Source organism: Hevea brasiliensis, chromosome 2, assembly GCF_030052815.1.
Source record: "Hevea brasiliensis isolate MT/VB/25A 57/8 chromosome 2, ASM3005281v1, whole genome shotgun sequence".
Classification (NCBI taxonomy): domain Eukaryota; kingdom Viridiplantae; phylum Streptophyta; class Magnoliopsida; order Malpighiales; family Euphorbiaceae; genus Hevea; species Hevea brasiliensis.
In genome coordinates, this window is record NC_079494.1 from 104,477,694 (window position 1) to 104,538,641 (window position 60,948).

General features: G+C 29.4%; 5 protein-coding genes and 1 non-coding gene across 11 annotated transcripts in view; 2 read left to right on the plus strand and 4 right to left on the minus strand.

Moving 5' to 3' along the window:
- LOC110633752 (magnesium transporter MRS2-5) overlaps positions 1 to 3,438 on the plus strand; it is a 5,439-nt gene extending 2,001 nt beyond the window's left edge. For all 3 annotated transcript variants that reach the window (XM_021782486.2, XM_058137128.1, XM_058137131.1), the window contains 4 exons: positions 1,955 to 2,083; positions 2,176 to 2,520; positions 2,921 to 2,968; positions 3,077 to 3,438. In XM_021782486.2, the coding sequence (XP_021638178.1) occupies positions 1,955 to 2,083; positions 2,176 to 2,520; positions 2,921 to 2,968; positions 3,077 to 3,307 (753 nt within the window). In that variant the 3' untranslated portion in view covers positions 3,308 to 3,438. The remainder of the gene's footprint in view (positions 1 to 1,954; positions 2,084 to 2,175; positions 2,521 to 2,920; positions 2,969 to 3,076) is intronic.
- A 625-nt stretch (positions 3,439 to 4,063) lies between these two features.
- Positions 4,064 to 10,296, minus strand: LOC110633750 (probable inactive purple acid phosphatase 1). 2 transcript variants are annotated; one of them, XM_021782484.2, is made up of 12 exons: positions 9,986 to 10,296; positions 9,776 to 9,861; positions 9,600 to 9,666; positions 9,370 to 9,492; positions 8,231 to 8,323; positions 7,877 to 8,006; positions 7,322 to 7,403; positions 6,431 to 6,563; positions 5,963 to 6,168; positions 5,760 to 5,885; positions 4,906 to 5,215; positions 4,064 to 4,582 (listed from the first exon to the last, which is right to left on the minus strand). In XM_021782484.2, the coding sequence occupies exons 1-12, from the start codon at positions 10,151 to 10,153 to the stop codon at positions 4,277 to 4,279; spliced, it is 1,830 nt and encodes a 609-aa protein (XP_021638176.2). In that variant the 5' UTR covers positions 10,154 to 10,296; the 3' UTR covers positions 4,064 to 4,276. The 2 variants fall into 2 exon arrangements, with proteins under 2 accessions (XP_021638176.2, XP_021638175.2); XM_021782483.2 differs by having other exon boundaries at positions 9,776 to 9,867; positions 9,986 to 10,295.
- A 10,631-nt stretch (positions 10,297 to 20,927) lies between these two features.
- LOC110633749 (probable inactive purple acid phosphatase 1) lies at positions 20,928 to 30,261 on the minus strand. 2 transcript variants are annotated; one of them, XM_021782480.2, is made up of 13 exons: positions 29,939 to 30,261; positions 29,391 to 29,573; positions 29,065 to 29,156; positions 28,851 to 28,923; positions 28,623 to 28,745; positions 27,823 to 27,915; positions 26,885 to 27,014; positions 26,463 to 26,544; positions 23,774 to 23,906; positions 23,081 to 23,286; positions 22,866 to 22,991; positions 22,063 to 22,372; positions 20,928 to 21,448 (listed from the first exon to the last, which is right to left on the minus strand). In XM_021782480.2, exons 1-13 carry the CDS (start codon positions 29,939 to 29,941, stop codon positions 21,143 to 21,145), a joined length of 1,860 nt encoding a protein of 619 aa, XP_021638172.2. In that variant the 5' UTR covers positions 29,942 to 30,261; the 3' UTR covers positions 20,928 to 21,142. The 2 variants fall into 2 exon arrangements, with proteins under 2 accessions (XP_021638172.2, XP_057993120.1); XM_058137137.1 differs by lacking the exon at positions 29,939 to 30,261 and having other exon boundaries at positions 29,391 to 29,735.
- A 1,001-nt stretch (positions 30,262 to 31,262) lies between these two features.
- On the plus strand, positions 31,263 to 31,336 carry TRNAN-GUU (transfer RNA asparagine (anticodon GUU)). Its single transcript has one exon. It is a non-coding gene; the product is annotated as a tRNA-Asn (tRNA).
- A 2,758-nt stretch (positions 31,337 to 34,094) lies between these two features.
- LOC110633748 (uncharacterized) lies at positions 34,095 to 38,202 on the minus strand. 2 transcript variants are annotated; one of them, XM_058137142.1, is made up of 9 exons: positions 37,868 to 38,202; positions 36,610 to 36,730; positions 36,457 to 36,524; positions 36,313 to 36,372; positions 36,061 to 36,219; positions 35,463 to 35,609; positions 34,832 to 35,046; positions 34,614 to 34,722; positions 34,095 to 34,529 (listed from the first exon to the last, which is right to left on the minus strand). In XM_058137142.1, the coding sequence occupies exons 1-9, from the start codon at positions 37,985 to 37,987 to the stop codon at positions 34,413 to 34,415; spliced, it is 1,116 nt and encodes a 371-aa protein (XP_057993125.1). In that variant the 5' UTR covers positions 37,988 to 38,202; the 3' UTR covers positions 34,095 to 34,412. The 2 variants fall into 2 exon arrangements, 1 of the variants encoding a protein (XP_057993125.1); XR_009144368.1 differs by having other exon boundaries at positions 34,383 to 34,529; positions 34,614 to 34,747.
- A 1,644-nt stretch (positions 38,203 to 39,846) lies between these two features.
- On the minus strand, positions 39,847 to 42,034 carry LOC110633754 (PLASMODESMATA CALLOSE-BINDING PROTEIN 3). Its single transcript, XM_021782489.2, has 4 exons — positions 41,752 to 42,034; positions 41,203 to 41,448; positions 41,072 to 41,108; positions 39,847 to 40,469 (listed from the first exon to the last, which is right to left on the minus strand). The coding sequence occupies exons 1-4, from the start codon at positions 41,801 to 41,803 to the stop codon at positions 40,175 to 40,177; spliced, it is 630 nt and encodes a 209-aa protein (XP_021638181.2). The 5' UTR covers positions 41,804 to 42,034; the 3' UTR covers positions 39,847 to 40,174.
- Between the last annotated feature and the right edge of the window lie 18,914 nt (positions 42,035 to 60,948).

The following is a 60,948-nucleotide window of genomic DNA, read 5'->3' on the forward strand; positions in this document are numbered from 1 at the left end:
ATCTCTCAACAGAGAATCTTCTTAAGTTGGGGACTTGCAATTACATGGGTTACCTATCTGAATTTATCAGGTGTAAAACTCTTTTTAGATTTTTCACTTTGTTGTAACATGTAGCTGTTGTCAACAAGTTTGGAACTAGTAGTTCAGGATTGTGGTGAAATTGAGTTTAGTTGTTTGCTTTGTTAGAAACTTTACTGCAATAACATAATCTTTTACAACAAAAATAAAATAAAATATTTAGTTTGGAATAGTTGAATAGGTAAAGTAGTGAACTGTCTTTGCACCCTTGAAGCTTAATGATGACAATCTTTCCTTGATGCCTTCACCAATCGCACGCATGGACTCACTGCTGTACCATTTTGACTACCACAGTACCATCCTTCAAGGCTTCACCGCAAGTTCTCTCTCTAAAGTCCACAAGCTTTAATTTTGCGATGATTAATCTTTCAATTAATCATTTTTATGTGTAATTTCTACTACTATTTAGGATTATTGTTGAATAGAGAGGGTTATGAGTTTTTAACTTTGCAATTTTTTCTTGAAATTTGTATTTTTTGTTGTTTGAATTTCAACTTTGCAATTTCTGGATGGGGGTTGCTGGGATTTTTAAGTAAGTGAATTGCAATTTGGGGAACTGGGATTATAACTGTCCATTCTCCTCTCATTGTTTTGGCTACTGGGTAATTTGGGCAATGGGTGAATGGAGACTGAGGAATTGGGGTTTGGGGAGTGAGGAAGAAACAAAAGAGTTTAGGGGAATGACAGATCAAAAATGGCATAGTTTGGCTTTCTCTACTAACTGACAAACCAAACTGAACCAAGTGGAAGTTATTCAGTTTGATTTGGTTCTTATTTTCTATGATTTTGGTTATTTGATTTCTACTGTTTGGTTCAAACTTTTTCTATGATTTCGGTTATTTGGTTTTGCACACCCCTACCTAGATGACCACAAACAACCCTGCTTGTTTGGGTCATATCTCCCAATCTGTTTGGAATTCTTGATAGTGGTTTGAAGTGTCTTATGATAGACATTTCAAGCTTTCCAATGATAGGTCATGGGCCAAAATCCGGTGATAAAGAAGAGAGAACCAAGCTTCCAAAGTTGAGATAGAAAAGGCCCTTGGTTGCCATGTTAAATATGATATTTGCCTCTTTTTTTGCCCATATCTGGAGTTCCAGATATAATTTTGATTTGAGGTTTACTGCATTAGAAATGAGACATACTAACTTTCAGTGATATGTGGATCACCTAAATTCAATCTCGGATTAGGGAGATATGTGCATTTGAAGTTCAGTCTAGTGTAGGATCCAGAGAAGAGGCATGCGTCCCTATTTGGGTCTAGTGCGTAGGATCCAATGAAAAATGTAAACTTGCTGCTAGGAACCCAAAAAGGATTGGACACACCTTGTTAATGGGTGTGTGCCCTTACTCATGGGTGCACGCCTCTTCATGGTTCTAATATGATTTTGAGTGCTTTGTTCTGTTATTTTGATCTCATCTCTACTTCATAGGTGAAAGACTCTTTGGTTTTGATAAATCTTCAATGATATGAATATAATTTGTTTTAATGTTTACAATAGTTTAAATGCTTAGAATGTGTCTGTTATGTTTATGAACATGTCTTGAAACCATGTGATCATTATATATATGTATAATGACTTTAGCTATTTTGCATTTAGCGTGTAATAACAGGGTATCTAGTCCAGTGCAATGATAATAATTTTTGAGTGCACATGACTAGGTGGAGTGTTGAGAGTAACCCATTTAGTACAAAAGTTTCATAGATAAGGATCATATTCTCGTTATATATTCCTGCACTTTGCTTGGACTTGACTTTGAGTAGATAATCATATTCATTATAGAATATGAACAATCGATTACTAACCAACATTTGCACACACAAAAGAAACTTATGGCTAAATCGCTTATGTTACTTTGTTTTGGATTTGGCAGGTAAAAGAACTGGAGATGGAGATTTATCCAGTGTTGGATGAACTAGCATCATCTATTAATACTCTTAATCTGGAATGTGTCCGCAGACTAAAAGGCCACCTTCTCACATTGACTCAACGAGTCCAGAAGGTACATATACATTTCTTTTCTCATTTCCTCTTTGTGTTAGTCTGATCCTACTTTGCCTCCTCTATATATTAGCTTCTATTTTGAAATTATAGGTGCATGATGAGATAGAACATCTCATGGATGATGATGGTGACATGGCTGAGATGTATCTGACGGAGAAAAAAGAGAGGGCAGAAGCTTGTGCACTTGGCGACTTGTATTTTCAAAATAATATCTCGGGTGAGACCAGAGTGGTTTCAAAATCTGCACCTGTTTCACCTGTGAGGTCAATTAGTGGGGTCCAGCAATTGCAGAGGACGTTTAGCAGTATTGTCACTTCAAGCAAACATGGAAGCTTAACTAGTTCTTCCACTAATGAAGAAAATGTTGACAAACTTGAAATGTTGCTTGAAGCATACTTTGTTGTTATTGACAACACTCTCAGCAAGTTGTTCTCGGTGAGATGTTTTGCTGCATAATATGTGAATGAATCTATCTAAATTTGTTATTGATAACACTCTCAGCAAGGATTGCCGCAATCGGGTATTATTTTCAAGTTATATTAATGCTTGCGACATGTCTAAAATTATCATACTCAAGCAATCAGCTGAGTGGAAAAATGTTGCAAGTTTTTCAAACTCACAAATTTTTGTTAGGATATCCTCTTGGTCTAGGCAAAGTAAAGTGTACAATGATCCTAGGTTGCATAGAATTATGCTAATCATATAATCTTCATGTAAAGAGGTGGGGTGAGAGTGGGGTGCGTGTTCTGGAATGGGTTTTATCTTATGTGTGAAATAGAAGGACTCTTAATGCATGCACATTGGTGATACATTAATTTTCCAATTGACAATGCAGCTGAAAGAATATATCGATGATACTGAAGATTTGATCAACATTAAATTGGTAAAGTGGTTAATGGCTTGTACATTTTATGATGCTTCCTTTTTGTCTTTTTTTTCCTCCTCCTTTTAATCGGGCAAAACAAATTTGCCTTTTATTTTGTATGAACAGGGAAATGTGCAAAACCATCTGATTCAATTTGAGTTGCTTCTAACTGCAGCAACCTTTGTGGCTACATTATTTGCTGTTGTGGCAGGAGTATTTGGGATGAACTTCACGGCCTCAATTTTTGATTACCCTTCTGCATTTAATTGGGTTCTTATTATAACTGGGATTGCATGTGGGTTGCTGTATTTCTCGTTCCTGTTATATTTTAGGCACAAGAAGGTGTTTCCATTGTAGACTGCATTCTTGGTTTTGTGGGGTGTTTTGAAAATTTGAACTGTACTTAATTCTTTTATTATACTTTGATCGAGTTAAACAGATTGGATTAGTCCACCAATATTTTGTATAAAGTTAATTTTTTGTTTAAAGATGACACAACAAAGTCGACCAATGATAATAAATTTCAATCTTGTGTACAGTAGCATGTATATTGTTCCACATTAATTTGAAATGAGATGTTTGAGTTATATATAAAATTTTCTCTTTTTGAGTTAGTTTTTTAAATAATTTATTAATAAAAATAAGAATTAAATCCAACCAATGAAATGTAATTATTTTAAAATGTAATTGGAGACTATTGTGCGTATTATAATTAGTATACAATCAAAATTTCATTTGAGTAATTGAAAAAATTAAAATTATTTTGGAAAATTGTGATAATGTTTTTATTTTTTTTAACTAAGCCATTCTATCTTCTTTTTTCTCCTTTGCTTGATAAAACACACATATATATATTAAAAATATTTTTTTTTTAGGCTGAACAAATGTTAAGTGGTCTAAAAATTTCCCCATTATATGAATAGGGAAATGTTTAGGATCATCTTATTCAATTTGAGTTGCTTCTGAACTCAGCAATCTTTATGACTATATTATTTGTTGTTATGAACAGGAGCTTTTGGCATTAACTTCATGGCTTAAATTTTAATGTGCTATAGCTACGGTATTTCATGTTTCTCAACAGTTTCTTTTCTATGTTTTTATTAAACAAACACATTTGACATCAAACCATGAAGGGGTAAACTAATGTTATTACAGTACACTCAATTACATTAAAATTTTAGCAATGAAAAAAAAAAAAAAAAGAATATTAACAAACATAGAAGAAGTCAAGTTCACAGTTCTCATCAAATACAGTAAAATACCATTACATGAACTATATAACGGATAATACTTACAAGTGAAGATTTTTGTCCCCTTATATACAAATCAAGATGCTAGTGTCATACTTGGGCAACTGTCCACAGTGCAGGCCAAGATATCCCTATAATCTCGGGATATCCGGAAAGAGTCGTACACCTTTCCATCTCTGCTCTTCTTGTACTCAAACAACAGGTTCGAATGATCAAATGCTGTAAGCTTTACAAATCCATGATCATAGTCTTTATACAAACTCCATGATGTTTGGAGTGTAGTATATGGTGAAAGGCTCGCTCCTGCACCACCAACAACTACATGTATTGTCCCATTCAGGGTGCCTTTATAGTAGTGCTTCTCTTTACTGGTGCATATATTCTGTCGAAAAGAAAATTCGATATTCAACATATTAGTCGCTTATCAGGAGAAGCTAAGATAAATTTTCAGTAGTAGGAGAAGAGCCTTATGTGATATTCTTAAAGACTAGAGGCTAGTTCAGTTGTCATTGCACTTTTTTGGATATCCAATCAATGTAGTTTCAAATGATCTAGAATTGCTTTCTAACAATGAGGGCTTATCAAAAGATGAATATGCAAGAAATCATCAATGTTTATCTAAATAGTTTTAATTAGAATTTAAAATTAATTAAAAGTTAAAGAAGATGAATATGATTATTTAGCTGCATAAAGCGTCAAAAATACCTGATATATGGGGCAGGTTCTTTCATAGTTGTGTACATGACCATACATGGCAATATCAACCTTGTACTTCTGCCAGAGTTTTTGAAGGCTCTCTCTTCCCATTGGTTCCTCAAATGATCCTTCTATAGCATAAGTTATACAAGAAGAATAACCCAATACCCGATGTGTGAGAAAGATCAGCCAGGGTTGCTTTTGCCTATCCACTGAAGCCAGGCAATTCTCAATAAATTTGTACTGTTCTGTTCCTTCTCTCCAATCATGTTCTGTATCAGCCACACAGAACCGGAACATGCCATAGTCAGTAGAGTACCTGGTAAATGGGAATCATAATGTTCATCATCAGTTCCCCAGCACAGCAAGGAACAAAAAGACACATACATAAAATACCTCTTGCCCAGCTACCTATGAAATGAGAATATTCCTGAGAAAGATCCTTTTAGTTGATGCATCTATGAGCTATAGAAGATTAGGAAACCAATAATAAAAATACACATGAAATAGGCCAAATTCTCAAAAATGACTTTGAGTGCTGAAGAAGAAATACGCATATTCTTTTTGCAATTGAAACAAATAATTTTTGGTTGTACAGGGAGTTATTCAAGGGATTCATGATATTGACAAATAAATCACACATCATACAACCATAATCTGACTTGAATATGGTATAGATTTTTTTAATCTATAAATAGATGTAGTTCATCTTGATTACAAAAAGAAAATGGATAATGGTATCAATGTGCAGAAGTAAATGGTCTAAACTCTGAACAAATTCAAAATCATATGATGAGCTAAAATAACAAAAAAAGAAAGTCACAATTAATGGGATAATAGTAAAAATGTGGATATTTTCTTACCAGAACTTGGCCCGGTTCTCTGCAGGTACATAGAACATAGTCTCAGCCAAAACACCACATTCTCCCCCAGAATCCATGTTCCCATAGAAGGATCCTGTCCCTGGCCAGTCACGCTCATGGTTACCACTGCAAGGGCAAATTATTAAGCATCACATACATTGATTCCATAATTTAGTACATGCGAAGCAGATTAAAAAACGAACCTGGCAATCATGTAAGGGACAGTTGATGCAATTGGCTCAATTTGTGCAGTAAATTGGTCCCACTGTGATAAGTATCCATTTGCGTAACATATATCTCCAATGTGGAATACTATATCAATGTTATTCAATTCTCGAATGAGCTGCTTGGTGGTGTTAAGAGAGCCAGGCTGAAAATCATTATATTCACTAGACCCATCAACTTCACCCTGCAAGAATAGGTGAAATGCTTCATAAATTGTATCCAAATTGATAAATAGACTGCTCATAAGTTCTGATATTACTGAGAAAAGAAATTTTCTAAAAACCTAAATGTATAGACAATATAAAAGATTATAAATAAAGATTAATCAATAAAGCAATCTATTAGAGACACTTAATATTTAAAGTCAAAATGCATATTTTAGATGTCACTGAATTCCATGGTCACAATGGCTAGAAATTGGGGAACAAGTTCAAAACAGTTCAAACCTTTCCCATATCACCAAAAATGACTACACGTTGCACAGAATTTTGTCCAGGATATGGAGATGCTCTAAACTGGTATTGTTGACTCCATATACAAGTACCATTGAACAATTTATGTCCCAGCTTGTAGGAATACCTACATAATCAGCAAGAAGCATATAAATTGCTCAGTCCATGTAATAATAAATATTCCAAGTTCAAATCTTTCAAAACGATGCTAATCTGATGCTTCCCAATTTCTTTTGTAGTCAAACTCATTTAATGGAAGGGGTGTAACACTTAGGAACTGTTGGAAATATGGTTGAGGTCACCTACGTGGATCAACCCGGATTTATTAGATTTCAAATCAGTACCAAGAACGATCGCATGAAAAGTCATGTACATTGTCAAAAGATGTAACTACATAAAAAGATGCAACTCTTTTTAATAGTTATACATATAAAAGTGATGCAACTATTAGTCAAAAGGTGTCATGACTTTATAAATAGCCAAGCTTTTGTCTTCATTAGAGATAGAAGAAGTAGAAGAAAAGGAAGAAAATCACATATAGAAGTGTGAAGTGTGTGCATTGAGTAGTGGTGAATTGGCTTAGCATCTTTAAAAGACTTTCGCTTGATTCATTTGTAGAGCATTAATTACTCTGCGAATAAGGTACACATTTAGACTGTGAACTAATCTATATAGTTCATGTTATTCATATAATTATATAGTAGACTAGTAATACAAATATGATGAATCTCTTGGGGCTATATGAACATGGGTTAGGACCCATATAGTTGAATAATTTTCTTCAGGAACCTTGGAGTTGGGGACTATTTCTTTCCATTGCAACTCAATATTCTGAGTTTAATACCAGGGATCAAAGTTCAAATAATAGACAACCATATAACATACACTTTGTTGGGCCACAAATCCTTCAAAAAGCTAGTATGTATATATCCAGGATCACGCCATCCCACTGTCCTTGCTGGTGCACCTGTGGTTATGAATGGTAATTTAGGATCTTGATTATTACTAAAATAAAATTAACCTATATAACATTGAGAAGTCACAAGTCAGTACATAAGACAAAGTATTAATGCCATCATTGAATCCTACCTAGAGAACATATCACCTAGCACTTTTTCCATACGCTATTACTGAAACCCAATTTAGAGCACAATCAATAAAACACACTCAACTATTTCAAACTTTACCACCTCATCAAGTTTGAAGTTCTAACCACTCTTTCAAATGAATTTCAAGTGTTTTCCATTTTTTTCCCCTTCCTTGCCTTTTCCCTGAAGGGATAAGCACAGGCAATATCAGCACTTAGAATATACTGAGGTGATTCTTCCCTATTTATCCTCTACTGTGCAAGCCGCATTTGTAACCATCACCTAGGTGACAAGATTAACCTTTACAATGCTGTGCACTTTCATTTAATTCCAAAGGTTCAATATCACTCACCACACATGCTGCGTTGATCAAAAGTCAATGTTCCGGCTGGGGAATGAATAGGATCACCTCCTTCAGGAGCCCATTCAATAAAAGGTTCTGCTTCATTGATCCCATATCCACTTGTCCATGTTATAGCCATCTGAACATCAGGATGAAAATCATGTTACCGCCATGAAGGAGTGCTAGTTCTAGAACCAAAAAAAAAAAAAAAGACCAAGACCAGGAAGTGTAACAAGGAAACAAGTTTATGTAAACAGGAATAGAGGATGCTTCATGTTCAATACATGCAGGAAAAGAATTATATTCTCAATTAGTAACATGAATAAGCTTTGAGAGTTAGAAGAATTGAGAGATTGGATTTACTTCATTCCATGTTCTTCCTTGTGCTAAGCGCGGATAAACAGGTGCATTTGGATTTGAGAAGGCAACTGTATTTGACACTGCCACCAACTTTGGCTATTATACCAAGAAAAGGAAAGAGTCAAAGGTACAAATTGCTGAAAAGGTCTAATTGAAGTTGACATACAAAGACAACCATAATTCCTACAAAGAACTTTTCAAATGTAAACAACAAGAAATTGCAAAATGGAAAAGAAAATGACAGAAGAAATTTACATAGGTGCAACAGATTTTTCTATGGAAATAATTCTTGGTAGTCAGTACGACAAGGGTTTATCAACCACATAGCACTGGAAAATAAGAACAGCACTAGAATATCATATTCAAAACAAGAAATAAGAACATGCAATTAATATTAGATCAAAATAAAAATAGGTTATTATATGTTGCAACTTGACCTAATCTCTCTCTCTCTCTCTCTCTCTCTCTCTCTCTCTAAACAAATGTTTGTGTGCGTTTCCGAGAGTTAAACTCACAAGCAGAAACAAAGACTTTACTTCATATTGTTTTTAAAAACCAATTTCTTTCTGAGTACTAGAATGTCTAAACAAAATTAATATCAAATTCACCAAAAATAAATCTGTTGCACAAAAGATATGACACTTTGGTGACATCTCAATATGTGGCTTCTGATCTAAAAAAGGAAGAATACAATAGATGGTTTTGATCTTAGGGCTCTGCAGAACTTACGAAGGAAAAGATATTAAGAGACACCAGCCTGGCAGCCTCATGTAACAAGAAACTGATGATGAAGATGAACCAGTATTGGTTAGTTTCAAAATTAAGGTGTTGAAAGGATATGGGAGGCAGAAAGATATGGAATAATGCACAAAGAGAAAACATTATTGCCAAAAATTTCAACTAAGAAAGTGGTTTTATAAACTACCTATAGCAAATGGTAGTTCACACAAACAAAACTAATTGGCTAGATTAAAACTTCAATGATTTTGACTAAAAATATGGCGATAAATAGTGCCCATAGAAACACCATTTATATTGACAGTTCATGACTATCCAGGATAACTTATAATGAAGAAATACTTACAGGCAAAAGAGTTCACATAATTATCCAGATTATGGGTCAAAGAAACTTAAGAGCATACATTTAAAAATCCACCAGCAAATAGCGCAAAAGAGAAGTCTGATCTCTGGTTGATCAGTTGCAGCTTCAGTGACCCATTTCCCGAATCTTTATACTTAGGACTAGAGTAATTGGCATACTGATACTGCACAAAAGTAAGAAACTTCAGTCATAGAACTGTAAACCCATTTCACAGAAAGGAAAAGGAAGCTAAGAAACAAAAATTTTCCAAAATTAGGATTTGGAATGAACCTTAATAGGTGCAGAACACAACAGCGGAGGATAAACTCTTGGATTTTCTGAGGGACAGGTAGAAGCACTGAACATATATATATACACACACACACACCATTATATCACACAAAAGTACAGTATATGTAACAGGAAAGAAATCTTAGAAGAAAATTTGGTAAGACATCTAATAGTACCTGAAATTGGCAGGAGAAAATACTCCAATCCAATCATCAACTGAAGGGATTGGATTACTGTATTCCAGCGTCACCCATCCTGAATTCTGTTCCTGAAACAATATAGCCTTAGCCCTTAAACACACGTCATAGCCCTTAAACACACGTCATATTCTTGTTAATTAATTTCATGTGTTTAATCTCTACCCTCTTGAATGGTAAACAGATTACCGTCAGTCCAAGAACTGAAGGAGAGGCTTTAATAGAAGCAAGATCAGTAAGAGCAAAAGTTGACTTATGTATAGCAATTCTGGAGAGAGGATTATCTCCATGTGAAGTTGCCTCTTGAAAAGCTAGCAGTAGTAGAATTGCAGAGAAGATCAACCTTAATCCCACCATTTCAAGCCTAGAAAAATAAACAGAAGGGTAAGTTCAGAACAAGGAGGGCATTTCGCAGACAACAAATGGAAATTATAAAGAGTTTGCAGGAAATATGGAATCTCCGAAAGGAAGATTCTATTTCCATCGTCTTACAATTTTTGTGGGAAATCATTTTTTTCATGAGATATTATACTGTGCAAATGTTAACATTTGGTATAGGATGATAAATTAATTATGAATTAATAATTAAGCAAAAAATAATAATTATTATTTTAAAAAAATTATTTTTAATACATAAATAATATTAAATTTTATAAAATTAACTATAATTTAATTATTATTTCATAATTAATTTATTATTATACGTAGATCATATAATTTTTTATTTTGTATTGACAAGCGGAAGGCAAATTTTGTGGAAATCATTGGACAAGTATATTTGGTTAAATTCCATAAAATTTTGTGAAAGGGTAATAAATATGGTCTTTGTATTTCAATAAAATTAATAATTTATTCATATTTATAAAAAAAAATTATATTATTTAATTTTTATATTTTTTTCCCTTAAATTTTTTTTGTCAAATTTTTTATTATTTATATTATTTAAATTATTATTTAATCTCTTTATTTTAAAAAAATTAATCAATTAATTCTTATATTTTAAGAAATATTACTATTTAATGTCCTTATTTTAGTTAAACTAATTAATATTTTTGTATTTTCTTCACTAGAAAATAATTTTTCTTCATTACTTATAGATTTAAGAAAAAACTAATCGACTTTTTTATATAAATAGCTTATATCATTTTTATCAATAAATAAAAATAATGAGAGAACGAGGAGAAGAAGGATGCGGATGTAAAGAAGAAAAAACATAGAGAATGAGAAATAAGGAAGCATGAAAAGAATTAAGAGGAGATTAGGGTAATTTAGGTATAAAAATAGTTATGAGATTAAATAATTAATATAGTTAAATTATATGGACTAACTAATATGTTTTTATAAAATATATGAATTAATTAATTAGTTTCATTAAAATAAAAAGACTAAATAATAATTTGATAAGTATTGACTAATAGAGAAATTAATGAAAGGACTAAACAGAAGCAAAATATAAAGACTGATTTTTTAAAATACAAATACCAAATAATTAATTTTGTTAAAATATAAAGACTAAATAATAATTTACTCTCTATAAAATTTAATTAAGTTTTATGTTTCATATATTTGATTTAAAATTCAATTCTAAAAGTCAAATTGCGCTTAATTGATTATATTAAAATGAATTCTTATTATTCTCTAACAAAAAATAATTCTTATCAGTTTTATTTAAAATAAATTATTTATAAAAAAAGAAAATGATTTCATTTTAAAATAAAATTTTTTAAATTAAAAGATGATCAAATTTTTAGTTACAAATATGGAAATTTGTTAAAAAGAGATTCATTTTATTGAATTCTTGTAAAATTTTAATTTTTAAATTAAGGAATTAAATTTGATTGTATTTGAAATAAATTTTACAAATTAACACAACTATATTCTTCAAAAACACATATTTATTTGTATATTTATTATTTGTTATAAATTTATTAAATACAGATTTTATGGAAGAAAAATTATAATTTTTCAATTTTATTATTAAGGATAATTTGAAAAGTAAGATAAATAAATTTTAATTTATATCGAATATGAAGTATAAAAAATTTAATTGAATTTTATATTTTAATTGTTTCATATTAAACAGTAAATTTTATTCTTAATAAATTTAAATAAATTCTTAACTTATAATTAATTTGAATAAATATTATATAAAATATAAATTTTTTATGAAAATTTTTAATTTATTTATTTTATGAAAAATATTTTCTTATAAAATATTTTCAAATTTTTTTTAGTATTTAAGGCACTTAAAATAGTTAATGAAAAATATTGTTCTAATTAAAAAAAAATAAATCATTTTTAAGAAAAATAATTTTTTTAGAAAAATTTATTTTTTATTTTATATTTATTGATAATCTTATTAAATATAAAAATATTTATACATATAAAATAAGCTCATATCATTAATTTAACGATATAATTAAAAAATAAAAAATATTTTATGATTAAAAAATATTTTTTATAAAAAAATATTTTTTATATATATAAATTATTTTTATGAAATAAATAAAGTTTAAGAATGGGAATAAATTAATTTTTATTTTTATAAAAAAATAATCTTTAAATTTGAGAGGAGAGGGATGCAATTAGCTCTTTCACCAACGAGGAAAACTTTTTGTTGTTAATACATGATAATGATATGGTTTATCCTATCGTTACGCTGCTCTTCCAATGTGCAATGCCCTCCACATATATATATATATATATATTTCATTTTTATAATAGAATAATAATAATTATTGTTTTCATTCTCTACTTACTAATAATTAATATATTTATTAAAAATTATATGAAATAAATTATTAAAATTTAATTTAATAGTAAATATATAAAATAAACTAAAAAAAGGAATATACACGATATGCACATCATGTTACGATTTTTTAATTTGAATAATAAAACACAACTTTATTATTGAACCTACAGGTTTTAATTCATATTTTGATAATAATAAATAATTAGTATGCTACTAATCTATTTTGAAAGTGTTTATATTAAGATTGTAAGTCTCAAGTTTAAAATTGAGAAATTACTTCAAATCAATATTAAGAGAGAGCAAGAAATTGAAGTAATAATACAAATTTTTTCTTTTATCTTGTGAATCCCAAATGATTGGTTATGTTCACTCAAGTCTAAGTTTCTCTAAATTTCTTAGTTTCTCTATTTTTAACTTTTATTGAATAAGAGAAGTAAAATAAAATTTTCACTTTTGAGAAATATAAATTTATTTTTGAAAGTATTTTCATAGGAAAGTTTATCAAATTAGCTTTTCAACGATTTAAACAGATTAAAAATCTGAGTTCGAGTAAAAAAGTTATGAGCTTTTAAAACTTAAGTGTTATTTTTATGTCTTTTGTCTAGAGAGTACTTTGGTAGCCAAAATTAAGAATTTTGGCAATCGAAATTCACTCGAGTTTTTAAAGCTTAAATGTCCTTTTTGTCCATATAGCACTTCGATAGTCAAAGTAAAGGACTTCAGCAGCTGAAGGTCACTTTTTAAATAATATTTTTTTACGCCCCAACCTTCGGCAGCCAAAGTAAGGGACTTCGGCAATCGAACCTGAGTTTTTGTAACTCGATAAAATGAGGTTTTGGGTAGTTAAACAGCTATATGTGCATTTAATGCACTCTTAAATGTCATTTTCTTACCAAAAATATAGATAGAGACTATTTATAACTGGAGGAAAAAAACAATAACTATTTCCTTGAAAAATTTATAGTGTTCAAAATATTGTCTTCTTCTCTTTCTCTAGAACTTGAGCTTCCATAATTGATTGTTGAGAGTTTGATAGGTTAAGCTGTAATTTCTTAGTTTTTAGAGTTTATTCAAAATTATTGTGAGCATTTATTATAATTTAAGTGTGATAGAGCATTAATTGCTCTTGAGTAAAATGAGATTTATAAAAGAGCAAGAGTTTGCTCTTATAGTGATTGTAAAAGGTTTATTATTGTTTTAGTAGAGTTAACTTTCAAAGAGGGCGTTGAGAAGAAAACATAAGTTTAGGATAGTGGAACTTCTATAAAATCTCTTGTGTTCTTTCTTTTCTTCCTTTTCTTGTACACTTCCATAAAAAATCTTCACCTAGCCCTCAAATTTTTAATTAAAACCCAATTCACCCCCTCTTAGGTTGCTACAAAAGACAACATTTACCATTGAATTTCTCAAAAAATATTAAAGTTATGTTACTTTTGTAAAAAAAAAATCATTGAATTCATTTCTATATATATATATATATAATATAAATTAAAAATTCTTTAAAATTAGTATAAATAATTTTATTTAATCAAATTATAAAAATATATTCAATGTGATGTACAAAAATTATCTATAATATCACTTGATTATAATAAAATTATAAAATTACTTTCACTGTTAAATAAAATTAGAGAAAATAAATAAAATGATAATTACGTATTATGGAATTATAATATTTTATGGAATAAAAAAGGCATTAATGTGAAATAATTAGAGCAAGCCAAATGAAAAAATGAAAGAGGTAGTGCACATGTCTTTTTGTAAGGCATTACGTTTATGTGTTGGTTGTGTATATGTTTACTCTCTTTATACAATAATTTATAGACATATCAGTTAAATTCAATTGAAATTAAAATAATATTAAAATTAATAATTATAATTAAACTAAAATAAGACTTATTTGATTAAATATTAATTTCAATGGATTCAAATTTCCTTTTTTCTCTATCCAAGTTTTTAAGACAATCGATTTTCAAGTTCTATCTATAAGTTTTTACTTTAATTTTTAATTATTTATACAGAATTATTATTCAAAGAAAAAAAAAACCCAAAACTTCAGTTAATATTATGATTATATTAGAATCAGAATTAAAATTATGGAATAACACTAATATTTTATGATCATAGAATAATATTTTATGTTTAAAAATTTGTTAAATCCAATTCAAATTAAAATAGTATTAAATCTAATGAGGAATTTAACATAATAATATAAATATAATATATTTATATTACTGGTATTGTCAAGGATTATATTACTATAGTAGAAAAGGATTTTATTTTATTTTATTTTATTTTAATTTGAATTTTTTTTTTTTCATTTGCAGGTTCTGCAACAATTTTTAATTCTTTATATATAAATATGATTCAGCATTTTTTCAATTCAACTTCTGACAATTATATTAAAACTAAAATTATAAAATATATAATATTTTACATTTATAAAAGTATTTATAATGATATTTGAATTAGAATTATAATAAAATAATAAACTTTAATAATTAATTAACAAATAGCCTTAGAAGAAAAATATAAAAAATAAAATTAAAAACATTTTGAGTTTCAGTATAATATTAATTGATAATTGTTTGAAATATAAAAGATGCCATTTTTTTAAAAAATATAATTTTCTGATTTTTTTAATTAATTTTTTATTAAAAATCAATTTTTTTTAAATATGAACATTACGATTTTTTTTAAACAATATGAATTCTATTTTTGTTAATTTCTTTTTATAAAATTTTATTAATTAAGTTAAATAGAGTATAATAATAGTATTTTTAAATTGATATATAAATTATTAATTAATTTAATAAAAATTATATATATAATTGTAAATAAAAAAAAATAAAAATTTTTTTATTTTGTCAAAAAGTCCGCATGCTCATTTATATATATAGAAATTATTTATTTATAATTCTATAATTATACTCTTTATCATTTATATTTTTAATAAAGTAATAAATTTTAATAATTAATTAAAAAATAATCTAAAAAAATTAAAGCACCTTGAATTTACTTAAAATACGATTTTAATTTGATTTATATTATAATTATAATTTTTATTATAATTGTATTTAAAAAAGTACAAATATTTGATTTCTATTTTTTAAAATAAAATTAATATTTTTTAGAACATGAAAATTATGATTTTTTATGAAAAAATAAATTTATAATTTTAATGAATTCTTATTTTTGAAATTTTATTTTGACTTGCAGTAAAAAATTTAATTAAGTAAAAGTTAACTACAATTAAGATTATGAATTTTAAATTTATATAAATTCTCTTATTAATTTAAATAAATTATAATAAATCATTTATAAAATTATAAATAATTTAAAATTAAGAATATTTATGTCAAAAGTTCTCCCTCCAATTATACATTTATATATATATTATAGATTATAAATTAAAAAAATTAATTTTAAGAATAGTTTAATAATATTAATTATTTAATTTTAATAAAATAATATTAATAGCGGTATATTAGAAAAAAAAAGTGAATAAAATTTATTATTTTAATCATATTAATTATATTTTTTTAATTCATTTAAAAATAAAATAAGTCACGGAGAGAGTTAGAAGCATCTCCATTCTCCCAAATAACCAAAACAGTCACTAAACTATGAACAAACAGCTGGAAGATTACAAATTCACAACGAAGCTTTCCCTTTTTTTTTCGGTTCTCACTTCCAAAAGACATGCTTGCTTTTTGTTACTGATGCCTGAATCTTATCCACGCTTGCTTTCTGTTCTATAGTTGCAGGGTCACCTGGTTCCCAAATTCAATGGGTGAGCTACTAGCTAGCTAAAATTTTTTTCTAATAAATACTCAACTCAACTCAACTAAGCTTTTATCTCAAAAATTTATTGGAGTTGACTATATGGATTCTTTTTCTCCACTCTAAACGATTTTGGATTAAATTCTCAGAAATGTGTAATGTTTCTAGATCATATTGTACTACTCTCCTCCAGGTCAATTTAGGTCTACATCTTTTTTTTTTGTTTATCTCCTAAATCAATTTGCTCTTCTTGTCTAATTGGAGCCTCTGTATGTCTACGCTTCACATGACAAGACTACCTCAATCTCCATTCTCTCAACTTATCATCAATTGACACTACTCCTACCTTTTCTCTAATACTCTCATTATAGACTTTATCTAGTCTAGTATGGCCACTCATTTACCTTAATATTATCATCTCTACAACTCTTATCTTAGACACATACGACTCCTTTATTGCCCAATACTCACTACCATATAACATGGCCGGTCGTATGGCTGTACGGTAAAATTTTCCTTTTAAATTATTAGGAATCTTGCAATCATATAAAACTCCTGTGGCACGTCTCAACTTCAACTATCTGGCTTTAATCCTATGACTAATATATCCTCACATCCCCCATCTACTTGAAGAATTGAACCGAGATATTTAAAGTGATTACTTTAAGGCAATACCATTTCATCCAAACTAACTCATTCCCTATCACCAGTTTGGCCTTACTGAACTTGCAATGCATGTATACTGTTTTTGTTCTACTTAACTTAAAGCCCTTTGACTCCAGAGTACTTCTCTAAAACTTCAGCTTTCTATTGACTCATTCTCACGTCTTTTTTATTAGAACTATATCATGCACCAAGGAATACTCTCTTGTATATGTTTCCTCAATTCATCTAGAATTAATGTAAAAGGTAAGGGCTTACAGCTGAGCCTTGGTGTAATCCAACTGAGATAGGAAAATCTCTTGTGTCCCCTCTCACTGAGCGCATAATAGTAGTTACTCTTTCATACATATCTTTCAACACTTGTATGTACCTAATAGATATCCTCTTTTGTTCTAACACCCCCCATAAGATATCTCTTAGAACACTATCATAAGCCTTCTCCAAATCGATAAAAAACTATGCATAGATCTTTCTTCACATCTCTATATTTCTCCATCAAACTTATAATGAAAAAGATTGCTTTCATAATTGAACGATCAGGCATGAAGCCAAATTGATTGTGAGAGATATAAGTGTCATGATGTAGTCGATGTTCCACAACTCTCTCCCACAACTTTATAGTATGGTTCATGAGTTTAATTCCCCTATAGTTTGAGCAACTTTGTATATCTCTCTTATTTTTAAAAATAGATACTAAAATACTCCTCCTCCATTCATCAGGTATTTTCTTTGAGTTTAGAATCTTATTAAACAATTTAGTTAACCATGACACTCCCCTATCTCACAAACACTTTCACACTTTAATTGATATTCCATCGGGTCCATAGACTTTATCCACTTTCATTCTCTTAAGATCTAATCCTTCTAGTATAATTTACATTATTTTCTATTGCTTTGTAGTCTATATTCACGCTATTACCACTTTGACTATTATTAAAGTGATTATCAAAATAATTTCTCCATCTTTTTTTAATGTCCTCATCTTTCACTAATATTTTTCCTTCTTTATCCTTAATGCACTTAACTTGATTGAGATCTTAATATTTCTTTTCTCTCATTCTTGCTAATCTATAAATATCTTTCCCCCCTTTTTTAGTTTCAAGTTTCTCATATAACTTTTCAAACGCTTACGCTCTTAGTTGATTAACTGTCTTTTTTGTCTCTTTCTTTGCTATCTTGTACTGTTCATACGCCTCATTATTATCACACTTAGGTAATTTCTTATACCATTCCCTCTTTCTCTTCACTATCTTTTGTACTTCTTTATTCCACCACCATCACTCTTTTAAGAGTGGTCCATGTCCTCTAGACTCTCCAAGTAATTTTCTAGCTACTTCTCTAATCTTTGATGCCATCTGTATCTACATACCATTAGCCTCCATATCCAGCTTCCATGCTTTGGACTCGAGAAGCTCATTTTTGAACTTTACTTGCTTTACTCCTTTAAACTCCCACTACTTTGTTCGAGTTATAATATTTCTTCTAGCCTTATTTGAATTGTTCCTAAACTTGACATCCAAAACAACTAATTGATGTTGACTTGTTAAAGCCTCTCCTAGAATGACCTTGCAATCCTTGCATAGAGCTCTATTTATTTTCCTGGTTAAGAGAAAGTCAATTTGGCTTCTAAATTGCCCACTTTGGAAAGTCACTGAATGTAACTCCCTTTTTATAAAGTAGGCATTTGCTAGTATTAGGTCGTACACCATAGCAAAATCCATGATGCTTTTTCCCTCCTCATTTTGGCTACTAAAACCAAAACCTCCATGAATATTCTCATAACCTTACTTATCACTTTCTACATGTCTATTCAAATCTCCACCGATGAAAACATTCTCTTCATTCGGTATGCTTTGCAATAGATCATCCATATCCTCCCAAAACCTTTGTTTACTCTCACTATCTAGTTCTATTTGTGGAGCATAAGCACTAACTATATTTATTCTTTCTCCTTCTAGTACTAGCTTTATTAGTATAATTCTATCTCCTACCCTTTTCATAGCTATTGCGGCATCTTTCAATATCTTATTTATGATTATGCCCACCCCGTTCTTATTCCTTCTTTTCCGGTAAACCACAGTTTGTATCCTAGATTACCCACTTCGTTGCTTTTCTCTTCTACCATTTAGTCTCCTAATATAAGCAATATTCACCCTTCTCCTTTTCAAGGTATCTACAAGCTCCATTAATTTTCTTGTAAGTGATCCAACATTCCAAGTATCAACCTTGATTCTTCTCCTATCCTGTTCCTTCCTAATTAATCTCTTTTTATGATATCTTCTATTATTTTCTATGTCTATCTTGTGTTTTGTTCCACTATCTGTTCTACTATCTGTCTTATGGACTAACTTTTTACCCACACTCGTCCATGATGTGAAAACCCTTGCTCATTTAACACCATACCCGAGCACCGACATGATGCATCGCTTTCGATAAATGCTCTACACTCTTGCATATTTCTCACTACACTCGGACTCCAATATAGCGCTTCGTAAGTAGAGGACGCCCTAACGTTTATATCATAAGAATCCATATCATGAGATGTGACGAAATTTTTATGCTAGTTGTCACCTACCGTAGTTCTTCACTTTTATTCAAACTTGAGACCGGCTAAGCACAAACTATTTAGATGGTTGAGTTAAAAAAATTTTCCTACGGATATCTAGTAAATATCTATTGTGATAAATTTTCTTCAATAAATGGGTTTGACATTTCACTAACGAGGGTGAATATCTAATGAAATCAGGCTACCAAATTGCAAAGAAGATCCTTAGCAGCCCCACTGTTTCTATGCAAGCAAGTCACAGCCCAACGGCCCAAGAGGCGCATTGAACCTTTTAGAGGAGTATGTGGAAGCTTCCCCTCCAAAGAAGCTTGCTATTTTCCCTTGGAATTTGCTAAAGGAGAAACCGCCGACCAGAGAAAACTTAAACAAGATGTTGAAGCACTTGCCAAAAGAGTGTGATCTTTGTGGACAAACAGGGATACAGACATCTCTTCTTCACTTGTCCGAGAGCCATAGATTTCTGGATTCACTCTCCTCTTCGATTGAGATCCCATATGCTTATTGGAGAGTCTCTTATGGATATGGTTTGAGATAACTTCCTATCTTTCAAACTAGGTAAATGGCTCTGAATTCATAGTCTTACTAGCCTTCCTTCTTTGGCACCTGCGGAAAAGCAGGATAGCTATATATGCTTTCAGCCGCTGGGAGATCCCTTCCACTCATTCTATTCATGGGCAATTAATCATAATGAAGATTTTATGGTAGCTCAGGTGCAATTGAAATCTCAGTTGAATGATTTTGCTAGCCGCCCAAGGCATCTAGACCTGAGTATCATAACGGATATCAAGTCTTCATCAGACTTCTTCGACATTCATTTCTTCTCCTTTGTTAGAAGGAGCTGCAAACTGCAAAGCAGCTCATACTTTAGCGTCCTGAGCTCTACATAATTTCTTCTTTTATTTTTAACCCCTCAGCAAGTGTTCTTTATTTCAACTCTTATGCCACACTAGTGGCTTTCTTATTTATATTTGATAAAAAAAAATTCAATAAAATTAATGAAATTATTACACAATTTAATTATTAAAAATTAAAATTTCTAAAAGTCATTATATATGAATGTCAAAGATTAAAAAATAAAATACTGAAATATTAAAGTAGATATTAAAAAGACAAAGACAACATTAAAGAGCAAAGAAAGAAAATAAAAAGACCTAAAAAGAACTTATCCGGATTTAATATGCTACATTTCCTAATTAAGTGTAATATAATTTATTAATTTATCATTTAATTTATTACACTTTAAATTATATTATAGACATAATGCCTTTGACAATTTATAAGCAAATTACTTCATTAGAAGTTAATTTATATATCAAATACATTTGTATCATACTTTCTAGGAAATAAGTTGCCTTAAAGTATACTTTCTGGGAAAAGTGGAGCATTTTGAAGCAAACAAGGCCTTGAATCCATGTCAAATAAAAGTAAAGAGAAAAAGAACGGTTGCAAAAATATTTATTCACAGCTCAAACTGCTCAGTACATGATTATGCAACTGTGGCACCTGCAACAACACCACAGCAACAGTAGGTCCACGTATAAACTTCTGAGTGGAATTATTTCTTCATCAGCAACGCAGGTCAAGATGCTAATGTTGTACGTGGACAACTATCGATTGTGCAGGCCAAGATGTCCCTGTAATCCCGGGATATCGTGAAGGAGTCGTAAACTTTGCCGTCTCTGCTTTTCTTGTATTCGAACAAAAGATTAGAATGGTCAAAAGCTGTAAGTTTTACAAATCCATAATCATAATCTTTAAAGAAACTCCATGTTGTATTGATGGCTGTAAATTCTGCAAGGCTAGCTCCTCCTCCTCCTGCTACCACATGTATTGTTCCATTTAAGGTGCCCTTGTAGTGATGTCTCTCTTCATTGGTGCAAATATTCTGTAGAAGTAAACAAGAAAACAAAATTAAGAGTCAAGAGCTTGAGTGTAAACTGTAAATATGGGTTGCAGGTTCAGTGTAAACTTTACAGTAACCAATGTATAATACATGCATAAAGTTGAAAATGTGCTAGAAGCAGATATCAGTAACAAAAAAGTTAAATTCATTTGGTTCTCTTTCATTGAACACGCAGGTCAATGAATCATTCTGTTCTAGGCAAGCAGTTTCCAAATCTAAGGCCCCTAAGAAAAGAAGGAAAAATTACTTGATAAAACTATAAATGCTTCGCATGAGTTACAAGCTACTGTTATTTGATTAGTCTGGCACTCAGGAATTGATCAATGGCATGGTATGGTAACCAAAGAAGGTGTATTATACATGGGAAATAACTTCATATAATAAGAGAAAAATAGTGATGAAATTGAACAATTCTAGGTCAGTAAATTCTAGATAAAATGACAGAAGAAGCCAGATTGATAATTCTTGTACATGAGGTGCCTGTGAAACCTGTACAGTAGAAATGGATTGCTTTTAAGTTTTTATCAAGTTTTAGACTAGTGTAAAATAGAGACAAGTGAGGTAAGCTTCATCACTGCTGTAAGTTGTGTGTATACCTGGTAAATGGGACATGTTCTCTCATAATTATGCACATGACCATATATGGCTATATCAACCTTGTATTTCTGCCAAAGTTTTTGAAGACTCTCCCTTCCCATTGGTTCCTCAAATGATCCTTCTTCAGCATACCAGGTAGCAGAAGAATAGCCCAGCACCCGATGAGCAAGGAAAATCAGCCACGGCTGCTTTTGTCTATCCACAGAAGCAAGGCAATGCTCAATGAACTTGTATTGCTCTGTTCCCTCCCTCCAATCATGCTCCGTGTCGGCTATGCAGAATCGGAACATCCCATAATCAGTGGAGTACCTGATGAAAGAGAATTATGATATTCATTTTCAGTTCCCCACTATGTATACAAACAAGAACCAGGAAGAAAATGCATGTCAAGATGCTCTCTGGCTTAGCACTATATATATCCAGATCAATTGTTTTCCAGTTGTAGGTGAAACAAGAATATCTGGAGTATCCAAAGAAATCAGGAGAATGAATTTCACAGAGAAGGAACTATATTTTTACATTTGCATTGCAATTCAATTATAGGTTCAATGGCAATAGTAGCTTCCATAATTGGTAATATTGGGAATATCATGAATTAATTAATTCAAAGCAAAAAGAACAGAGTTTATAAATAGTTACAGTGGTTATTTGAAATTACAGAATGCTACGGAAAAAAAAAAAAAGGGTACAAGGCAGAGGTTTGAACAAAATAATTATATCAGCATTCAAAGTTATAAACGAAAACTATCATGCTGCAGTAGTAGCTAAATACAACCAAGAGGCTCTCAACAAACTTCCATACCAGAATTTAGCCCTGTTTTCAGCAGGGACGTAGAACATAGTCTCAGCCAGTACACCACATTCGCCTCCAGAATCCAAGTTCCCATAGAAGGATCCTGTTCCTGGCCAGTCACGTTCATGGTTACCACTGAAAGGACATTGCACCACTTGCTATATAAGATGAATTACATGACAGATCCATGCTCAAATAAACAGCAGTAGTAAATTATGACAAACCTTGCTATCATGTAAGGAACAGTTGATGCAATTGGCTCAACCTGTGCAGTAAACTGGTCCCACTGTGAAATGTATCCATTTGCATAACATATATCTCCAATGTGGAAGACTATATCAATATTTTTCAAGTCTTGAATAAGTTGCTTGGTAGTGTTAAGGGAGCCATGCTGGAAGTTGTTATATTCATTGGAACCATCAGCTTCATCCTGGAAATTAAAATGTGTTTAAGAAGTGCATGGATGCTTATGAATAGCTTCACAATCCAAACAATGAAAAGAAAACTGAACTTTCAGAAGTGTACAGACATTGACATAGAACAGAAAGGCTTTGAAGAAAGACCCTGAAATTTATATTCACTTCAAATTTGATAATGATTATTTTCTTTATAAATAAAAAACATGCAGCTAGAATCATGAGATTAAACTCAACTCAACTAAGCCTTTATCTCAAAAATTTGGGATCGGCTATATGAGCTAGAATCATGAGATTAAAAAAATAAAATTTTGAGAAATGAAAAACTCAAGCAAGTATAATTAAATCCATTCATACATATCACCAGATAGCCAATGCATCAATGCATTCAACTTTAACAGGAGTGGTATGCATATGCTATTTAAATTTAAGATAAGGACATCTGACAATGTCATGATTTTATATTTGACACACACATGATCCTTCCAAGACAGTTCAAACCTTTCCCATGTCACCAAAAATGACTACACGCTGCAGAGAACTTTGGCCAGGATATGGAGATGCTCTAAACTGGTATTCTTGACTCCAAATATATGTACCATTGAACAATTTATGTCCAAGCTTGTATATGTACCTGCATAATTAGTAACATCAAGTTACATGTAAAAATAAATAAAATGGTCGACAATGAATCTCTAATATGGTGCTAATCTCATATAACAGTCCAAGTTATCTATTGAACAAGATATTCCAAAGTGCAAACAACTTTCACAGGAGAACCACCTTTTAAGCAAGAAGTTCACGGATGCCAGGCTGCAAAGATAGTTATAAGCTGCAAGAAGTTCACATTCTCAGTAGATTAAAATCAACTCAACTTCGTTTCTCTACAGCTCCCTTCCTACCCATTATGTCTAACAATGTAGCTTCTGATAATCCTAATACTTTGTTCGCAGCTTCAGTTGAGCATGGAGGGTAAAGTTCAGAGACCCTTGATCCAAGAACCCTGACACATTCAGTTATGAGTCTTTCCCTGTGTGTCTTCCCCACATGGTCTTTTTCTACCCAAAATGAGATTAATTCCACATGTTATTGTACCAATACCCCTTGTGTGCAAGAATCATGCATTGTATGAATCATCAAAATCCTAACCTCATAATTATATCCCACTTGACACCAACTCGTTTTACTAAAAGAGCCACACAAAACTTTTTGAACCACTCTACCATGAGAAGGAAAAATAAGACATCAATGCCTTAGCCCCTCTCCTAGCCACTAACTACTGGCTCTAATACCACCCTGCTGTGCATGGGAGAGTAATTTTTAAGGGACCAGCAGTCTTTCAGTTTATGCAGGTGATGCTTTATAATTGAGATGGCAGAAGCATCAATGCATTTAACAAATGGATTGAGAGAAATAGTTATACAGAACATCATTTGCTATCATATCACCAATAGAATTTTGTTGGTCTGTTGTCCCATCCTAGCCTAGTGATTCATTTGCAAAGCAATTTCTTCACAAGCTATAAACTGACAATATAAAATCTCTATAAATGAACAATTAGAAATACATGAGTTTTCATATTTTCGTTGGATGAAGAAAAACATTAACAAATTGCAGAATATTAGAGAAAGTGAAGAATTTTGGGGCCTATGTGAAGGGTTAGGCGTGGTACAAAATGTGTGGAGTTTGCTGCTGTTGTGTTAAAGAAAGCATAAGAAAGTAATGTGAGGTCTTATTGTTGAACTTCATAATTATCACTATTACCTAATGGAGATCATATTTCATTAGATGTCACTTGCTATTTGCTATAAATTTTCTGGCTATTGCACCCTTGTTTTTTACTAAGGTTGTGTTTGGATAAGTGGATTTGGATTTCAAATATTGGATTTGAAATTTAGAATTTAAAATTCATAAATTTTAAAATCTTTTGTTTGGCAAATAAAAAAAATTTCAAATCTTGAATTTGGAATTTATTTTTTGGATGGTTTATTAATCATGTATTTGAATTTATAATATATTTTATATAATTACTAAAATTTAAAGACAATTATATAAATATATATAACTTAACATGAAATTTTAATTAATTAAAACTACATAAAAAATTTTCTTTTTTATATTATGAAGCCATAGCATGATTTAGGCATTCTAAATAATAATAATAATAATAATAATAATAATAATAATAATAATAATTCAATTGTCATTTCACTTGCTGGGTGGAGATGTAAAATGAAGGGAAAAGTATGTCGTAATGATTAAAAAAATTGAAAAAAATTAATCTTTATCAAATGCACATGGTAAAGGTGACAAATGGACATTTGTGGACACTCAGTTGACTTCACAATAGGCGCAAAAATTTTGTCTTTTCACCTTCAGTTAGGAGTGAGCATTTGGTTCAAACCGAACTAAACCGAACCGAATTGAATTAAATTATAAAAATCGAATTACATATTTTAAAAATCGAACCAAACCGAAATAGATGAAAAATAGAATCGAACTGAACCACTCTATTTCGGTTCGATTTGGTTCAAACCGATCGGTTTTAATTTTTTATTATTTTTTAATTTAGACTTGATTTTTAAGTTATTTGGTCTAATTTTAACTTTAGTTTGAACTTAATAAACATTAATCAATGAAATTAAACAATTTATATATATATAACTAAATATAATTCATAAATTCCCCATAAAAATAAATCAATTCAAAAATCGATTCGGTTCGATTTGGTTCGATTTGAATATATAAAATTACTATTCGGTTCGGTTTAGTTTAACCGATTTTTCTCTTCAAAACCGAACCGAACCAAAATAACTAAAATTTTTATAATATAAAATCGAACCGAATGGATTAAATTTTAAAACCGAACCAATTGAACCAAATTAACTCGGTTCGGTTCGGTTCGGTTTTTCGGTTTAAACCGAAATCTGCTCACCCCTGCCTTCAATTGCTGGACAGATTGAAATTTGAGATTTAAAATAACAAGGGTAAAGTTGTTATATTAAATCTTCAGTTTTTATACCTCCAAATTTATTTGGGATTTGGTGCAAATCCAAATCTATTTTTTTTTTAAGGCTTCCAAACAGAGAAAGTGGCCCAAATCCAAATCCATATGACCAAATCCATCAATCCAAACATAGCATGATAAAATTTAAAGATTGATCATAGGCTAAAGCAAGGGGTAACATACACAACGTTTGGCCATAACTCCTTCAAAAAGCTAGTGTGTATAAATCCAGGATCACGCCACCCCACTGTCCTTGCTGGTGCACCTATATGCATATACATTTGATAAGATGAATCAACTGCCAATTGAGAAAAGAAAAAGAAAACTTATGGGGGATGCTAATCATATGGAAAATTAAATTAAAACAAACATAGAGAACCAAATTATTTGTAGAAAAAGTATAATTACAAGTTAATCAATAAATTATAACTACTATTCTAGCCCAATTCAATCTAATGAATTTAAGTCTATTAAGTTTTCTTCCTATTTTTCTTGTTTGTTCTTTTGATGACAAAAGATCACAATAAGCTTTCAAGGTTAAAAAACCTTTAGCCAATTCCTAACAGACCATGTAATAATTAATCAAAGGTAAAACAATCACCCACCACACATGCTGTTACGGCTAAATGTCAGTGTTCCAGCTGGGGAACGTACACGATCACCACCTTCTAGACCCCATTCAACAAAAGGTTGTGCTTCACTGATCCCATATCCACTCGTCCACGTTATTGTCATCTGAGTATGAAGTTTGGAACCATATTATCTCCTTGAGAAATTTGTTAGCTCCAATTTAAAATGATAAGTCAAAAACTCAGTAAAACATGTCTGTTCACTTGTGGAAAACTATGGTAGTCTTACAGAAAATTTTCTAAGAGAAACTGGAAAATAGAGTTTCATGTTCACATACGTTAGTTTTTCAAAATTTAACTAAGATTTGGAAAACAATTTTAAGTTGTTTTCATTATTTCCTTTATAATAAAAGTTCTGTTTTCCAACTATTTTCTAAATAGAAAACAAAGACCTTTCTATAACCGAAATTATGCTATAACTTTTCTAAAACTAAATTTGAGTAATTATTTAGAAAAATATCTACTTACAATAATAAAAAATTAATTATATTATTATAAAAAAAATGAATAACACATATTAAAAAAATTTTAAAACAAAATAAGTTTCTAAATATATTTTATTATTTTTTTTAATTATGAAAGATATGAATAATTTTTTAATTAAAAAATTGTTTTCTATTATTGAAATGTGAATGTTTTTCCATGTTTTTCTTTATTTTCCATAAAAAATGAAAACTAATGGAAAATGAAAAATAGAGACCTGTTTTGCAAAAGTAAACAGTCCCTAAACAGTTCTTGATTTTAAAGACTAGACAAAAACAAATAATTCATCAATAGAAGGTGCACATTAATATAAAAAATGATTAAAATATTGCTGTTTTAAATATTTATTTGTGCAGCAAATAAACCCCCATATTCTTTTGGTGTATTACGCAGAAACTTGAAGACAATAACAAAGAAGAAATTGCACTTACTTCATTCCATGCCTTTCCTTGCGCCAAGCGTGGGTAAACCGGTGCCTTTGGATTTGCAAAAGCAACTGAATTTGACACTGCCACCAGCTTTGGCTATACACAAGAAGAAATAAATTGATCAAATAGTATCACAGTAACCAAGGATAGAAAGAAGAAATAACCATGCTTCTCAAATAGAAGATTCTTCATCTAAATGTGAAATAAAATAGCAGCTGAATGTGCATGTATTTAACAGAAATATTATCCATCTAAAATGGCAGGCATCCCTATGGCTCATTCCCATATCTTTTAAAAAAAATAAGGAAATGTCTAAAGACAGAACCGCACATACAATAGTGAGGAACCAGAATGCCACTAAGCTCTCTCTTACTCTCTCACATGTACACATGCGGGCATACAGACACTCAGAGGGATTCAACAAAAAAAAAAAAAAAATTCTGTGCATCCTACATCATTCAGGTTCATATGCATGCACTAGCACACTAGAGTGATATTAAAAGGGCATTACGAAAACTAGAGAATGGAATTGTTCTACATTGAGCTAAATGGTATTACATTTTTAGCATAGCCAACATCCAGCAGTTAGATTATACCTTGTTCAGTTCGTTTTATATGATTTTATAAACATTTTCTGCATATGAAAGTTTGGATTTACAGGCATTAATTTTTTTTATTGAAAAGGAAAACATGCATGGTGGACAATAAGAAAGTTCAACAAATAAATCCTTGGTTCTCTGCTATTAGTTAGCAGTTATCACCTACAAATGTAAAGCATAGAACTAAGAAAGTCATGAGCATACATTTGCTAAACCTCCAGAAAATAAAGCAAAAGCGAAATCTGATCTCTGATTAATTAACTGAAGCCTCAACAACCCTTTTCCTGTAACTTTGTAGCCCGGGCTACTGTAGTTTGCATATTGGTACTGCAAGAGTAGTAAAATTTATTTGCAACTTCCTCTCTGCTTCAAGGAAAGATATAAGGAACAAAAAAAAACAAAAAAAGTTATGGCAAAGCAGTACAGATGAACCTTGATAGGTGCAGTACATAAAAGTGGAGGAAAAACTCTGGAGCTTGAGCTTTCTGGGTTGCAAGTGTAAGCACTGAAAATTGAGAAAAATAATACTTCTAAATAGATCGATCAAAAAAAATTCCAAAACATAAAATATCAATCATAAAATGCCAATTGTTGGCCATAGCCAAATTGAAGAAGATGATTTTACAATGCAAAGGATTCTACATACCTGAAATTTGCAGGGGAAAACACTCCAATCCAATCAGCATTAGATGCATTTGAAGACGCATACTCCACTGTCACCCACTCTGAGTTTTGGCCCTAATATGTAGAGGAAGTTATTTAAATCACAGATTAACCAATTCTTTAAATGCCATCAGGTGCTAGTAATTGCTTTATTCCATTCAAAATTAAATGGTTATGAAATTCATATTTCAGTCTTCCAAAGCTGCAAAACTAATAACCCACTTTGCAATCAAACTAAGCTTCCCCTTTACACCGTGGGAACTGACCGATGAAAATGAGAAACAAAGAAATGATGCGCAAGAAGCTCACCTTCAGTCCAAGAATTGTAGGAGAGGCTTTAACATAAGCATGATCACTAAGAGCAAAAGTCGTCTTATGAACAGAAATTCTTGAGAGAGGCTGAATTCCATGTGAACTTGCCTCTTGAAGAGTAGCAAGAACCACTGCAATTGCAGTGAAGATCAGTTCTAATCCCCTCATCCCACCCAACATCTGAAATTAATCAAAAAGAATTCAACCAATAAAAACCTTAGCCAACCAGGGTAGCTACTCACAGTTCCAAAAGAAATTCTATGCAATGTGAAAACATGACCAAAAGAATAACCAAACTGGATATCCCAAGTCGATAATAAACACAAAAATCAGCTCAAAACACAGATATCAATAAAGGTTCCACATACCCGTATCATCTAATACCACCATCCACAGTTCACATAGAAACAACCAGAAAACCAGTCAAGAAAATACAGCTAGAAAACACATTTGTCAACTGTTTAACAATTGCAGACCAGATAAAGACAGAAGTAAAAAGAAGAAACTAAAAGACAAGAAAGAATAGAAGCAAATCCAAGACTAACCATTAATTAATTGAATTGCCGATTAAACAAAAGAAATAAAAAGAAACAGCTAGTTGCAGTGGCTAAGATCATTTGCAGTGGCTAAGATCATTTGCAGTAGCAAGAAGAAGAAGGTGCATTAATGGCGTATTATAGGGAGGGAATGAGGCTGATGGCTATTTTAGTCAATAACATTAACTTCAGAATCTTCTTTCGGAGATGCCAACAGTTGTCCGATATTGGTGCGCAAGTCAACTGTTTAACGTCGTCGGAGAGTTTACAGGCGGGCACAAGCTACGAGGTGGCCTTCAGTAAACAATTTTTTTCCCTCTCTTGTTTTAGAAGGCAAGGAATGAAATATAAATTATTTATAAGATAACTTTTTTTATTTTTTTTAATTAGTTATATTTAGGAAAATGAATCGAATATTGGAAAATAATATTATTTGGTTTAATTTTATATATAAAAAAGCATACTCTTATTATTTATTCAAAATAGGTTTTTTTAGAATTTTTTTTTTTCAAAATAATAATCTTATTATTAAAGATAGCTATTTTATTCTCTGTGAATGAAATGAAGAAGTTTTTCTTTTTTTGGAATAAAGCAGAATTTTATTGAATAAAAAATAATTTTAATCTCAATTTGTAAAATTAATTTTTAAAAATTATTATGTCTAATTAATTTCTCTTTGGTCACCCATCAAAGTCTCATTGGTTCAACTGATCAAATATAATTATAATCTTAATTTTTTACAGTGAAAAATTAAAAGAAGAACCAATATAAAAGATATAAATAAAAGATATAAAACAATAAACATTTCCAGTTGTGGACCCAGGAAAGAGTAAAGGAAAGAAACAAACTCCAATGGGACATTGGCCTGGTGCTAACTCTCCATGCCTTGCATTGATAATTCTTAGGGAAGTTTGAGGTTTGAACTTTCAACCATCAAGGTGATGGATTAAAATTCTCACTTTGGCTGTTATGCTGGCTCTATATTTTGAGCTTCAATGATCAAATGTGTTAAATCCTGGAGATTTCCATCTTTAAGAAACCCACCCTTTTAAATAATTCACAGTAAGTTTCCTCACCGAAATTTAAATCCCCCCATCTTCTTCTCTCAAGCTACATCGAACAGTTGCTGAAACGGATTCCAAACTCCCAGAATGTACGTAACCAATAATCAAATTACTACAAAAACAGCCTTTATTGAGAAACCAGCCCCATCTATTAAACCGTTTATCTCTCTGCAATTCCTTTCAGTGCATACGAGCAAGCAACTTCAGTCATCAAGCAAGAATGTCTGAACGCTTGATTTGTTACTACTAGTGGCATGATAATAAAGCTTGCTGGAATAGCTCAGTTGGTTAGAGCGTGTGGCTGTTAACCACAAGGTCGGAGGTTCAAGCCCTCCTTCTAGCGTGCATCTAGTTCTTTTTTTTTTTTTCATCAAGTATTTCAGTCCACATTCTTCTTGTTGGCAAATTGATGCTTAATGAGATTCCTATATTTTTTTTTCTTTGGGATAAATAACAATTTAAGTTGTTTGGAAGTCCAAAAATGATGTATAGTTCCAAAAATTGAGTTTTCAATATACTGTATGCATTTTGTGCCCCAGCTTTAAACATGTTGAAGCTGCAGCTCCGATGTTGAGCTGCATATTTTACAAATCATTTTTATGTTCTGTTTCTTTTCTTAGTTAAGGGAAAAAGAATACGGATTCAAGGATAGTTGCAGCAACTGCTGTTGCTGGATATGTTGCTAAAGCTAATTACTTGAGGAATTCTACATCATGAATAACAGAAAGCTCCTTGAAAACATGTTCTTGTGAGGTTCACAGCCACTCCCATTCCCGGAACATACTGCAGCGAATTCGCAGACCGAACTTGCCTTATGCAGACTTGCCTTCCTTAAAGAAACAGAAACAAATTTTCTTAACAGTGATTATGCAAGAGCTGCAAGTAGAAGTGTTACTGATGGTGGTGAAGTTTAGTGCAGTAACAGAATTATGGGAATAATAAAACGAGCTACTTCTTCACTTATCTAATGAATCATAACCTGAATTTCTAATACAAGAAGTGGGTTATTTTCAAAGAGTACCAACAGATACGCAGCTAAAGGTAAGGTCTAATGGGTATATCCTGAAACCACTTAATTTTTAGTGTTGTCTCACTGCTGAATTTTGCAGGGAACCAAGCAAATCAGAAGAGTATGTTTATACTTCACTTCCATTACCAGAAAGATGCATGGAGAAGCCATTGAGAGGGAGCCAGGATATTGAGAAAGAGATGGAGTTAGACACAGAAACTGAACAATTGAACCAAGAAAATCAAAGCAATATATTGGAAAGGATCAGGCTAGATTGAGCAGGCCAAATAGGAATCCATCTAGTGGACTATTTCATTTACAAGGTTGTTTTCTTTTGCCACACATTCTGATGAACTTGTTTTTCAGTATGCTTAGCTAATTTCTTTTGTTTCAAGGACTTCTGTTTAAATACTTGAAATCATGCAAGAATTTCTTCTGTTAGTTAACATTTGTCCATAAATAATTTGAGGACTTGAAAATTAATCATGCCTATAGTTTTGCATCTCAAGTTCCAAGGCAGAGTATAAGATAGTTTGTCTTGCTTCAAAGTAAATCTCTTTACTTCTAAATAATTTGCTTATTTTTGCTTTATTTCAGGGTCTTCCAATGATGGTATGCTTCGCTTCTTCCTGAGTATAACAATTAGCGTGATGTCAAACATCGCTGATAATAGAAGTTCAGTGCTTAAATGAACTGCTGAGGCAGACTGAGAACTTGGTTCACGAATTTCAAGAGGAACTCGAAATGAAAGATCAGCTAAACTTGGAAAGTACACCTACTGCATCTTCCATAAAACAGGAATCAAAAAATCTACAAAATTTGACAGCAAAGAGCTAGGCAATGAGAGCGCAAAGAGCTCTGATGCAATAAGTATAATTGACGCAAAGCTTGAAGCTGAACTAGAGAGGTTGGAACTAAACATGAAAGAAGCTAGCTTGGTGAGGATTTATGAATTCTTTCAGATAACTTACTAGATCTGATGGCACACTGCAACCGAGTTTAAAAGAAGCTCTGATCATAAGACGTATTTTATCTGTCCAAGACAATAATGACATTAACTAGATTGATGTGTTCTTATTATTGCTCACAACAGGATTCTAACTTTGAAGATTTTGGTGTAGAAAAGGTCAATGATCAACCTTACTATTCATCTGAATCAGACCACGATTCAAATGGAGCCTCTCTACTCACACTCAAACAGGAACCTGTGCTGTTTCACCTCGGCAGCAGAGCTTGCGACTTCACAAGGTAATTAAATCAAGGCTCAAAGCACGCATTGTAGAACTAGAGGCAGCAGTTGAAAGTACCCAGAAGAGGCTGCATGCCATTGCCTTGAAATCCAATAGCCTGATCCCTCAAAGGGACTTGTATAGGAAAGAGAAATCTCCATCTACAGAAGTTTGCATGAATTTCACAGATCAAGGTAATGACATGGATGAAGCTTCATACAGTATAGCGAAGTTTATGGGGAAAGTACTAAGAGTGTGGAAATGGGGAGAGTACTAAGAGCGTGGAAACAGATGAACAAACTACTCCACTAGACATTGAACATGACATTCATAAATGAGAAACAAATGCATTCTATGGAAAAGCAGACAATTAAGTGGGAAGAGTCAGTTCAAGAATCTTTATTCTTTTTCAAGAATTTGATGCCTTAGAAGATCAGGGCTTGGAAAGAACAAGTTAAATATAAACGCTACACAGCACATCTTTTTTTATAGCAGGCCATACAAATAATGGAAGTTCCTACTTCTCATGCCTTCCACAATTACAATAATGCTTTCCATCATTATGGCATTGATAGTCCCAACTATGATCATCATCATCTTCTAAAGCCGCAACTAAAATTAGCAGCAGATATTACATGCAATTTCTCATCGCTGACAGAAGTTTCAGGCAAGCTCTGTTGACTTGTTTAAATGGTTATTTTTTATTGTTTCTGCCCATCAAGCATACATTTCTCAACTCTAGGCATCACCAACTTTTACTTCAATACAATCACCACAGAAGAATGAAGGATCAAACATAATACCAACAAATACATCTAAATGGGAGAGAAAAAGGGAAATTATCATGCTCAATCCAACAAATGGGATAGAAAAAGGGAAATTATTAATATCATCAACAATAGCTGCCAATGAGGCCTTGCTTTTAATGGTAAAAGACTCAAAATTGAAGCCCTGCATCAAGTTCTACCATTGTTTGATTTACAATGTCTATCATGTACTCTATCTTCAAAGGAAAAAATTGTAATTAAAAAAAGGAAAAAGCCAACAATGGCCAAGAAGCTGGGTGATCTCCCAAAAACATCAACTCAAACACAATTAACAATTTCTCTTCTTTTCCCTATTTCGACATCACCATAAAATATCAACCAATCCAATAATATGGACAGCTTACTGAATTTAGTCTAAGCTACTAATCTCTCACTTGGTCCTTCTTCCAAGTTTCCCTCTCTAGCCATCTCTCCGGACAACCTTTGCAGAAAATTGCCTAGCAGCCTCTGATCAAGAACCATATTTGATACCTGCAAAAAGGAAGATACCAGGTTAATTTAAGATATAGCATTGATAAATATTTCTATTAAATTTTGAGAGAAACAGATCAAAACCTTGTCCCCAAAGAAAATTTTTGTATTATCAGCTATAGCTTCAATAAATTGCAGTTCAAGAAATTCAGGAGTAAGCTTTAACTTGTTTGCTTCAGCTTCTTTCATCAAACTGAAAATAGAGAGCAAGCAGCACACTAGTACCTTCATAATATCATTTTAAAATGCTTAAAAAAAATAAAAAGAAAGAAAGAAAGAAAAATCAGGCAAACAGGACTCACCGGTAAAAGGCAGCGTCTGCCTGGCTCTTTTCATGAGCCATATAGATTTGATTCTCAATTTCTTGCTGCCTCCTCACACTGTCCTTCTCCATCAATTTCTGTTCCATTAGGATCTTGCTCACATTGGAATTTTTCTCAGCTTCACTGATAGCCATCTTCTTCTTTGTCTCTGCCTCTTTCTCAACTACTTTCTGCTTCTCAATAGCAATCAAGACCTGTACAATAAAACACAAGAAAAAGTGTAAAAGACTGCTCATATATTTACTTGTGGACTGTACGTGTGCCATGCAAAATCAATCTTTCAGAATAGACAAACTTGGGATTTGGGAATGTAAAATTGAATGCCCCCCCAGCATCCAAGTTTCCCATTTGGACAGGGTTTTGCAATAATCAAATACAGGCAAACTCTACTAAAACCACTATACATCACTAGAAAACCTTCCAACATAGAATACATAAACAAAATCTGAGAGAAAGAGAATGTCAACCTTCATATTAAATGCAACCTTAGATCACATTTTAACATGTCCTGATGACCAAATTGATAATCTTTCCTTTCTCAAACTAAATTCCATGGAGAGAATGAAAATGGAACTTGTTCGATCAGACTTTAAAAACAGCATAAGTATACCTTTGTGCGCTCTTCTTCCATCTGTTCGAAATTCCTTCTTATGCTTTCTGGAATGGTAGGCTTTGTGACACGCACACTTATAATTTCAATTCCAGGAGCATAACGCGTGCAATCACCCTGAAGAGCATCTTTCATCTTTTCATCAATCTGAAAAGGTTAAAATTGATGATTTTATCAATATAAATAAAACAAGGTTAAGAGTGGAAAGGAAAAAAGAGAGAATAAGCTTCAAACAATTTTGAATGTGATACAGTTCATTGAACCATGATAGGTTGCAGCTACATGCATATATGATTTCTATCTCTAGCAAAGCACAAGCAATACAGATGACACTAGTGGAGTAACAAGATGGTAAGTTGCACCTCATCTATTGCTTTTTCACGACACAGACAATACCAAAAGCTATATGTGGATTATCTAAATATAAAAAAAGAACAAAACATAAATTTAACCACCAAGCCAGCATGATTCCTTCCATATCCCAAGTTACACCACAAAAATAGAAGTGAAGAGTATGCAATGCATAATTGCATGCTAATCAACACCATAAATTAATCTTAGGTCTGACAGTTATGCTTCAATTAGCAATCTTTCACACCTGGTCAAACACATCAATGTAGACTTGTTGGAGACTATGAGAGCTGCAGAACTGATTGATTTCATGATGAATCTTGTCATATATCCACGTTTTGTCATAGTGCACGCCATAGTTGAGCAGTGTCTCATATACATATTCCTTACGAAGCCGGTTAACAACCTGAATTATGAATTCAATCAGTGATGTAAGGTTAAAATGTCAAGCCTTAAGCTCCTTATGCCACTAAATAAGAGTGATATCATTTCTTCTTACCTCTATCTTCTCAAAGTTAATCATGACACCCCCTTTGGTACCACATGGAATATCCGTCACCTGCATATTCAGACACAAGAAGGATTCAATTATCATTGTGACAATACAGAGTCCTTGACCTTCGTAGAGTCAATCAAAGTTTACTTGATCTGTCTGAAGCGTCAACTGAACAGGCTCATACTGAGTTATCAGAGGCATTTTTAGATGAAAACCTGAAAACTAAATTATGAGTCCATGATCATAATGTTATCAACCACAGAATGCAAATCCAAAATAAAGAATGTACCACATTCACACCTGGATCAGTAATTATTTCTAGAAGGGCACCTCCTCTCCAGTACACCCCAACATGACCTTCTGGGACTTGGTGCAAGATGGATATGCTATCTTGAATACTTGGGGATGATGGAATTATTATCTGTAAATGCTATCTAGAATTAAATTACCATCCTTTCGTAAACCAGAAAGAAAGCCAGCAAATTAAGAAAGAAAAAAAAAGGTGCCATTTTTGTGATCTCTCAAGCACTAACACAAAAGGCAACCCATATGAAAGTGCAAATTTTCTATTTTTCTTAGATCCAAGCTCATGTTCAATGACAAATTTCCAAAATATTCTAAGTCCAACAGTATAATTAGCCTCATGATGCTCAGGTTTCTTTGCAACATATGAAATAAATAAAATAAAATAAATCAGTGAACAATAAAAGTCAGAAATGATAGATATTTTTGTTCCAAGAGCTAACAGGAATACAGCATCCATGGTCAAAGCCAATGCACCTTACTGCTGCAATGAGATTATCATTCTATACAATGTTGATGCATATCGACTATCCTCGGCATCAATAAATTGGTGATTTAAGTCAATACATTTTTTTTTTCGCGAATTGGTCATTTAAATTCCAAAAGCTTCATTCTAGGCTCTAGAAAGTATTCCTCGGTAGAAATGCAAGGAAATGACCAAACCGGACTAAGAGCCAGCATATCTGAAGTAGTCTCTTTTCAGAAAACATATAATTCTAAGAATGACCTTTGGCCACAATGCATCCATAAAAAGCATGGAAACAAAAACAGCTTACAAATAAATAACATCAATTAATTAAAGAAAAAAAAATCATAAAATTAGCTGTCCAAATACTGAGACTGGATTTAATTGAGGTAATGTCCAAGTGATAAATCACACATCAAACTGCATAAAGTAAAAGTACATCAACTCGTGAAAGATGAAATAATCAACACAATATCCAGTCCTAGGAATACAAGCCCCAGAATGCAAAGAGCTAAGGAAGAAGAGTTTAACTACAACTCGACTATACAAAAAAATGGGATTAATGATTTGACAAATTATCAACAAATTGATTCTTTAAGACAGAAGTTCAAAACGGAATGATCAAATCCAAAAAGCCAACAAAACTCCACACATATGATTTACAGGAAGAAATCCAATCAAAATAACAACAATAAATCCATAAAACAACCAACAGACTGCACAGCATGCACTTAATAAGTATAATATTAGAGCACGCACAAAGAGCATGGAAATGAAGGAAAAGATTACCACGGAGAGTACGGCGAGGAAGAGAAGGAAAACGATGAGAATGGGAGAAAACTCGCAGTTGGGAGGCGGAGGACGAGCCTGTGCAACTGCTGCTCTGTGGTGTCGTGGCTGCGGATCCATTTGATAACTGTTTTTCCGTTTCGTAAGCTTGCAAAAAGGGAAATGGAGTATTTATCGAAGAATCGGATATATTAATATACCCTATTAACGAATATTGACCGTTGGATGGAGCGTCGTATAGACTTGGAAGCACCCTAGTCGTCAACGAGGATTCTTCTTGTTTGTACCATTAATATTCCATGCTTTAACGAAGAAAAAAATTCAGAAAATGATGTACTAACAGAAAAATATTTCGGTATCGATAAATTAATATTAATTAATTGTTTTTAATTTAATCAAAATAATTAATTATATATAATCCAACTCCGACCCTTTCGTCGCGGCCCAAGAAGTTATTATTTCGGGCCATAGGCCCAAACTGTAAAGACGAGTGACGGGACGAACTAAGCGCAAAACGCAGTCCACTGGTGGAGACCAAACGGCTCAGTTCCACGCTGCTTCACTAGATCACATTCACAGTCAAAGTTGAAAAATTATTAGTGCATCCGTTACACATGTATCATCTCTCATAATTATGTGAAACTCATTCTCTATATTATAAAAAAGGCCTAATTTTTTTACAGAGCCTGTTTCTACGCTGGCGGGATGGAGAAGCCGGGGGAAGAATACGAAATGTGCCTGCAATGAAGGAAGTTTTTCACCCTTACAGCCGCCCCTTCATTGTTATTGCCCAGAAAATGCAGAGCCCGAAGCCTTTTTGCATTTTCCGCGCAAAATTCTCCTTAGTTTCTCTCCAGTTATGTTGAGAATATCAAAGACCCTTTTGCAAGAAATCTGTCTTCAAGAATTGAAAGACTAACTGTACAATCATTCTTCTGAATTTTTCATTATTTAGTCTTTTCTTTGATGATTAGTTTTCCTCATAGCTTCTCGGTTTATTTGTTGTTTGGATGCATTTTATTTTGTTGTTTTGAGAATTGACTCTCTGAGATTTCTTCTCTTTTTGTGTTTTCCTGAGTGCTACTTGTTGATTTCTACAGGTGCAGAAGAGGACATTTACAATTTGGGGTGAGGATGACCAGATTATTGGCAACAAGACAAAATGTAAATGCTGAATATCTTATCATGTGCCATATTTAGCAACCAAAAATAACGAACTTTTGTGGCTGTTCAAAATTCAAATCCTATTCCCCAGATACCAGAGTGCAGCCATATTCCTCATGTGGAAAAGCCTGATTCCAGCTAGAGACTTGATGAAACAGTTGGGACATGGAATCCTATAGGACTGAAATTATCCTTTTGTGTATAGCACTCTAAGCCTGCATTTTGGCCTTCATAATCAATCATTGTTTGTAATAATTACATTCACAACAGATTACATTGGTTAGAAAATTCCCTCAGATGATCATGATAAGCAATGGGATGGAAATGCTGAGTTTTGAATCAACAGACCGGATGGAAATACATGGGATCCGATAGGACTGAAATTATCCATTTATAATATTGCACATAAAAGCCTGCAGTTTATCCTTTACAATGTTATAGCCCATATGAGAATTTTCATTGGGTAATCTATTGTTTCTTGCAAGAGATGCATCATTTCCATGAAAGACTCATCAAATCATAGTAAATATCATTTCCATGAAATTTATCCACAAATCATTATCAAGAGACGTATAACACTGCCAATTTGCTTTCTAGGTCACGGTGGTGAGTGGTTTATCGCCTGAGCTAAAATGTTGAATCGAAAATGTTTTCAGAAAATAATTAATAACTATTGATTGAAATCTTAACAGCAATGCACGTCAAGCCAAAGGAATCCATACATCTGGCACTGTAGCCAATTTCTCTAATCAATTAGAACATTTTTTTTTAGAATAAATTCACATAATAAACGAGTAAAATAAAACTAACTAGGGTAGCAGATAGGCACCAAATTTTCATTAAGATTAAAAAAAAATTTACTACTACCTCTCTCTTTCTCTAGATATACAAAGGAAAGGAGGAGAAAAAATAGAAAGAGAGAGATCAGGTTCTAGCCCAACAGAAGTCATACCACCCACTCAAATAGGGAATCCAATTCCCAGCTTTTTTTATCATTAGAAGAAAGAAACCAAAAAAGCCCTAGTGGGGTTTGCCTCTAGATGATCACCTCCTAATGTACCAGTGTAAAGTTGCATGTCCACCACCACTGCCATGGCAAAATCTCATCCACACATCAAACCCCACTTGCTATCTTTTCACCTTTCAACCCCAAAAGAACAAATATAGACCTGAAAACCAGATGCTCAGAGAAGCCAAGAACATGTTAGTGGCTTCAATGGGAGCCACACCACTATTGTCAATGCTACCACTTCCTGTTGGTCCCAAACCAGTAAACGGAGTTGGAGTCACTCCTGTTGTGGGTGTAGTTATGCCTGTGCCGGTACCAGTGCTCGTTCCCGTTCCCACGCCTGTGCCTACGCCAGTCCCAGTACCAGTCCCAGTGCCTGTGCCTGTGCCTGTGCCTGTGGTAGGGGTAGTAGTGCCTGTCCCAGTATTGCTGTAAATAAAAGAGAACCACAGCTATTAATCATACAAGAAAATTATCCTCCACCGTATGATCAAAATACTTTTGTCAGGATTCAGGACATGTGTAGATTAACTTTCTGAATATATAAGATATGGAATAAAAAATGAGACATTGTGGAAAACAGATGTCGTCAAGTTGAGATCAGGAATCCAAAAAAAAAAAAAGATAAGCAAGATGACAAACAACTTATGATATATCAGCTTATCAAAAGAATAAAAAAACTTCTGAAATATCAACTTCATGCCAGCTCACAGCCGCAACGAAAGATGCAAGTTTAGTATTTAAGATGTTAGATCTAATCTTTCTTTAATGATTTAGACACAAGGGCAAGCAATTTGGAAGTTCTTCCATCCAAGACTAACCTAAGCAAAACCAAAACAAATCAATGGAGTTAATGGTAAGAAAGTAACAGAATATATAGAGGGAATGTATATTATCAGTTTGTGGATTCCCCATCACGAGAAAAATTGAACTTTGTAGACAGATTACAAAGTTTCTTCCAAGAGAATCTAAGCTTTAATGGTGAGAAATTTCTCATCAGATAAGGAAAAAAGGGAAAAGAAAAAGGGTACCTTGCAGATGCAGGATAAACGCACCCAGAAGCTACACCTGCAAATTACAAGAAGGTAGAAGAAGGGTAAATTAATTAGTACCTCATATGTGGATGATTAATGGGTGGTAAGTAAGAGGGGACAAGGCTTACTTGAAGGTGGATTAGCACTAACTGTAGCAGTTCCTGAAAAATCACAGCTCCCAGCAGTTTGACCCTTCTTCTGGTAATAACTGTTAACAGCATAGCTGCAGTGATCTTTTACAGTGTTGGGTTGGTAACAAGCACCATTTTGAAGGATTTGAGTACAGTCAGCTCCAGCTCCACAAGCATAATCCAGGGATTTTTGCAGTGCTGCATCACTTAATCCATCCTTGCATAAGCAGTAAGATGCAGCATCTACAAGCACAGATCAACAAAAAAAAAACCGTCACACAAAATCAAATGTTAATTCTTCTGATTTTTCTTTTTTTTTATTTTTCCTAAATGGAGCAAAGAAACACACTTTATGAGAAATTTTCTTCAAATGAAGGAAAATAAAAAATAAAAAACTCACTTTCTTTCAGCCAAATCTTACTAGAAAATAAGAACCCAAGTTCGAAACAGCAAGAGATCAAGAACCAATCTCAAGAAAACATAAGGATATATAGTTACAGAAAAAAGAAGAAAAAAAGGAAGAACAATAATAACCCAAAAGCTTACTTGAATGGCCAGTAAGTGCAAATAAAAGCACCAAATACACTAAGCCAGCCATGATTATGCAAAGATTATGGCCAAAAAGACGGTAAATGAACAGTACTCAAGAGGGTAGAGCTTGAGATCAAGAAAGGAGGCAGAGAGAGAGAGAGAGAGAGAGAGAGAGAGAACTGAAATGGGCAGAACGGAGATTTCTAGACAATAATATGAAAGAGTGGCGGTGGGTGTAGTGGAGGCTGTCTGTGTCTGTATGTGATGATATGAGTTAGCTTTTTGTGTATTTTACACCAATGTATACGTATTTTATAACAGTGAGAAAATTGGGGAGTGCGTTTATAGGGAAGTGAGAAGGAGCTTTTCTAATTTTATTTATATTGTAATTTGATTTGATTCACAACGGCCATAAACTCAAGTGCACGATCAAAACTTAACCAACCTGGTTAAGGTTGTGTACGATGGACCCTACAACCAAAGGTTCTTTGGTTCAATTCTTTCCTCTTTGTATGTGCTGTCGCCACGAGCCTCTATTGTAGTTTGATGGCTTCCCATTCTTTAGTTAGTTTTTTTTAGTAGATAGACACATGTATAACTCAGTGTTTTGAGATTTTACGTTAGTCATGAATAATGTAAATATATATTACATATAAAAATAAAAATTTTATTAAAATTATTATTATTTTAATAAATATTTATTTTTATTATTAAATTATATATATATATATATTCTAATAAAAAAAGCATAAGACTGGGTGTTTTGGTATAGTTTTGATTAAGATTCGCAAGTGAGCCCAATGTGCTTAAATACTGATGATTTGAGATTTCAAATCGATTATAAATACCTTACGTATGTGATTTATATAAAAATAAAAATATTATTAAAATTATCACTCTTTGGTTTTGGCTTTAGCCATGGCTACAATCAACATTTTCTATTTCGGTTCATAATTTAAGATTTACCAAGTATTTTTTTTTTCTTGTGTTATATGTTTTTTTGTATTTATGGGTAAATTTTAAAAGTTATTCTGAAATTTTAAAAGTCAAAATAAAATCATCATTAAATTTAAAAATATCATGTAAAATTAATTTAATAAATTAAATTAATGATTCTTGAAATAATAAACAATTTTTATTTTATTTTTTAATTTAAATAAAATAGAGTGCAATTTGTAATTTCATACATTAATTTATAATTTTAAAGATAAAAAAAATTAAATTCTTAATTTTTTTAATACAAGCATATAGTATTAAACCAGAACAAAATTAAAGAAGAAAAATAATAATTACTTTTGCAGCTTATTGTTGTGGTGTGAAGGAATTTAGATTATCAAATAGGCAAGCATTCATGATTATGATATAAATAATAGTGAGAATATTCATGAGCCAACCTGAAGCCTCGCAAATTAATGCAACAATCACTATTGGCCCCTTCACCACTTTAAGGCCACTTTTGAAGTGTCAATAGCTCCACTCCCTCTGGTCAAAAATTCATGAACAAACATTAAATGAACAAACATTAAAGAGAAAATTATTATTTATCCACCATATTTTAAAAAAATTAATTATTTAATTTTATATTTTAAAAAATATATTATTTAATATTTATATTTTATTTTCATTAAATTATTTATACCATTCACTAAATTTTTTATTATTTATTCTTTTTTAATTACTATTTAATTTTTTTTATTTTAAAAAAATAATTATTTAATCCTGTATTTTTTAAAAATTACTATTTAATTTATTTATTTTAACAAAATTAATTAGTTACTCGATGTATTTTAAAAAAATATAATATTTTAAAAAATACATTATTAGATAAAAATATTTTACTATGTGGAGGCTAAATTTGAATTTATATTTTTTTTAATTTCTAATTTCTTAGACATTATTTTTGTATTTACTCTATTGAGAAATAATTTTTCTTAATTACTTATAAATATAAGAAAACTTATTAATTTTTGTGTGCAGATAGCTTGTACCATTTTTATCAATGAATGAAAACAAAGAGAAAATAAAGGAGAGAAGGGTGTGAGTGTAGAAGAGAATAAACATAGAGAGAAAAATAAGATATAATAAGAGAGAAATAAGTGGGAGATGCCTAGAGTAATTTAAGTATAAAAAATAATCATGAGACTAAATAATTAATAGAGTTAAATTAAAAAGACTAACTAATGTATTTTTTTTAATATAAGGACTAAATAATTATTTTTTCTAAAATAGAGATACTAAATAATAATTTGACTAATGAAAAAATTGACGAAAGGAATAAACAATTTAACGAAAGTAAAATACAATGATTAAATAGTATATTTTTTAAAAATATATAAATTAAATTTAATTTTATTAAAATATAAAAACTAAATAATAATATACTCAAGCAATAGGAAAAACAATACAAAATCATAATATGTCTAACTAAAAATCTACGTTTCCTCTCCCTTGTGAGCTTTTTATGCATTTTTTAGGGGGAGAGAAAAATAAAGAGTGGAAAATAAAAAATATTTTTATTTTGTTATTTTTCTTACTCTTGTTTGAATAGAAAGGGAGAAAAATAAAGAGAGGAATGAAAAGTATGATATATTTATAATTTTATCCTATATATTTAAAAAAAAAAATTTAGAAAAGAGTAATTTTGTAATTTTGATGTATAAATATTTTTTTTCCCACACTCTTATTATTTTTTCTCCAAATTAGAGAGAAAATAATAAAAGAAAAATAAAAATTATTTTTCATCCTCCTTTTATTATACCTTTTTTTTCCAAACAAACAAAAAAAATCAATTATTTTTATTTTCCTCCACTTATTTTCCTTTCCCTCTATTTTTCACACATCCAAGCAAGGGTTTCAGTGGCCACAGAAAAATATTTTCACTGTGATTATTCTTCTCTCACCTCCTTTTCATGCATTTTTATATTTATTTTGTATTTTTTAATAATTTTTAAATTTATATCCTTTTATATATATATATAATTTTACCCTTATACCTATTTTTATTGATAGATCAAAATTTTATTCTTCATTTAAAAAAATTTATTTTCTCTTTTTCTATAAGAATTTAATGTTTCTTTTTTGCAAGGATTGTTGTTTCCCTTGTTTCCTAATAATCATATGATTTTTTTTTTAATTTTATTTTTTTATCATAAAGTTGTTAGAGATTATGATTTGTTATTTTATTTGAATAAGAGTATAATGATAAGAAATATATTTTTTTTTCTTTATAAGAATATTACAATTTGATAGTTTTCAAATTACGCTCGTAGAAAAATAGTAGAGTCGAATAGTAATAAATTATTATAAAATTAAGTGTCTTTCTCCCTAAATAGTTAACGTTAATGTTCTATCAACATAATCAATTCCTTCAAATAAAAAATAATTATTATTATATTTTATATAAGTGATTTATCTTAAATTTTTTTATGTAAAATTATAATATAATACAAAATTTTACAATTCAAATTTATATTTCATCTCAATAAAGGTTATATCTTTTATTTTGTTTTTGTTTTAACCAAAAAAAAAAAAAAAAAAACACTTTATTTATACGGATTGGATCTTCGCTGCACAATTGTATCGTTTATAATTTTAACATATTTAGCTTAGAGAATATTTAAAACATATATTAATTAATTTAATTTTTAATTAAATTAAAAAAAAATTTAATAATATTATTTTTTTAATAGAATAAAATCTAAATTTAAATAAAATAAATCCAACTAATTAAAATAAAATTTTTAAATAATAATAAATTTTTATATTACTTTTTGCCAATTAAAATAATTCTTAATATAATTATATTTCTTAATATAATAAAATTTGAATTTAAATATGAGCCAATCTAATTCATTAAATTAAAAATTTCCAAATAATAATAAATTTTTATATTATTTTTTAACTAATCAAAGTAAAGGGCAATTTATCAATATCAAACCCAATCCTGTCTTTTTTTTTTTTCCATCCCATTGTAAATATATTGAAATAAAATGGAATGAATAATATATTGTTAAATAATAATATGTTATTATAATTAATAATTTAATATATTTTATAATTATTATCCAGATAAATTGTCACTATCCGATCTCACGGGTCGAACCGACAATAGGACTTGGGTTAGCAGAAAGCCTTCAAAACCTGTAGTAAGCTTAACTGTTTATTAGCCCAACCTTGAAGCTCGTATATAAGCTTATTTCAAGAAACTAACCGGATAGAGTTCGACTATAACCTGGACCATCCAACGAGGAGTTTTTAGCTCACCCGACCTGTAATCACAAAATACATATATTCGGTGAGCTCAGCTCACCCTCACCATTCCCAACATAGCAATATAAATCAAATGGAAGCTCAACTCCCTTATCAAATGTAAACATTCATCCACACATACATAGATTACTAAGTTTATAATTCCAAAATAAATATTCTTTTACAGTCCCATGCCAAATAAAATATTTTTAATGCATACGGAGATCTAGATTTCAAAATAAATAACACGGAATACGGAAATAGCAACTAATGAACCTATGAAGAAGAAAGTAGGTTAATTGCAAATAAAAGTCATCCTGTAACCTGAAAAAATAGGGTGAACAGGAGTGAGTGTTTGACTTATAGAGTAAGATATTGATTTCACATACAATTTCTATAATTATTTAGTACTAATGCATTTCTAAGAATGAAATGCAGCATAAATTAACAATTTCAATAATACTCGCATAAAGAATAATTTGGAATACTCACACACTCGTGTTTCACATCAATATAAATACAATATGGAAGCTGATATACAGCTCTCTTCTTCCAAGGCCTACCAGCGAGATCAACTCTAGCTGGACTTTCTCTTACAATCCAAATGCGGGGGTCAACGAGATCAACTTAAAGCCGTACTCATCCCGACTTATCACAAAAGGATTGGGTCCTAAGTGAGACTAGCTCAAGCCGATTTGCCCATTCTATCCATATCCACCACCAATACATCATACACACGCCAACACACGTGCACAGCTCTAAATTACCCTAAGGCGACACCCACATCAAATCATCAAGTAAATATGCAACACAAAGTGTGCCTATAGTAGTTAATACATATATCTATAAGTGATACATGTGCATACTGTGACATATAATAATAATAATAATAATAATAATAATAATAATAATATTGAAATTATAAATAAAATCAATATTTACTCATTAATTAACCGGAAAGTCATTGCAGCGGCTGGGTGGAGGAGGAAGGTTGACCTGGCTCACCTAAATGATTATATTACAAATTTATCAGGATTAATTTCAAATAAAGCTTTAAAGAGGCAAAAGACACCTTAATTTATGCCAAAAATTCGACAAAATTTTTCTTGTATTTAGAACCTACCCAACCTGCAAAGCACCCCAAACAACACTTCTAAAACTAAAGGCCTCAGGCTCACTTCACAACAATATCATACGGCTCCACCTGGACTCTCTAAACCAGATAATTCTCAAGTAACTACACAATTTAGCTATAAGGCTTAAAACTAACATTTTTAAAAAATCATCCAAACCAACTTTAAAAATTCTATAAATATGCCCGCAGTCCTTAACGATGCTATTAAACTAATGCAAAAGGAATTATAATTTTTTTGCTCCCTACGAATATTTTATAAATTTTTATTCTAAACTTAATCTTAAGTAAAACAGGACATTTAGAGTTTGAATTTACCTATGCTAATTCTGACACCTGGAGCACGTCCAAGGCATCTGAAAATGATGGAAAGCACTATAGTGTTGACCCACTTCCGAAACAGGTCCGGTAACCCATGTGTTTGGCCCAAAAATGCAGTCCCGATCACTGATAGAATTTTCTCAAAATGAAAATACCTACGCAAAGCTAACAACACCAAAAGTTATAAAATAATTTTTATTTTAATATTCGGGATGTTACAAATTTAGTTAATTTTTAATATATAAATATTTCTACAAAAATTTTAAGTTTATTACAAAATAACTGTTTATAATTAAATTTGTATAATAATAATAAATAAAAATAAATTTTATTAATATTAAACTTTTGTAGAACATAAATATAAAAAAATTATATATCTTTTACAATATAAAAATAAATAATTTAAATTAATGTTTTAATAAAGTAAATTATTGACACTCCTAATTACTTAAGTCATAAGTTAACGAAATAAATATTTTTTTTTCAATTGTCACATATTAATAGTTATTAATTATTTTATATTAATAAAACTCAATTTAATTTATTAAAAAAATAATTTTTATATATATTTTAAATATAAAAATAAACAATTTCAAGGTATAATTCAAATGTCAGCAAACTTCTCGATATTTAAAGCTCCTTATTAACAAGCTTCAAAATTTGTATGGGTATGCTAATTGGCCCGAATTAAACTCTATTTGATTGATTGGCTCATCATTCATTTGATTGAGTTAATCAGACTAATACCGATTTTTTCCAAAAAAAAAAAAAAAAAAATCTTATACATAATCAAACTTATCTATTTTCTAATTAAATCGATCTAATCGATTGGCATTTAAATTTTTCATAATAATTAGTGAATAGAAGAGTATAACTTGTACATGTTTTAACTTATCATTACGGTTTTATAAAGTTTAAAAATTTACTAGTTACACTTAAATTTATTAAATTTATTAAATTTTCAGTCCCATACGTACCCATATTTTCGACTCCATTAGCACCCAAACTTTGACTCCATATGGTCAGGAAATTCTCGCTTTTATTATAATGATTGTAGTTCTGGCACTTTAAAAAAAATATATTATTCATTGAAAGGAGATTGAGCAGAACAATCACAAACTCTAAAAGTATTAATTTATGATAAGATGAATGGATAAATTTTAAAATTTATTTTTAAATTTTATTTTATATTTCACTTTCACCTTCTAATTTTAATTTATTATTAAAAATTTTATAAACTTTAATTTTGATTAAAAAATATTTATAATTTTTAATAATAGATTTTTCTATTAAAAAATTTCTTTAAAATATAATATCACGTATATAAATATTACTTCAGTATTTTTTAGTAAAGGGTAAATTTTTTATTTTTTTAAGAAATAGATCATTGTGATGACATGACATTGATATTTTAATGTTAAATCTAAATGATGGTTGAAACGGCGTATGTGTTTTAAGCGTAAAAGGTAAAAAGATAATTTAATTTTTTTTTTAACTTAAAAATATGTTATAATAAGTTAAAGAGATTTTTGTAAAACACAAACAATGTTTAAGGATTTTTTTAATAACAAATTAATGTTAATAGATGAAATTGAAATACCAAAATTTAATTTAAAAATATTTTTAATTAATATATTTAAAATGATATTTTTAATCATAACTTAAATAATAACATCAAACATCCTAAAACAACTATAAACTTCTAATTTTTTTTTTCTTCAGATACCTTTGCAGTAGCATGAAGTGAATTATTTTTTATTTTTTCATTATATACATAAATTATATATTAATGCAATGTTGGTGGTGATTATCTTGTGAGCCACAAGTGTGGAGCTTGATTTGCAAATTCATCGTGTTTCAATTCATTTACATCTCCTTTTCTCTGCAAATACTTCGGATCCAAAGACTAATAATTTTGTGAATTACTAAAGCAATTTTGCATTTTAATTTTGTTCAAATCAATCCCTTATATTTTAATGCTTATAGCTTTGATTCAATTTTTCCCCAATGAATTGCTTTCCTTTATTTTATGGGATTTTTATTAATATCATACACAATTTTATCAATGTTTTTATAAAAAGTAATAAATTTTAATTTCTTTTATAAAATTCACTGTGATAAAAAATTAAAAGTTTCGATGTTAATCTGTCGACCTGTCAACTATTTTACAAATAAAATTATCTTATTTTATTAGTTTTCTAAAAAAAAAATACATAAAATGTATTCAGTTACGCCCTTTACCATCAAACATTTTTCCTTTTTGTATCTTCTCCATCAACAACTATTAGTTATAAAATTTTACTTGTAAAAAGTGAAAAGATTAATAGATTAATTTGAAAATTTTTAACTTTTAATTATAATAACTTTTATAAAATTAAATTAAAATTTAATAAGTTTTATTAATTTAAGTTTTATAAAAGCGTGAGTGTGTGTGATAATTACTAATTTTGTTTGGATTGCTGCTCTGGCATGTTCCTTGTGTTGTGCTTTGGTTCTCTCAATTGTATTGTAGTTCTTCTTTTAAATGCTTCTCTGTAGTTTCCACTAGCCAGAACATTACAACATTTTATCTTAAAGAATGCTAAAATTCACATAAACTTTTCTATAAAAACAATTAACAGTGAAATTCTAGTGTATTCCATCCTACCTACAGTTGCATAGGTTCATTCAAAGCATGAGAGTATAATTGGGTTACTTTTAGTTTATTTTATTTATATATGTGTTGGCTTGTTCACAAATAATTGCACAGAATTTGGCTTTTGGGAGCAAATGAACGGATATCCAACACATAAAAGATTTGAACATCCACGAGGCCACCCCATTCAATGCAATTATACATTCTCCGAATCAAATATATGCAAAAGTAGTAAACAAAACGAAAGTTACATATGGCACCCAAAGATTTGCCAACGACCAATAATTTATAGAAAAAAAAAAGGGTCGGTGATCTATAATTAATAGATAAAAAAAATCGTTTACCATTTTATGATTTTAATACTCAATCAGATTGGACAGATGGATCCAAAACGAAAAATTATTAACTAGGACAAGCTTGGTCGAATTTCCTAATATATCTAATTAGGCTTATTGTTATTATTTATTATTTTTTTTAACAATACAACATATCAAAATGGTTAATGGATTGCAGGTGAATTCGTATACAAATAATATAACATGTTAAAATTGAATTAATGGGTCAATGTACGATATAATATAATAAAATATAAGATTTCAACACAAATATAAATAATTTTAATTTTAATTTTCTATTTATATATTATATTTATAATCTGTTAATTATTACTTGTTTACTATTATAGAAATTTAAAAAAAATCCAAAATTCACATTATATATATATAAACCAAATGGTCTTTTTTTTTTTTTTATCGTACTAGAATATTTTAAAGTTTGAACAATTGATTAAGAGTTAGATAAATCTCATCACCTTTAATTGGTTATACTAATTAAGGTTTTTAAATTAACATTTTTTTTAGTATAATGGTTTTCGATTATTGATATTCAAATCTGAAACGTCATATGGTTTTAAAAAATAAGTACAATATAATTAAGTTAATATTCATTTTTTTAATTAACATTTTTGTGTACGAGAGGAAAACAAAACGAGTCATGTATAAAAAAAAAAAAAAAACCTTTAGATCCTAAATTTAAATTAATTGCCTTTGATATATCGATTGGTTATTTTTTTTTTTATATAGGTTTTTCTAATTTAAATTATTTTTTAAAATTTTATTTTTTATCTTATTAAGTACTATTACCAACATCTATTTTTATTTATTATATTTAGATTTTTTTTTAAAATTATCTATCATATTTAAAAAATTAAATATTAATTATTTCTTTTTAATTTTATCTTTTATCTCTATTAAATATAATAAATATTTATCTAAATTACCAAGTAAGATAAAGAGTAATTTAATTAATTATTAATATATTTTTATAAAAATAAAATTATCTAATTATTTACTTAATCATCGTACAAAATTTAAACATGACAGATAAAAATAAACAGACGATAATTATTATCATTGATTTAACCATTATTGAAAAGTGTATAAAGTATTAAAAATACTGGGAAATCTTGGTAGACACACTTTTGTTGTAATAATTATTTTTTTTAAGATAAAATTTGATAATTTATTAATAAAAATAATAAGATGAGCATAACATAATATTCTCATAAGAGAAAAAAAATATAAACATAAATAATTAAAATACAATATTTAGAGATGACCTAGATAAAAAAAATAATATTTCGATTAATAACTAATCATTTTTTAATTTTGGATAAATAAGAAAAAATTTCAGTAATACTACTTTTTTAGAATCTTAGTATCTCCATGATTCATAGAAAATGTTAAACTATCAAACGTTAATGGAAGAATAGATCACACTACAAGAATCATTACCTATATATGAGTTTTTAACAAAAAAAAAATTAATATTCATATTATATTTAGAATTATCAAATAATTTATTTAAATATTAAAAAAATAAAATAAAATCCCGCTATGGAGGAAAACAAAACTCAAAAAATAAAAAGAAATAAGAACCGGTACTAATGAGGGAATATAAAATATGTTCCTAAAAAATGTAAATTTGATGAGAAAAATTCTATGTTATATTCCAAACAGACACAAAACGTAGAGTTTATTAAAAAAAATTAAAAAAAAAAAAAAGGAGAAACGATCACCCATTGTAATAATTAGTTTTGCTTCCAAAAGAAGAGAAGAGGAAGACGACACTCACAATTATTAAAATTTAAAGTCATCTCGAGATGCGCATAGGAGATGAGTTGTTAACCTCATAAAGTAAACCTCACTTATAAATTGCAATGTATGTATAATTTAAATTACAATAATTATCCAATGGTACGTAATCTTATTGTGTGTTTATAGTTTATAGTTGTTGCATTTGTTAATAAAAGATAAGAATTCAAATTTAAAATTTTATCTTAAATAGACATTTTGTCTAAAAATTTAGCGCATAAATTTTCATCAATAATCTTATATATCTATTTTATAATATTTTAATAAATATTTATTATATTATATTGATAAGTTATTATTTATTAGATAGTTCAAGAAATTTTTCTGTAGAAATTGATAAAAATAATGAATTTATAAAGAAATTTGTTGAATTATTCAGTAAAAAATAACTTATCAATTTACTTTAAAATGTAATAGATATTTATTAAAATATTGTAAATCAGATACTCATAATTACTGATGAGGGTCCCCTTAGCTTTAAAAGTTTAAAGACTTATTTGTCCTCAAAATAGTAAAACATATTATGTGATCTATTATTAAAATTTAAGTAAATTATTTAATTTTTTTAAAAAATTAATTAATTTACTTAAACTCAAAATACTTTAAAGATTTATATAATTATTAGCCCATATTTTAAAGGCTAACATAAGTTTTTTGCCAAAATTTTATTGAAGTCAAATATATATATATATATATATATATATATATATATATATATATATATATATGTGTGTGTGTGTGTGTGTGTGTGTGTGTGTGTGTGTGTTAGTTAATAAATGAAATAGTTAATGGAGGGGTTACTATTATCGTTTTTGTAGTGACAATGTGTTTCTAAGAAAAGGAATTTGTCAATTTTTTAGGGTCTCAAAGGGATGTGGAAACATATAAGAATTCTTGAAAGGAAATAGAAAAGAGATGCAACTTTAGTTATGTAAGATCTTTGGTATAAGAAGAAGGGGTTGATCCATATTATCTTGATTTAGTTCTGATTTCTCTATTAATGAACTTTAACTTAGTGATATTTAAGTCGTCTTTAAAAATGAGAGATCTAAATAATTTGATTTCTAATTCAAACTAATTGTGCGAGATCACAATTATAGGTAAAATGTATGAGATCTAAGAACTCCTATTAGTGGTTAAGAAAATCCTGGTAAGTTATTAAGCTTTAAAAGAGAGAATAAAAGCTAGATTAAAAGGATAAGAAATGGGTTAGCCTTTTTTCTTAAAATAAAATAAGAAAAATTATGAAAAAAAATATCATGTAATTTATGCATATTACAAATAGATTGAGACTCATTTTGTAACATTTCAATATCTATCGTATCATTAATACTGTAACAACCCTTAAAAAAAAAAAAAAAAAAAATTTCAAAAGAAAAACGGGAGGAGGACCCCCCCCCCATTTCTCTTCTTTCCCTCTCCTTCCCTTTCTTCTTCTTCTTCTTCCTTTCTCCGGTGACCGGCCGGCGACGTCCCAAGCAGCTCCCCACCGGCCGGCGACCCTCCGGCGACCACCAAGACCACCAGAAACGGCGGCAAGAGAGGGAGAGGAGAGAGAAAACGCGCGCACAGTGGGCAGCGGCTTTCCGGCGCGATTCCGGCTTCGTCCGACGTCCGATCGAGGCGATTCCGGTGGCGTTGGAAAGCTTGTTCCGAGAGCTTTCTTTTGACACCAATTTTGAAGCAAATGGAGGTCGGATGAGTGAGATATGGAGGAGAGAAGTTTCGGGTTTTTCAAGCTTTTTCGTCAGATCTACGACGATCCGACCGTTGGATCGACGATCCGAGACCACATATGGACTGAGGAAGAGGAGAGGAACATGGTGGTATGATCAGATCCGGCAAATGTCGCCGGTGACCGGCGGCCGGCCACCGTGCGCGGTGGTGCCGGCGGTGGCCCGGTGAGCTATGGAGATGGTTCAACTTCCAGAGGCTTCCTCATAAATTTTTGGAATTTTTGAGACACAGATAAACTTCGGGTAAGATAATTTTTATTATTTCTCTATCTGTGGAGCATAAATACAGTGTTTCTTAAACAGGAAAAATTGGAGAAAAATTCTAAGAAAAATATATGATGAAAGTAAAATTATTTGGAGATATTCTATGGTGTTAGTTGAATTTTTGGGTGATCATAGAATATTTTTGAGAAATATGGATGGATTTTAGTTATATTTTTAGCATGTGGGCATATAAGATTAATTGAAATTAAGATAATTAAATTTTATATAATTGGTTGAAGCTTGAGGATGGAGGTTTAAATATGTGAATATTTAATTGGGTTGAATTAGGAATATGTTAGCTGTTGGAAACTTATGGAATCGAGTAAAATTCTTGAATAAAATATTCATGGGTGATTAGAAAATTACAATTCATTTTGCAATAGCCTTATAATATTATTAAGGACCGCGGGGCAAAATTTTAGAATTTTTAGAGCTTGTTTGAGTGGATTTTTGAAAAATGTCAATTATATGGACTAAAACGTAATTTTTAAAATTTTGAGTATAGTCTGATTTGGAGGGCCAGGAGGCCATGTGATATTAATGAGATGTGATTGTGGAAATTGAGAATTTAGAAGTGTTATTTGAGCCTCTTTGCGAGTTGGGTAGGTCCTGTATAGGAAACTCAGGATTTAGGCATGAATTAGGTATCTATTGCCTCTTTAGAGTTTTATTTTGAGTTAGTACTAATAAATTTATAATTTAATTATTAGGTGATCGAGATCAACTATTTTCCCGCATCCAAAGAAACACAATCGACGTGTACGATGAGTAGAATATTAATTTTAATTGTAATTTCGATATTATTATATGTTCACATGCCCATGCATCACTTATATGCATATATTTATGTAGTTAAACTCTAGGCACGATTTATGTTGCATTCATAATCTGTTAATATGCCATGGATGTTGTTGTGGTAATTTGGAGGCGGTGTCGTGCGTTGGCGTGCGTGTGATGTGGTGTGGACTATGGATAGGGCGGGGTAGTCACGGCTTGAGTAATTGGGACCCGTTCCTTCGAGGGGTAGTCACGGCTTGAGTAATTCGGGACCCTCGATTTGGTTATTAAGTGGAAGTCCGAGCTTGAATAATTGGCACCAGTTGGATTTAAGAGAGTGTATAGGATCAGCTCCCATATGTTATGATTGATACTACAGGGTGTGTGAGTGCTCCAAATTACCTTTTTGATGTTATGATGTGAAAATATTGTTGATGTTGCATTTCACTCTACAGGGTGCATTAGTTTTAGATAGTTATAGAGATTATGGTTAAAATTGATATTTTACTCTCTGAGTCGAACGCTCACTCCTGTTCAATATTTTTCCAGGCCACAGGAGGAGTTATTTTACAGAGCGACCTGTTTCCTTTCTCGCAGGTTTAACGTCGATTATTTAATATTATTATTATTCTCTAAATTTGTAATTTAGGACTCCGCATGTGCTAGTAGTAGCATTAAGTCTGTCAGGAACTGTATGAATTCAAGTTTGCGTATTAATAAATGAAAAGAAAAAAATTTATGAGTTTTAAATGGTTATGAATGAGGTAACAGGATTGAGCTGGGCTCCCCAAATTTTTGTTTCTGATAATTTCTGGGCTAAGTTGGCGCGAAATATAATTATAACAGTTTAATTTAAATTATCTTATATGCATATTGGGCCTAAATTGTGGGCCTGGTTATGGATTTGAGGAATAGTTAGGCTTACTACGGGCCTCGGGGGCTTTAAGCTGGCCCAGGTCCTAGTGCCGGTCCGGCCCATAGGTTGGGTCGTGACAAATACTTAAATGACAAACATCTTAATAATGGTATTTACAATGGGAATTAAGTCTTTGTGTTCCAGTGAGAGAAAATTTTTGTTTAACCTCAATTTATTGTGAACTTAAAATACAATATGTATAATAAAATTATATATAAAATAAATGGGACTATATATTTTTATCCATTAACAGGATTTTATTCTATATAATAGAAGATATCCTAATGTATAAAGTAATTAAAGTAGTAAATATACTGGATTATATTTAAAAGAAAATAAGAAGAATTAACTACTATATTTACTATGAATATTAGCATTCTCTTAGATATAATTGGGTTGATAGGTAGATAATTCTAAACTTGTAATCATTGATTATTTATTAATAGTGAGAGATGATATAGTCATTAATATAACATTATATTAAGAGGATGAACCACGCAAATTTTATAATTATGATTGTTTATTTTAATTTTTTTTATAATTTATATACTTCTATAATACACAACATTTTTTTTTTTCTAAAGGTGCCAGCATTTGTTGAAAGTTAGTTTTTTTTTAAGAGGTTTTTGTGTGTTTTATGTCAATTATTATTGGTAATTTGTAATTTGTGAAATTGGTTTATGATATATTTATTTTTCATATGCATTTGGTTTATTATATATAATTTATAATTTGCGATTAATTTTTTTTTTATTGGATTTGAGGAAACTACTATAATTTTGATTGAAAATTCTATACTCCAAGTAAAATGGTTGAGAAAGACCAGAGAGAGTGGAAGAAAGAGCATAATATAGAAGAGAATTTTTGGGTCAAACATTATTTTTTTAATTAAAAATAAAAAAATAAAATTCTTGCTTGCATTCATTTCTCACATTTGAGAAGAAAAAGTGACGTTAAACTAACAACCGTGTAATTATAAATAACTAGCGGAATACCCATGTCATATATCCGTGTTATATATGGTAAAATATATATATATTATTTTTTAATTATAAAAAATTTAATATTATTATTTAAAATATTAAAATTTTAAAATATTAGGAATAAATTTTAATCAAATAAGTTAATTATTGTTCTCAAATCAATGAACTTAATAGTCATAAGTTTTTTTTTTAATGGCTATAAATTATTCTTCATATACAATAATAATAATAATAATAATAATAATAATAATAATAATAATAATAATAATAATGAAATTATTTTAAAATAATAAAAATAAAATAAAATTAAAGTAAATTAAAATTTATTAAATACATAAAAAGAAAAGAAAAAACTTTAAATATTAATTTTTCTTCAAAGTAAATATGAGTCTTGATTTTACTTCAATTAACTTTTTAAATTAAAAATTAGGAACATAATAACATGTGATAATTATATTTAGTAATTATATTATATCTATTTAAAAAATATAAAAAATACTTAATGTTAACTTAAAAAAAAATAAAAATTAATGGATAGGCATTACCTTTAATAATTAGACATATTTTAAAAAAATAATTATTAATTTCTCATAAAAATTTAAATATACTTGATTGTAATTTAGAGTATATGTTTTAAAAGAAATTAAATTTTTAGTTGTAGTAATAATTGGATAATCATTATAATATTAGTTAAATTTTAAAATTAAATATATTGAATTGCCAAATTATTAGTAATTAAATACTAAATTTAATTGTAGTAAATATGTTCAGAGATATTTCATTTTTTTTAAAGTAATTGACATTAACTTTTTAAATTAAAAAATAGAAAACTTGTAATGAATGATAATTATATTTAGTAATAAATACTTTTTTTTATTATTTAAATTTAGAACATCAAAATAATTTAGATAATAACTATATATTACAACTGTTTAAGAAATATAGACAAATTGCTATTTACTATAAATGTGATAAATTTAAAATCATATATCTTCTTGAATTTATTTTATAAATTTTAAACAATTTTTTTATCAGAAAACGAACATGAAATATACATAAATTAGCATATGTGTGTTCATTAAGTATAATTAATAAATTAATATGATTAACTCTTAATTTTTTCTATCTCTAATTAAATTAAGCTTTTCTAGACATTTGTAATAATAATAATAATAATAATAATAATAATAATAATAATAATATTAAAATGTAATAATTATATAATTTGTAACTTACATATATATAATTAGGAAATTAATAACTTAATCATAATTTATAGAAATTGTATCATTAATTAATTTTTTAAATAATAATAAAATAATATAACATAACATTATTAATTTTAACTAAATTAATAATATTAGTTATTTATTAATATCCTATAAAAAATATCAAAAAATAATGAAAATTGAATATTAATATAAATTTATTGTTTACCATAATTATGAAAATAAATTTTTATTTTATTTTATTTTTTCGCAATTCATTTTATATAGCATTCAATATATAATTAAAAATATCTTTATTAAATGAATACTAAAATAACATAAATAAAAATAAAATAATATTAAAGTAAATTAAAAATTGTTAAATATATAAAAGAGAGAGAGAAAGAAAGGAAAGTTTTTAACTCCACGTAGCTACTTTCACAGTATAATTTTAAATTATTTATTAATTTTAAGATATATATATAATTCTTAAAGTTTTTTAATTAAATAAAATAATTAAAAATTTAATAATCATTAAATTAGAATTTTATAAAATTATTAAATTATGTCTAATATTTTTAATTAGTTAACCATAAAAATTATGATAATAATGATAATAGTAAAAATAATTAATAGTAATAGTAATGGTAATAATTAATTATATTAATTAATATAATTATTAAATATAACATTTATATATATATATAATAAAAAATTTTTCTTATATCTAATTAAATTGAGGTTTCTAAATAATAATAATAATAATAATAATAATAATAATAATTTACTTATTACAATATTAACGTAATAACTAATTAAATAATTTGTAATTTATATACACGTAATTAGAGAATTAATAATTTAATCATAATTTTAAAAAATTGTATCATTAATTAATTTTTGTAAATGACAATAAACAATATAGCATAAAAAATATTAATCAAAGTAATAATATTAGTTATTTATTAATATACTATAAAAATATAAAAAAATAAAAATTAAATATTGATGTAAATTTCCTATTTGCCATAGCCATAAAAATAAATTTTTATTTCATTTTATTTTTCTATAATTTATTATATATATATATATATATATATATATCACCAAGAATCTTGATCCTAATTTAGAGTAGATATTTAAAAATAAATAAATTTAATTAAAACTATTTAGAAAATATAAATAAAATTTAATGATGATCTTTCATTTTCCTTTTTAAATTAAAGATTAATTACCTTTAAAACTTCAATCATTAATTTCTCACAAGAATTCAAATATCCCATGATTTTTAATTTTAATTTAAAGTATATATTTTAAAGGAAATTAAACTTAATGAAAATTTTTATCATTAATTTCTAAAAAAAATTTAAATATCTCTTGATTTTTAGTTCTAATTTTAAATATATATTTTAAAGGAAATTAAATCTAATTATAGTAATTACTAATTTTTTATTATTTAAATTTGAAAAATTATATTAATTAAGAATTATATTTAAAAAATTAGATTATATAATAATTATATATTACAACTATTTAAAAAATATAAATAAAATTTAATTTTAATATTTTTTTAAATAACCTTTAGTAATTAAACATCTTTTAAAAAAAATTCGATTATTAATTTCTCATAAATATTCAAATATCTTTAATTCTTTGTTCTAAATTATAACAGACATTTTAAAAAAAATTAAATTTATTTAAAGTTATTTAGGAAATATAAATAAAATTTAATGTTCACCTTTCATTTTTTTTAATTAAAGATATTTAAATTTATAAGTTATATAATAATTATATATTTCAGCTCTTTAGAAAAATACTGAAAAGATTAAATCTCAAAGGCAGAGTCTTTTTTGTAGTTACTATTCTTTTTTTTTTCTCTTTAATTTTATTAGTATTTTGCTTTAAAATGACAATCCCCTTTGCAATTCTTTATGGATTCCCATTTCTTCTGCCACTCTTTATGGTAATTTTACTTTTTTTTTTTTCATTTGGCTTGGTTACACTCGGTTTTGTGCTCTGTTTCTTGTTGGGATTGTTGATTTTCTACTTAATTTCTCTAAAAATAAAAATATTTCAACTTTATCTTAAAAAAATATGGGAAACCTTATTTACTAAGAAGATTGTTTTTTGGGCATGTTTTTTTGGGCTTGTTATTTTGTAATAGTGTGATCATTCAATTCCAATGTTAGGTAAACAAAAATTGTCTTTATTTATTTATTTATTTATTTTAAATACTATGGGAGACATGTTTAATTTAAGAGATTTAATTTTAAAATTCAACGAATATTATTATGACTATCTAATTATTACCACAACTAAAAGTTTAATTTCCTTTAAAATATCTACTCCAAATTAAAACTAAGTATATTTAAATTTTTGTAAAAAATTAATTATTGAGTTTTCTTTTAAACATGTCTAATTATTAAAGATAATACCTATCCATTAATTTTTAATTTTTTTAATTAGAGAAAAATTAATATTAAGTTTTTTCTGAATTTTTTAAGTAGCTATAGTATATAATTACTGAGGATATTTATCACATGTTATCAAATTCTCTAATTTTTAATTTAAAAATATTAATCACAGTAAAATTAAGACTCATTTTTACTTTGAATGAAATTTAATGTTTAAAAATTTTCTCTCTCCATTTTATACATTTAATAAATTTTAATTTATTTTAATATTATTTTATTTTTATTATTTTAAAATAATTTTTTAATAATAATAATATTATTATTATTATTAAAAAATAATAAATAGCAATTATATATTACAATTATATAGGATATTAAATTAACATTAAAGTTTAAAATTATGAAAAATTAATATTTCATAAATA

Bases quoted from the DNA above. Each gene is read 5' to 3' on its own strand.
- LOC110633750 (XM_021782483.2), bottom strand. From the start codon at position 10,153: ATGGTGGGATTAAGGTTGATCTTCTCTGCAATTCTACTACTGCTAGCT. The intron at 9,667-9,775 runs GTACTATTAGAT...ATATATGTTCAG, and splicing joins TTTTCTCCTGCCAATTTCAG to TGCTTCTACCTGTCCCTCAG. The intron at 9,493-9,599 runs GTTCATTCCAAA...ACTTTTGTGCAG, and splicing joins TGTGTTCTGCACCTATTAAG to TATCAGTATGCCAATTACTC.
- LOC110633749 (XM_021782480.2), bottom strand. The intron at 27,015-27,822 runs GTAAGTGCAATT...CTTCATACTCAG, and splicing joins AAGGAAAGGCATGGAATGAA to ATGACAATAACGTGGACGAG. The intron at 23,287-23,773 runs GTTTGAACTGTC...TTTAATTTCCAG, and splicing joins TTTTTGGTGACATGGGAAAG to GATGAAGCTGATGGTTCCAA.
- LOC110633748 (XM_058137142.1), bottom strand. From the start codon at position 37,987: ATGGATCCGCAGCCACGACACCACAGAGCAGCAGTTGCACAGGCTCGT. The intron at 36,525-36,609 runs GTGTGAATGTGG...TTTAGTTTTCAG, and splicing joins AGAAATAATTACTGATCCAG to GTTTTCATCTAAAAATGCCT. The intron at 35,047-35,462 runs GTATACTTATGC...TTTATTGTACAG, and splicing joins TGGAAGAAGAGCGCACAAAG to GTCTTGATTGCTATTGAGAA.
- LOC110633754 (XM_021782489.2), bottom strand. From the start codon at position 41,803: ATGGCTGGCTTAGTGTATTTGGTGCTTTTATTTGCACTTACTGGCCAT. The intron at 41,449-41,751 runs GTAAGCTTTTGG...CTGTGCTTGTAG, and splicing joins TGCACTTACTGGCCATTCAA to ATGCTGCATCTTACTGCTTA. The intron at 40,470-41,071 runs GTACCCTTTTTC...TTTTATTTACAG, and splicing joins GTTTATCCTGCATCTGCAAG to CAATACTGGGACAGGCACTA.